Source organism: Amblyomma americanum, unplaced genomic scaffold, assembly GCF_052857255.1.
Source record: "Amblyomma americanum isolate KBUSLIRL-KWMA unplaced genomic scaffold, ASM5285725v1 scaffold_42, whole genome shotgun sequence".
NCBI classification, from domain to species: Eukaryota; Metazoa; Arthropoda; class Arachnida; order Ixodida; family Ixodidae; genus Amblyomma; species Amblyomma americanum.
This window is the reverse complement of record NW_027526514.1, coordinates 4,045-75,815: the sequence shown is the minus strand read 5'-3', so window position 1 is coordinate 75,815 and position 71,771 is coordinate 4,045. Positions and strand designations below refer to the sequence as shown.

At 48.8% G+C, this 71,771-nt stretch overlaps 2 protein-coding genes across 2 annotated transcripts; both read left to right on the top strand.

Annotated features, from left to right (window-relative positions):
- The first annotated feature begins 54,226 nt into the window (after positions 1–54,226).
- Positions 54,227–56,781, top strand: LOC144112065 (uncharacterized). The gene is made up of 2 exons (XM_077645143.1): positions 54,227–54,407; positions 56,330–56,781. The coding sequence occupies exons 1-2, from the start codon at positions 54,279–54,281 to the stop codon at positions 56,696–56,698; spliced, it is 498 nt and encodes a 165-aa protein (XP_077501269.1). The 5' UTR covers positions 54,227–54,278; the 3' UTR covers positions 56,699–56,781.
- Positions 56,782–65,286: 8,505 nt separating this feature from the next.
- Positions 65,287–68,726, top strand: LOC144112070 (uncharacterized). Its single transcript, XM_077645147.1, has 2 exons — positions 65,287–65,406; positions 68,187–68,726. Exons 1-2 carry the CDS (start codon positions 65,287–65,289, stop codon positions 68,709–68,711), a joined length of 645 nt encoding a protein of 214 aa, XP_077501273.1. The 3' UTR covers positions 68,712–68,726.
- The last annotated feature ends 3,045 nt before the right edge of the window (positions 68,727–71,771 follow it).

Sequence of the window (71,771 nt, the reverse complement as noted above, 5' to 3'; positions counted from 1 at the left end):
CGTTGTTGACATCGCGTAGGACCGGCGTTTCTCGCTAATCGTGCCTGCTTTCTTAGATGTGGCGAATAGTTCATTTTAAATCACAAGTTTATCCAGACGTATGTTCGGTGACCGTTCGCATTAATTGAAATGACCTTATTTGTTATCCGGAAGCGACGGCGATGACTGCTGCTGGCTGCCTAAAGCATTGCCCGGCACTCTTGTTCCCACTGGCGAATCCCGTTCATTGTAGGTGCGTCCTGTGTTGTAAGCAATAGTCAATTTTAGGTTATTCTTGTCAAATTTAATTACACTCGTTGGCCGAAATTTGTGAATTCGCTCTCCACAATCGCCGAACTTGCACACATGAACACCCTATGGACACGTTAGGCTTATCGCAGAAGGGGTTCGTTGTCACTTATTTGACTGAACGAGAGGAGCTCTTCAAGCGTGCGCATTACTTTTAGTCGCTGATGACTTAAAACAAGTTCTCATTAAAAAGCTCTATCAAGAAAATCATATGGAGGTTTTCAGCCCTTTCAATTATTAATACAACGTTTTGGTTATGTAGGAGCGCTGCTGGTTAGACTACGCACTCGTCTTGCCGGACCAAGTGGAGTGAGCTCGCCAAACACAATACGGGGCAAGTGCGTTCTGCAGCGAGTGTCACGATAGCTCATCGTGTGACACTGCGCGAATAACACTTTAGGTGAATGTCACTCGCTGAAAGTGGCACTAAATGCGCCCGTGCGGCAGGGGTATAAGAAATACGTAGTTCAAGTGGGACTGATCCGGAGTTCCCGGGCTCGAACCCTACCGCGGCGGCTGCGTTTTTATGGCGGCAGAACGCTAAGGCGCCCCTGTGCTGTGCGATGTCAATGCACGTTAAAGAACCCCAGGTGGTCGAAATTATTCCGGAGCCCTTCACTACGGCACCTCTTTCTTCCTTTCCTCTTTCACTCCCTCCTTTATCCATTCCTTTACGGCGCGGTTCAGGTGTCCAACTATATACGAGACAGATACTGCGCTATTTTCTTACCCCGAAAACCAACCGCCCTTTCCAATAGCAACCCATAAATATGCCCCTGCCAAAACCTCTATTATACGTTTCAGTTGGTTCTCCTTAACTCCCGTGTTTTTGTTTTTGTTGTTGTTGTTTTTGTTGGGGAGAGGGGGCATTCTTTGCCGCATGCGCTGCAGCTGGGGCACTACTTTGCTTATTCATATGGGTGGCCGCCTTCTTAGAGGTAGTAACCGAGCACACTGAGGCTCTTGGATACGGGCAAAAAAGAACGTCGTTGATGTGAAAGTCTACGGATGACCATATAGATCTGTTTTCGTTTTGTTGCGTTCGTTCACCAATCTCAGGTAGCCAGCAAGTATTGGTGAACGACGCTCCGGCCACGCTGTAGGATGTTTTCCTGCTCTCTGGGGGACCCTCTGTTGCACCAGATAATGATGTCCTCTTTGTAGACTTTGGGCCACATATTTTACCCAACTTCTAGGAAGTTGACACATAGCTATGTAGAAAATGTTGAGAGAGATGACCGACACTCTAGGTGCGCCTTTGATGGGTGGGTGAGGGTCGTCGCTATGCAGCCTACGAGTAAGTTCTTAACGTGGTCGTCAGTCGGCGCGCCTGGTTTCCTGTGCCAATGGTTCGTGAACTGTGCTTTATGGTTGAACTTTTTGAGGGGCTACTGTTTGAGGACGTCCTTCTCGCCCAGACTTTTAGTCTGTATGAGAGGACAGAGTGCTGTTAAGCATCACGAAGTTTTAATGTCATTTATCGTTTCGTGTTATTCGCGTGTATCTTAGTTTAGCTATGGACGTGGTGACTTGGAGTGTGACTTACGAGATGGAGGACGGCCCTCAATTTTCTCTAGTTCTCGGGCATACAAATCTTAAATATAAACACCGCTGTGGAGTTCTGCGAAACCTGTTGCACCGAAAACAACTTTAAGAGGATTTGGCGGTGGAAGCAGTTACATTAGTGGCAATCTTTGTGATATGTCGGATGGGATTTAGTGTGTAAAATTAGAAACTCATCTCTACGACGCTTAGACGTTACCGAAACACTAAATGCGATATTGTTATGTGCAGAAGGTTTGATTTGAGAGACCAGACGGGAAACGACGGTGAAAGGGCGAGGTCAGCTGCGGTGGATGCCGCCAACCGAAGCCGAGAGAATACCGCAACTGACCGCAAGACGCCCCTCTGTTCTTCTTCCGAGATTCATGCTTCTTGTCATTCACATTCCACGTGATATTTTAAAGTATCAGTCTAGTCGATCAGAGCGCCCAATGCCACTAGGACCAAAGTTTTATGCTTATTTGGCTAATACATTCCTTTTATAGTCGTAAATTTTGTTTTGCGCTCCTGAAATTAGCAGTTCCACGTAAAGCACATGTTGATGCATCACTCGCACTTATCATCATCACGTTCAGCCTGACTACGTCCACTGCAGGACAAAGACCACTATCATATCTCTTCAACTCACCCTGTGTTTTGCCAGCTGCAGCCACCTAATCTTAGCAAACTTGTTAATCTCATCCGCCCCGTTAACTTTCTGCCGCCCCCTGCTACGCTTGCCTTCTCTTGGCATCCAGTCCGTTACCCTTAACGATTTTCGGTTATTTCGGCTTCGTGTTACATGTGCATTACATTCCTTTTCCATGAATTCGGCTAGGATATTGTTAATTAGAGCTTGTCCCTGACCCATTCTGCTCTAGTTCTCTCTTTTAACGCTACACCTATCACAACTGTTCCATAGATTGCTGCGTTGTCCTCAATTTAAGCTGAACCCTTTTGGTTAACCTCCACGTTCTGCGCCATGGGTTGCTACCGGTAAGATACAGTTGTTTTATAATTTACCCTCGCGCTTATGAACCCACTTAAAATGTTGTTTTGAACTTCTGTATACCCATCGCAATGGTTTCGGCTCTGGCGTTCAGCTGCTTAGCTTAAGGTCGGGGATCAAACCCCGGCCGTGCCAGCGGCATTTCGATTGCGTCGAAATGCAGCCATTCCCCTGCGCTGTGTACACTCAGCGGACGTTAACGAACCTCAGGCAGTGAAAATTAATCCGGAGCCCTTTACTGGGACTTCACTCATAGCGCCCGTGACGTTTTCGCAAGTTAAAGCCCACATGTCACACTATACTATACACACAGTTGAAGACTACGCACACACAAAACGAAACGCACATCTACCTAAGATCGACGATCTACTTGCCCAGGGCGCCGCTCAACGGCGTTCTCTGCAGACTTCTTGCGCGGTGTGGCCCCCGCGGTTCAGGTGGCGACACAAGTTCGCAGCGTGTGTCCGGCCCCACCGTTGTCTGCACGGAATATGGGGAACAGTTACGGCTACTGCCCGCGCCTGCCATAGCACTTTACTTGAGTAGGGGTTGCTTCTAACTTGCGTCGCGCTGACTGACCGAATCTCTCTAATGTCAGTAATATAATCAATTACAGTGAAGAGCATTTTATTCTCTTCGTGAGCTTCGCTCGCGGCCGCGCACAGCGATACCAAGGCCTAACTTGGGAACAAAAAAGGAAGGCACTGAGGCGGTACCTCGCTCACACTTGTGGAGCACCGAACTCGAGTCGATCCGGTAGACGACCCAAAAAGGATTTGATGCACTCGTTATAGCGTGGCGCATCTGTCCCCACTTCAGTGAAACACTGCATAACACAACGCATAAAATTAAGTACATCATCCTCATGGCAGTGTTGTATAGGTAATTGTAAAACGAAGAGAAACTGATTGAAGGACTATCTTATACCAGAATAGAAGCAACTGCTCAATAATCAAAGTTTCTGCAGACTTCTTACTGGGACATGTTAAACACGATAGCGCAACACGCGCCAGCACGGCTGTCTGTTAGTCATAAACTGTACAGTACACCCATTTGTGAAGATGCATTTAACGCATGTACATCACAGATCCACCTTCATGCACAAGCGTACAGCACTTCAGCACCGTAACGTACTACGCCCACTCTTAAGCTTTTGTCTGCTGCCTTTCGTCGATAAGAGTGACAGCGTCATAAATGCAGATGTAGGAAGCTGGCATATAGGGGAAATAAGACAACAATGCTGTTTCAAGGAAATTCACGCGTCTTCGTAAGACCAGGCGACAGGTACCCCGGAAGAAGAGGGGGAGGGGGGTCGCCCTTAACATTTTTCCAAAGGGGGCAGTGCCCCCCGCCCCACCCCAGTCTCCAATTGCGCACTTGGATCAGATTTCAGACAATTTAAACACTTCAATTCCTTGACTCTTTTAATGCAAAGTACAGTGTGGCTGAGCTACTTGACTTCGTAGCTAGTTGTAAAGCATTTCGCATATGAGTAACCGAACCCAGTCATGTCAGAACATAAGCAGACTGTCTGACCCGTGTGCATTATCATGATTAGCAGAATTTAAACAAATCATGCACAAACTTCTTTAATGCAATTGATCACTCCTTGTGCATAAAGCTTACCATTCTGAATACTTTTTATATTGTTGTGAACCTTTCCGCCGTTCGTTTGCACTCAAAGCCGCCGGCAGGTGGCTTTTTCTATTATTTTGTTTTGCAATGCGAGATGCGACCAGTCTTATCTCCATAGATCGCGGCCAGATGCAAATGCTTCCTCATGTTTCCAGATTCTTGTAGTTGCTTTTGGTTCTTTATCTCGAAGGTTCCTTGCCAGCTTTAAATTGAGCGCGGCCAAGTACTGCAGGCATTCATTTCGATGACCGCCGAACGCACTTGTGGCTAACGCCGCCACCGGGCCATTCAGTTCTTAGTGGGCGCATGTGAGCCCCTTAAGCATTTTCTTTTGGAAGCCTTTTTGTTGTCTTGCTGACTCCTTAGAGTGTCGTCACCCCAACGTGACAGTTTAGATCAACCTTTGAACATTGAAAAATAAAAAAGCTATAGAAATGAAATTTATTACCTAAATGAACACTAAATAAATAAATAACAAACTAAGCTCGAAGTCTTGCCCACTCCCCCCCCCCCCCCCCCCCCGAAAAAAAAAAGTTCCGGATTCCCTGCCAAGCGATGAATCTTAAAGCATGAACAAAACCTCTTATCCTGCGCAGGGGAATTATGAATTTTCCACATCACTCCACAACTCATATGTCATCTTATTACATTACCCATATGCCAACTCATCCAGGTTGAAACTGCGAAACGCCCAATTACGAATGCTACGCAGACATCGCTCTAACAAACCGATCCGTAGAGGCCAGCCTCACAAAGACGTTATTACGTAAGCTGGATTCGCTATGCCGTCGCTTTATGCTGGGCGAAGACCCGAAAAGCTCACAGGTACACAACCAAAGCACCGGCCAATCACGATCAGTTTACGCGAGGAAGAAGCTTTGTGGGAACGGCACCACATATCAGGACCATGTTCGCAGAACGTCCCTTGCATACATAAGCGGCCCGCGTGTTTATTCTCAACTTCGTTATATTTCCTAGGCGCATGTCCTGATACGCCAGCGTTTGTTGCACTGGTCAATCACGTAGCACAAATACTGATCAATATTTTCCAAAACTTATCTCACGTCGTTTCCCTCTGGCCAGCACCTTTCAACACAATAGCATTAAGGGCCCCGTTTCTCGGAAAAGCTAGTGTCGGCGTTGTTACTGGCGGCGCTTTCACACGAGAATATCCCCCCAAAAAATCTCCATATACAAACCTTGCGGAAATACTGGGAATCGAGCCCAGGTCTTACAATTTTCGATGCGAGTGAGCGCAGAACTCTCTTCAAAGGCTCTTTTTTTCATTGTTGCATGGAAATCATACCCGCTAAGCTACCAAACGTTGTGGAGTTGTGGACTTGAGTTTGGAGGACCAAAAGACGAAACCTATTAAGAGGTTAACTGGTCCGAAAGCGGAGCCCGGTGATAACATGACGGTTGCGCCCCTGTAGGCGGCAGCTTGGGTGCAACCCTTCGCGATCTCTTCGGGCTTCAGACGGCCAGGCAGCGGTGACCGGACCTGTGTGCGTCATATTATATGCGCGTGTCAACCATTGCGATGTCGTGGAACCCTTACCGCCCGAGGGCCTGTGATGTACGTGTCTGCGTGCTGTTGTGGTCAACGAATGCGACGCCAAAGGAGACGCAGACCTCCATTACGGTCTCTCTTTCTGACTTTTCTCTTTCACTACAAACTTCCTCCCTTCCCTCACGGCATGGTTGAGGAATCCACCGATATCTAAGACAGTTACTGCGCCTTTCCTTTCCTCTAAAATTACCATCACAATGGAGATTCACAACGGCCAATTCAGGCGGCAGCATCAGTGCAGCCCGTTCGTGATCTCTTCGGGCGGCGGATGGGATGTTTTGAGAGGCCGCCAAGAGACTCCGAGCGATTTGTCCAAAGGGCAAGGCGTCGTGCTGAACGGGCGATGGCGTTCCGTCGACTCCCTGGCAGCGCTGCAACACGCTGTCGCGTTCCACTCTTATACACGAAGTATAAGCGTCCTCCAATTTTTTGGACGACCAGCATGATTGCGCTGTCGTTCCAACCGATACAATCGCTGGCCAAACGTGGCATACCCAATAATTCTGGACAAAAGCATTTTTTAACGCGAAAAAGTTTATGAGCACAATTTCTTCTTTCAAATGTTGTAAGATTTCGGTATAGCATTCAATATATCCGCAGATGTCCTCTTGACAGGCTTGCATTTTTTTGCTGTTAAACGCTTTTTCGATCGTCAAAATCGTTCCCGACTGGTTTTCTATGGCAGTCTTAACTGCTCCATGGAAGCGATGGAAACACTACAAAAGAATGTGCAACATATCGGAAGACTGGACCATTACCTTCAATATTTCTATACCATTATCTTAAAGTTTTTCAGTTTTCAAAATGTTTGTTGACAAATGTTGGACATGGCAAGATAAACGGGAAGGGAACGGCATACACAACATTGTCCCGTTTTTAGCGTTGTTTTCTGTTTTAGTTAGGTGAAAATGAACCCTCAAAATTCAACTTTCTCTTGATATTGCTGCTCAGTTCTCGCACGCGCGGCCAATCACTCAGCACTCTTGGCAGTGTAGTCGATCCCGCAGATATATCAGACTAAACCAGAGATTTTCTTTCGCACCGCTTAGAAGGGAAAGGGGGGGGGGGGAGGGAGGTGTATACACTCTCTTGTTTTTATGAAGGCACTCCTTTAATCAGTAACGAATTGTGTGTTTTTATACACCGGGTGTTTCAGCAACACTTTCAAAACATTTCAAAAATAGGCTTTTTGGGGTAAAAATATAACTTGTGCGGTATAGTATTATCATTGTTGGCGAACGCGGGAAAGCCGCTGAAATGTCTTTAAGGGGTTGTGAAGGAGGCTCAAATAAAGTTGCGGCATGCCTGGAATATTGAAGCACGCCGCTTCACGAATAGTGTATTGCAAGGATTTTTTAAATGCGCTTCGTGGAAGCTGAGTTATCTGTAGTTACAATTTGAATTTCAGCGTCTTCACGCCTTTCCCTCTCCCCTCTTCACTTTTTGCACGCTGGAAGGCAGGCGCTCCATCGCCGCCCCCCCCCTCCCCCTCAGGGAGCGAAGCTTCCCGACCCGCCGGAGATAAGCGGCTTATTGGCCGCGGCCGCGGTAGCTGCCTGACGTCTGAAAGAATCTAACCAATGGCCACCTCTCACCTTGTCTACGCAGATGCGTGGGACGGGGGAGGGTGCGAGCAGGAAAATGTCGCCGGGAAGGGCTCGCCAACATTGACGCGCGATTGTGGGTCGTCTGCTGCGTGTAGAAGAGTATTATTTGGCTCCAGTTTTCATGGCAACACAGTGCAGTGATTAACGGAGTGCATGTGCTCTCCTCGGAAGGCGTTTCAGAGCCCCCTTAAGCGGTAATATGGTTAACTAATTTTAGACAACTAACCTTCCAACTATCACAGATAGGCAACTGGTTGCAATTAGAGATTTGTAGCTGGTCGTTACTAATAGCCACGTCAGTTTTTAGAATTTCTAAAACGCCATTACCCTGGCAGCTGTTTCTCGAGAAAATCTGGCTTCGTAGTGCGAAAATACATGCACTTTCGGAAACGTGCAGGCACAGTCAAAGCAACCCCTCCAGGGCACGTAACTAGTCGAAAAAGCCAAACATTTTCTAGCCACAGCGGCAAGATTAACAGCGTTTTAGAAATTCTAAAAACTGATATGGCTATTACTAACTATCGGCTAGAAATTCCTAATCGCATTTAGGCGTCAAATCTACTGGTGAATATGTCAATTAATAAATTATTTAACTAGCTTACTACTTAACACGATGCAATGGTTTTCTGGCGTCCACCAACACAGGTAATACTATTCCGAAATAGCAGTAATAGCCTTACCCCAAAAAGCCTGTTTTTGAACATTTTTGAAAGTGTTCGCTTAAACACCCGGTATATATACAGGACCAGACGATGAATTTATTTTAATAGCGCCAGAAGAATGGCATGTTGTACGCAAAAGAAGACGTATTTCGTTGTTGGCTTGTGGTAGAAGAAATCACGCCTTCCAAACGTAATACTTGGGGCAAATGCACCCCGGACCAGGAACAAGTATGGGAAGCGTGCAGCGAGACGGTAGCACCACGTGCACGTGTCACCCAACGGAAGCCTATGGCGTGTTGTCTAGCGACTGCGTAGAGCAGAGTGCTTGCAGTCATAACAGTGTCATGATAACTCACATGAATTGTTGCATAGCTGGATCCTAGGATACTTATGCTAAGCGCCATCCAGGCATGAAATTCTACCGTTTTTATCCTGGATGTGCTTCCAAGACCAGCCGACGCGTTGGGATCTTTACCGTACGTCGCATAAAGTGAGTGCTTGAGTTCGGGTCTAACCAAGCCGCTGGTCTTCCTTGCTAGAGCTGGAAAGCGCGGCCTCCCATTGCTCAGGGTTTGGGATTACTCGGGATGCTTGCGCTTTCGGGAAAGTCCGGGTTTTTCGATACAGGATGGAACAGCAGCGGCCATAGACACTAACTTCCTCACAGAATGCTGGGCGAGTGAGCTATTCCCCGGACACAAAGAAACAAAGGAGAGAGATAAGGTAGCAGGTTATGATTGATTAAGTGAAGATAGTTGATACGCCTCTAGGGGGGGGGGGGGGGGGGGGTCTATTCCCACCAATTCTGCTAGCGCCGCCTGCCGTGGCCTCGCCCTTTTCCGAGGGCCAGGCACACGCTCTATTCAGCAGAGCGACGCGAAGCTCGCGGCGGAGTACGAAAGGGGGGAATCGCGCAGTGTAATGGACAGCCACTGTGCGAGGATTGGCGTCTACCAGCTCGCTTTCTCTAGAAACTCTGGGAGCTTGTTATGGGTTGTTCCCTGGAAGTAAATAAAAAGAAACAAGAGGGGGAGGGCGTTCCTCTACTTGCGCGGGGAACGCCGCCTCGGGGAAGCTGCAGTGTCTCCGCCAGCTACATCGCCTGTGGTTCAAGTGACCGCTATCGCTGCCAAGGGAAGATCCATCGACCTCGGTGTTTGCAATTTAGACACCCCTTTAAAGAGAGTCGCGGCGCATCGCGCTGGGAGCGACACATCGTTCAGCGCTGGCAGCCGGTCAGTGAAGTCAACAACAGCAACAGCAGGGTGCCAGGCACGATTCCTCTAAAATAGCGATGAGAGCGTTTAGCTGAGCGCTTCATGTTGCTGATGTCGCCCACAGTCCTTGAAGGCGTGTCGCTTTTGGATCCGGGCTTTTCATTTTTACTGTGAGGCCAAAGGAGAAAGACCGAAGTGACGGGATACAGCTTGAGTTGAGTTGAGTTGAGGTGTTGAATGCTACAGCTGGGATTAGCCTTGCCTATTCTGTCGGCAATTGCTCCACCGTAGCGTCCCTTCTATGTTAATAATGTCCTAAAACCTCTCGCATCTACCCCGCTATGCGCAGTCTGTTATAATAGCACACATTCGTGTCCCGCAGTCACCATCTATGCACACAATCACCCCACTCAGTCCACATCACAGTCCACTCCAGAAATCACCATCAATACACATATTCAGTCACAATAAAACATAGTCTATTGTGGTGCCACAATCCATTCACACATTCACTCACAGTATAACGCAGTCCACTCCAGAAGACACCATCTACGCATACATTCAATCAAAGTAGGCCATAGTCCGTTCCTACTGTCACCATTTCGAAAGAAGATCTGTGTCGTGCAGAAACGTTAAAAGAAGGCGTGCAGCCTCCCTTCTGCATGTCTGGTTTCCACTCGGGTAGACAATGTCCTGAACTGTACTGTGAAGGCTTGCTGTCATCTGGAAGGAAGCGAACATCACATGCATTTCCGCCTTGTACTCTGGGCAGTACATAATATAATGTTCGATATCCCCGCACACACCACATAAAGAACAGTGTGGAGACGATGCAATGCCATGTTATGCATCCAGGCAGGAGTGCGAGCAGGGACCGTGCGAATTCGCTGTAGTAGAGTCGCCTGGGATATTCTCAATCCCTTGGTCACATATGGCTTGTGGGGCGCATTCCAAAGGGTACTAAAATGATAGAGCACCGTTTTCCTGTAGAGACTTTTTACACCTTGAGGTACTTTATTTTATGGATTCCTTGACAGAGCTTTATGGGCGAGGTTGCCGGCCACCTCATTCCCGTTGACTCCTATGTGAGAAGGCACCCATTGGAAATATAGAGTAAAGCTTCTGCTGTGCAGATTCTGCACCAAGCGCAGAGAGCTTACAGTCAAGGGATACGGCTTGAGTTCATCCGATCCTTCATTTAAGCTGCTCTACTAGTCCTGGTTCCCTACTTCTCGAGCTTAGTAATATCTCGAGTTGCAAAAGGAATGTCTGTTACATTCTGCGACGCTGGACGTGTTCTAATTTTTTTTTGTTTCTGTGTGAGAATTCTAAATACGAACAAGGACGCTTTTTTATTCATTGTGCACAGTGCCTTGTCCCGTTGTGGGAGTCCTATGGTTCCATAGCGGACGTCCGCACTGCGGAGTCGAGAACAAGTGAGTTTGCACCTTTTTATTAAATTAAAAAGTAACAAGAATAATATTAAATAATGAACTTTTCTACACAATACCTGTAATCACCCTGCGGGGATTTCGGACATACCGACCCGTTATAGCGTGTTAAAGCGAAGACTACGTGCAGATCCGGAGTTGCGCTCCCGCACAGCGTTGTGAAATCCTTAATGGCGAGAGGTTGAATTCGCAGCTTCTTTAACCGTTGCCTCTTAGTTTTTTTTCGTTCTCTCCCCTTACCTTCTCTCTATGATCACATGCAGCGTATGCTTCTTTCTCTGAGGACACCCACCCCCCTCACCCGTACCGACAAGCGGGGTGTTTCGGGAAAATTTCGTAGACCAGCTATAGAATCTACGCTACAGAACCGCGACTGTGGTAGGGAAGAGTATGAGGTGTATGGTTGCCTAGATTATACCTGTATGGCGTTCTCGGAGTGATGTATAATAATGGCGTGCCTCAACGCTCCCGCATAAATGATATGGTGGGGCGGCCAAGCCCACGCAGCATGCAAGGTCCTGCAATTTCTAGCAAGCTTGTGTTGAATTCATTGGCAGTTTCCACGTCGGTTGTTGCTGCGCGGGTCTTGGGTAGCGAAGCTGTTCTGCGTGCGTCGCGCAAAAGTGATGACGTCCTGCGGAGAGCTTTGGGCAGAGGCATGAACAACTTCGCCGATTTTCCTGAGCCCAGCCCAACATATAAAACCTGCTAATCTCCCTAGATTCCCACACTAAACAGGGTATCGTTCTAAAATTTGTATATTTACATCGATAGCGTTTTGTTTAGCGCGTCGTTCAAAACACGCAGAAACGCTATCCCAGTCCTCCAAGTATTGTGCCTCCTTTACCGTCCGCCCTCTCGGCCTGGGGTAAACCGATGATGGGGCCACCGATACCTTCGTCGTCCACACCAGGAACTGTCGCTCCCCTTGCGTCTCTCGGGCTGCGTTGTTCGGTGCGCGGCTGGCCGGCAGCAAAGAAGCACAAGCAAAAACACTGTACCGTCATCGGTACCTTCTGAAACCTGAAGTGTGCACATGCGCTCGATGATTGATGCTACACAATTAGCCGCAAGAGCCTTCGCTCGTCATATTTTTGTTCCTCACCGCAAGTGAGCCCCCCAAAGAGGGTCCACACGTGCGCTGTTGGCGTCGAAAGTTTTTTTTTCCCCCTTTGTTGCAGCGGCGACAAGCTGACCTCACTGTCACAAGAGGTTGCGCACATCCGTGCTTCGTTGTAAACTCGCAACCACACATGAACCAAATTTTGACGTGTACTCTGCGCCTTTTTATCCTTTTAATGCTGCGCCCGACGCGCAGCTTCAACGCTTTGCAATGAAGCTTGGTCTTCTTGCCTCTCTCCAACGCTCGCCTTCTCGTCCCAAGAGTGCCAATACTCAAATTCCGCTGCGCTGCGTGGTAACGAGTTTCTAATCCTACGAAACACTACGCACACGGAACATCCAAAAGCGACAAATTGTTACTAGAAACGTTTTGACGCCGCAGAAAAAATGAACAAACACTGCAGTTAGCGCCCTAAGTGAGGCGCTTAAGGTAACTGCAGTTTGTAGCGACATAGCAGTTAATAAACTCTAAACGCATGTCAGCCCGGTCATGTCCAATGCAGTCATAAGACAAATGTTCATACCTCGAAAGAAAAAAATTGGGTCTAACTACACGCATCTTTGATACGATCCGCAAATAAAAGACGCTAAGCACCGGCGCAAAACCCTCAAACAAGGCATATCAGACAGAACAACTCTCTTTTCAAAATGACCCGGCTTAGACGACGGAATGAATCATCGACGAACGCAGGACAGGCGCTCATTCGAGTTCCTGCTCCTCCTCGCCCGTCGTCTGCATCCTCCTGTTCTCAACAAATTATGCATCACCAATTAGCCGAAGCTAGTACCGTCCCGAATATTGTGCCTCGCAACGGACGCAGGCTTGCCCAAAAGCTTTCGTGGCATGAGGTAGTGTTTAACAGCTCTACCTCCAACGGAACTGCTTTAAGTAACTCTGGGAATATTTCCGCAAGTTAAAAGAGAGCATTGTGGGCAGCTTTCTTCCCTTGATGCATGAAACGAAAGCTTTGGGCAGCTAATTAATTAGATTCTTCCGGCTGCACGCAAACGTCTTTGGAGATTTTTGATGTCCTTCCTCGGAAACCGGAAACCCTGGATGCGAAAGTGCGCGGATGGCAGCGATGGCCAAAGGAAAGAAGAGCTGATTTGGCCAAAAGCTTCCTGCGAAATACACTAAAAAACTTCAGTTCCTCGTAATATATCGGGAGGACAAAATTGGGAGCCTTTGATTGTTTTGCCGTCTCTTTCTCTTTTCTAGCAGCATCTTTGACCGCTACCATGGCGCTACATGCGGGTGATTTTTTTTCTCCCATCACGGGTAGTACTCTTTTGTCACCGGAAACATCAACGCTCCAGAAGAAAAAAGGAAGAACACATCAGGACAAACAAGGTCGCCGCTACACCACGGTGTCACCGCTACACCATGATAAGAACACGATTTTTTAGAAAAGCCATTACAACAGCTTGGCCTTTGTTTGAGCAGCCCAGTATTATTGTCGTTTGCAGCCATACCATATTTGGGTACAACTAGAAGTCTGTTTTTATATCCGTCAAGTTTTTTTAAATGGAATTGAATCGACTGCCTTGGTAACTTTTTTTCAATCATATCTTTATTCTTCAAATTTTCATTATGAATTAACCACTCGGCTATAAACATCGGTGTCGATCTCCTGCGTGTGTTATGCATTTCCCATTTCATTTCGTTGTTCCTTTTTGTTCACGTCTTCCTTCCTCTGCATACATTTTATTTTCGTCCAGGAAATATTTATCTGAAAAACTTTCTGTGCCCTTCAATTCTTGGCCAATCCTCGTAAGTGGGCATGTGCCATTTTATGAGGGTAACAACCTCAACTTCCTCCTTTTTCCTTCAACTAAGCACGAAGCCTGCCGCCATTGTTGAAGCCCCGTGCCCCGAGATGCCTTTTGCGGAATTCTTCTTCTGGCGCTCCGAGAACGAGGCCGCTAACATCGAGGCCATCGTGTCGACTGACAGCACCACCGCAGGCAGCTCGTTCAACTTCAAGCGCAAGATCAGAACTGTTGGGATCTGGGCTTAGCGAAAGGTCTTAACATATAAGATGCTCCTATCTTTGTGAAGGCCCGCTTGATTTCTGCACCATGAAGCCGCGTAACGGCGCGTAGACCACGCAGCCTTTCAACCGCGGAGCGGCTCATCTGTCCTGAATAGGTGAACGGGACGAGGTGCCTTTGTGCTATTACTCGGTGCTTTTAGCGTTCGTTCCGTCTGCTGCAAACGCTCAAAGATTTCGGGCGCCGCGATAAATGTGTGCAGCTTTTCTTCATTTGTTGAAGCGCGGGAAGAAAATACAGATTGTCATCCGCCCCGTGCGTCGAATGACAGCGAAAGTTGTGCCTGACATATGGTGTTGATATTTAGCAGACATGGATGCAGAACTGTGCGGCTTGTTACGACGCACATGTCAAGAAAGCCAACAGTCACTGAAACCGAGGAAGCATAGGGGAGACCTTTTTTTTTTTTAATTTGAGACCGTCAACCAGTGAGAAGTGTGGTAACATTCATTTTTGTCTGAAAGTAAATTGATTACAAGTCAGAAGGAAAAACAACAATGTGCCGCCGGTGGGATACGAACCCAGGACCTCCGTATGTCGAGTGCGGTGCTCCGCCAACTTGATCAATGGCCACAAATTTTGAGAAGATGCTTTCCTCGATTTCACCGACTGTTGCCAATCTTAGTGTTCATGATTTTTACTGGTGCTTTCCTTTATAGGATGCTTTTGTCGTCGCTATCGCGCCTCTGTCTCCTTGCTCGCCTCTTTTGCTCGGAGCGTGGCTCTCGTCTTTGCCGGTACTCGGACGACGTGCAAACATTGCGTAGCCTGGGCATGCCTGGCCTGTCGAGAACTGTGCTTTCTGGGCTCATTCCGTGCCGACTGCCCATAGGGTGCCTCAACGCCCGTGCGCGCAGCACGCATGCATCGAGGAACGCGCCATGGCGTTACGCCGTCCGTTCAGGTGTTCAAGAGAGGCTGCGCCGGTGAGGCGGAGGCAGCGAGAGCTCGTCTTCTGTTCCCTCTTACAACTTCTCCCTAGCAACGCTAGGCGAGAAGAAGTCCATTCCATTCCAAAAACCTTTATTTCCACCAGAGAAGAGGCTCCCCTACTCCCCATCTCTGGCACGCAGGCCTAGGGGTGGGGGCCGGGAGCCTCGCATCTAAAGGCAGGCATAGAGTTCTTGGTCTCTTGCGGCCTCCAGTGCCAGGTGAATGACTTTTTTCTGCACGGCGGGGTCCGCGCTTTGCAGAAGGGTTTCCCAGGCTTCCTTGCTATTTATTCCTTCTTTAATCCCTGGGGAGTGTGTACATTCCCAAATGATGTGATCTAGGGTCCCCCTATTCTCACATTTTTTGCATTTTTCCTCTATTTCCTTTTCCCTGAATACGTGTGATGCCCACACCGGGTTTATGAAGTTCCCAGCTTGTAGTCTACGCCATGTTGTAGCTTCTTTATTCCCTAGTGTTTTGTCCGGCGGAGGGAAAATCCTCCTTTGACTTCTATAGCTCTCTATTACTTCTGCATAGCTGATCAGTCTCTCATCCAGGTCCTTGCAGTCGGGCGGCTCTCCCCTGGCTCGGAAGTAGAGGTCTCGAGCCAGGGTGTTTGCCGCCTCGTTTCCAGGGATGGATGCGTGAGCTGGTACCCACACGATGCGTACGTCCCTCCCAATTTCCTTCTTTTTTAGAATTTGTGCTGCTTCTAAGGCGAGAAGAAGGCGCCATCGCGTGACGTAACGGGGCCATTTTTTGTCCAACGCGTAGATGCAGCGACACAAGCGGGAGCAGGTGCCGATAAGAACATTAGTCATGCGCGCGGCCTTCAGGCCTGCTCAACTGACACGCCTAAAGTATTCACGTACCCCAGGCGTATCGCCAGACTCCTTCATGTTTCCAATTGCGAAATTTCCTATAGCGTTCGTGTGTCATAAAACGGCTGTCTCAGTGGAGAAGAACTGGAGGGCTTAAGGTTGGTTGCCACGCCCATGGGCACTAACCTAAACATTTTACGAATTGCAAACACCGAGACTGTTGCTAAAGCCACAGCCGCCTGCCAACAAAATCAGGGAAACAGGTGAATTATCAAAAATGCATAGACATAATGCATGGTGAACAGATCTTTTTGCCCGCTTCCAGAGAGCGCCACCATCGTAAGCGATAAGAAAAAAGACAGCCAAACATGGTTGAAACAGCCACCGCCCCATCTCATAGGGGACGCTCCTAACTTCCATCCATCCTTCCATCCATTCCCGCAAAATGTCCCCTGCATGGGACAAGTCACTAGTCACATTTTGAAGCGGTGTTTAACAACTGGAGCGATCTAAGAGCTCTGGAGTTTGGCCGCATCTTCCCGAGTGCATCAATAAGCTACGCGCTGGACAACACGGCGCCCATGACGTCACGTGAGAACACCTATTAGCAGCCGATTACCAGAATTGGGGACAGCGCTCAGCCCGTGTCGCTAAGCCTAGTGGCCTAGAGAGCTTTATCGGCAGCCACTCGGTCATTCTCTTTCAATCTTACTTCACGGACGATGCTGTTTGTAAATGTTCAAAGAGATGCGCCACGTGGTGGCAGCCAAGGAAACTAGAAACGCTTCTCCCGAATTCCTGGCAATGATTCCAAGCAGCAAACGCGGTCGCGGCAGTAATAGAGAGCAATCGAGAGAGCGCCTTCCCCTTCATCTTCCTCGAAACTTACCTGGAGGTTCCTATTGTTTTGAGTCCAGGAACGACGGGTGCCGCTTTTTCCCAGAATGCCGCTCTAGTAGCTATCGCTGTCACACACTAGACATCAGCTGCAGCAGCAGTAACGGCTCCTTGGGACACACTTCCATTTCTCATGTATTTTAGCCAAATGATGGATTGGCTGTTTTCACCTAGCAAGCCGCCGATGCCGCTGGATAGGCAACGCGACCTTTCAGAGCCAGTACACATCCTCGCTGAGCTCCGATTCTTCCGTTACTGCTGCTGCAACGACGTAGGTATGGCCTTTCTTGTTGCACACAGTGCGGGAAAAAGACGAGTGGTCCCTTAAAACGCTTTCGTCATCAAAAACATCTTCCCAGCAGTGAGCAATAGGACGCAGACTCGACTCAAATGAACTCTCGTCTATTAACGCTATTTGAGCTAGTTTCATCGCATTGACTCCCGATTCCTTTCGTGTAGGCATTGTAACAAGGAATTCTTCGTGAACAAATGCAACTTCTCGAGACGAATCGTAGTCAGAACTGTTTGTTTTACTGCTAGCACTAACGGATAGCGAAAGGCTTCTCTGCGCAAAGAGGCATACCGGCTGATTGGTGATGGACACTCGTCGGTGTCGCTGCCTCGATACGCCTTGCACTATGCCTGGCAAGCGTTCTAGCCTTATCACTTGCCTCAAATCGGGCAGTGGCAGATGCTCACCATTTGCACACTTGGAGAGGCCGCTGTGTAAGAGTCGTCTTGGAAGTTGTTTACTTAAGTACGGTGTGCGCGCGGGTGATGTTCATAGGGGTAGCAGTCCTGATCTTGTGGAAAAACCTCGGCCTGTACTTCGAAATGCTTTCTACTGTCCTCTACATGCAGATGTCTCCGCGCATTCTCGTTATCCTCAGTGTGGGGCTGGCCTGGGTCAAGCTGCTTATGAGCGTCCCGAACTTTTTCACGCAGCTGTTCAGCGAGGAGTACATTATTCCGCAAGAAATTATTTGCACCACAGACAAGACAGGCGGATCGGGAGAAAACGCTCGGACTACCAGTACGATCACAATGATCAGGACGATCTGTATAACTTAAACGATCTGGACGACCTGGGCAGTCAAGATGAGCTGGATGACATGGATGACCTCGGCGACCCGGAGGGCCTGGACTAGCAGGACGACCAAAGCGACGAGGATGTTTAGAGCACCGAGTGCGACCAAGGCTACCTGGCTGACGAGGACGACGAGGACGACATGGGCGATTAAGTCCACTTATGTCGTTACCATGGCTTCCTCCTCCCCGGCGAAGTCAGACGACGACGGGTTCCTCGAAGAGCAGAATGTCGAGCTGCACTTTTAGCCGCTTGCTGCCAGGTTAGCAGGATCCGCACAGGGCAAGAGTGCGCTGCTCCGTTCAGTCTTGCTAGCTCACATCCGCTCCGGTTATGGAAAATGGTGACAGAGGTAGCAACACCGCGAACAGTACGCAATAAAACTGATGTGAGGATGGATTCAGTCGATTTACGTCAATACAGGCCTTCAGCTTTCAAAAAAGTTTGGTTATCCTCCTTGAAGACTCTCAGTGCCCTTCTAACACAAAGATAAACCCGCGGCGCCCTAAGACCGCGGAAAGAAAGACGAAAAGCTTATCTTCTGACCAACAGCATCCTCCCATAAACAAAAGAAGAAACGAAATATGTCATTTCCACATAATATATCGGCTACAAGAGCGCCCGTCCTTGATTGGGTCTGTTTCCCGTTTGCGTTTGTTTTTACACCGCAAAGGACCCCTATATCCTTTCGCTACATGTGCTTTTTTTCTTTTTTGAATCACCGATTTTTTTTACCTTTCGAAACGCCTATGCTGCCGAAGTAGAAAAGGAAGACCGCGTCACGAGACACGAGACATCAGGGGTAGAGCTTCTTCCTTGCTCCTTCGTCTGCGTTCCAAGCCCACCGCCGCAGTCATTGAAGATGCCGTCCGCGAGGCTTACCTTCAGCCGCACTGAGAGCGAGACCGCTATAATCGAGGCCATCGAGTCCACGGAAAGCAGCGCTGCCAAAGGATGGTTCAACTCCAAGTTCAAGAAAATGGCTGCATACGTAAGTTAGAACGTCCATGTGCCTCTGTTGTGCGCCGCTTTGGTAGTCTTAGCAGTGAGCCTGAGCGTTTAGGGTGCTGGCACTCTAGCGAAGAAGCATAGTTTCGATTCAGGAAATATGTACCACGCAGCGCAGACTGCGGAGACTTTTAGGCAGCGAAGCGCTTTTCCGTTCCTCTTAGGGATGCCTCTGGGCAGGCCTACAGCGTCTTTATCACTCGTGCAGTCGGAAGCGAAAGCACATTGAACGCGGACGCCGCAAAAAGGGTTAGCGAAAGCTGTCGGTTCTCATTGTGTTCATTGGCGTCGGCGTTGCAAACGGTCTAGACTCCCACGAGTTTAAGGAAAAGAAGGGCACATAATTGTCTCCCTGGGTCAGTGGACGCCTCAATCGCGCTTTCAGTTACGTGGAGGCGGTGACAGAGAGATGTAGGCTGCATGCATTAGAGCTGACAACGATGTGGCTGACACGCGGAACCGCAGCAGTAGGCCGAAGCCTTCATTGTGTGACCAACCATTCGCGATCAACCATTAATTTAACTGCCACCTGCTGCAGGGTGGCAGGGTGGGCGCGCTGCCTATATATACGTGTGCGGAACGCACTCATCATTGCACATGCCAAGCCGCATCTACTTGCCCGATGCACTGCAGATTTCGCTCTCTAACCAGGTTCAGCAGTGGTTAACCAGGTTCAGCAGCGGTTCAGCAGTGGAATTTTTTTTATCCAGCTGAGGCTCGGCTAGATCACGTGGTCAGGCAGCACCCGCTCCGCGGCTGTGGAGCCCCGGCGCAGCGACGGCGAAAACTCGGCTCGGCGGCGCGGCGAAGTCACGTGATGCATTGCTATAGGAGCGGCGCAGCAAGGACGTTCAATGTCAAACGTGAGGTGACGGCGGAATCCCTCCTTCAAAAGCAGTAAAAGTTTTTAAAACGATGTTACGTCTTCTGCCGATGCCGTGCCCATCACAGTGAGAGAGTGTAATCTACCGTTCAGTGCGTGGTGGACGCAAAAAATCTTTCAGTTCAAGTTTGAGCGCCAGGTCCGAACATTTTTTAATGACTTGCGTAGTCAGTAAACTTTTTAGAGCCTACAGCACCTGCGCAGCACCATAGCTTTAAATGGTATAGATTTTTTGCCTCTGTCCCTCACTACGAAGTAGAGCGCCCATTCCTGCTAGTGCTCACGCGTTAAGTCCGCAAACCTGAGTAAACCAAGCCAACCTGTTTGCATTCAGTGCAGGAAACGAGTGCAGCTTTTCAACAGCTAGAAATAATTGACGTTAAAGATGAAGGCCCCGCTGTTTGTGAGCATACAACTAAGATCACCGACGGCCGGCAGTTTAGTTTATTACAGGTCCGAAAGCCATTGGTTTCCTTTAAAACCGATCCATAGGCTACAAGAGCATATAATGTGTTCTGTTCAAAAGACTGAGGAAGACCAAAACAATAATTAAGTGCTCGGCACGTATGAAATCATTTTCTAGATTAAAATAATGCAGTCGCATAAAAGGATTACCTTTTGCTCATGCGTTTGCAAAACAGAGAAAGAAACGCACGAACGCGACCGCCAATAGGTACACCTATAGGATTGCCCAGCGTGGTTATTATACGAATAAGATATTGGTTGCTTCCAATTATTATATTTATAGCCCAGAAATCATGATGGCCCTCATTCGTCGAATGCCATCTTCTTGTCTGCATCTTTCATAGTATGTTTTCCCGCTGCTATGTATGCTGACCCCCAGGAACCGCCGAAAGAGAAAGCCAAGGTTGGGCCGGGCTGGTATAATTCTATTTGCAGTTCAATTCTGTTTTACTACCGTACTTAAACGCCTTCAAGCGGTCGCCGCAGCGCATTAGCCCAGACGTTGCGCGGTGTTGGCCGCTACGATGGAGTGTGTCCTTGCTACAAGCGACGCCACGTCTCGCTGCCACAGGAAACTGCCAGTGGGCGCGGCAGACGACGAGATCGAAACATAATAGAAGAATCATACTACACTGGCCCAACCTCGCCCCAGGCAACGGTATCTGAGCGTCAATTGAGGCCACAGTGAAGGGGAAACTTTCATTGGCACACGCAATCCTGCACGCACACACGCGTGCACACACAATTAAGGACAGCGTTGAAGCTGCAAGCAGTGACAGAGATTGTGTCTGTACAAGCAGCAAGCGCAATTCCCCCATCTCTCCAAACAAAAATAAATAAATAAAAAATAAATACATAAGAACTAGGCAAAACAAAGCGCACCACCAAGCGCTCGCCTTATCGGCGCATTTGAACGGCCGAGCCCCTCTTCAGAGGGCTTGCACTGCGTCGTCAACTCTAAGCAGGCGAAAGTGAAGCCCGGAACCCGCCTCGCTGTTGCTTTCGAGCAGACGAGAAAGTGAAACTTTTATGCGAGGCTATTTTTGGCAGTGACGCGGGAGGCCCAGAGGAAGGAAAGGAGCAATAAAAACTATATGGCACACTTCGCTTTTCCCAGTCATGAGATGCCGCAAAATGCTAATGCTCGTAGCGCCCGTAACGCTACCTGGTGCCGTATTCTGCACCGATCCATTTCCGTACCTTTTCATTGTGTCCTCTCCCATTGGTCGCTGCTTTCATTGCCGTAGAGCGTTAGCGCAGACGTCACGCTGGTCCTGACAAACATGCCCACCACGCTCCCGGCTTGAATGAACCCGCCTGGATCGAGCCTCCGTGGCGCACTGGCCGACCGGCGGCGACGCCCACGAGTGACCGAGCTCGACGACACGCATGACACGGCTGACGAGCTTTATCGCCGCTGATTCAGACTCAAAAAAAGAAATTATCTCTCCTTTGCGCGACGAGTTAGCCCAGTGTGGTCTGCGTACCTCAACCGGGCTGGACGCGGCGGAAGTAGGCGGGCTAGCTGCGGCGTCCTGACCAGGTCCGCTGTCTGTGGTTAGCCCCAAGCTGCTTCTTTCGTCACACTCACGTCACGGCCAAGTGAAATAGAAAATGCAATGAACCGTTGCAGAACATGGCCCCTGGTCTGCCGCGAAGGCAGAGCATCCTCTCCTAGGACGTAAGTCGTTGGTCCCCAAACAAAACTGTCCATAAACATAGTCGTCCTTATTAACGAGTTGTGAAGAAAAAATATTCACATAGAAACACGCTATGATTAAGGTGTGCTTCAGTGCATAGTGGTAACCAGTGAAATTGAAATTAAACAAATTTTGAGCTACAGGCCCATTATCCTGTTCGCCATTAAGACTGAAATCTTTCTCGACGAGTCTGGGAGCGTCTATAGACCACTGAGTGGCCTATGACACACTTTATGACGTGTCAGTGGCCAAATGGCTTAACTCCTACTACAACTGTCCACATCCCACAAACCGCTACTATATACCAGCTCTCACTTGGCAGACAGCTACTAATTACGGCTTTCTGTCTGGCACGAGCTGCAAGAGAGTTTTGTAGAGATAGCTACATTACGCTAGCACTTCGAGCCTTCAACGTGGCAGCCCTTAAGCTGCGTGGCCGCCCTTGAGCTACGTGGCGGCGCCGTGGCCGGTCACGTGGTTGGTCACGTGGTGCGGAGCAGCTGCTGGCTGCGCGTCGCGCCGGTGAATCTGAGTGGGGAGGTGGGAAGTGGAGAGAGGGAGAGAGTGATTCCACGGCCAGGGACGAAGATGAAGCAGGAACGCCCAGCGAAACGGAGCGGGGAAGGTTTGACTTCGCAATTCGACTGAGCTTGTGCCACTCGGCCAGATGTAGCTCTCCCGTCACTCAACGATTAACCAGAACTAAACAACAGATATTTTTCTTCATAGCCATTCATGCAATGCGAATAATGGTAAGGCAAGCCGACTAGCTAGATTTGCACATTAAAGCATAATCCACGTTAGAAAAGGAAGATCACTGTGCCATTTAAAATTTTTGCTGCAGTCCTCTTGTGTCCTCCACCCAAAATACTTAAAATCAAACATCAAATTGGAGCACTGGTCATCTGGTTCTCATCAGCATCTGCATCAACGAGACAATAATGCATGAGCTCCCATGGGCTCTGTGCATTTTCCGCTTGCCAGAACAGCGAGCTTCCACATTAACCACGCGCAATTGCGTCGAAAGGAAACCTCAAGGACCTAAGAAATTAGACCCGTCAGCTGAATGTCCGCTGCCTATGAGGTTTTACCGAGGTAATCGTTAATAGAGTCAGGGCAACCAAAGACTTGAATGAACGAAATGATCAGGCACGCTTTTGTAAAGGGTACTCGATAATAGACAATATACACACTGTCAGTCAGGTGTTAAAGAAATGCGCAGAATATAACCAACCCTTCACAGATTACGCGGAAGCATTTGACTCCTCAGTCGAAACCTCAGCAGTCATGCAGGCATTCTTAACCAAGATGTAAAATAGTTTTACGTAAAAGTACAGAACGAATATTCTATAAAGGCTACACAGCCTCCAAAATCCGACATAAAGACAGCAATAAAATTCCAACGTGGAAGGGTGTCAGGCAGGCAGACACGATCTCTGCAGTGTTATTCGCCGTCTCTTCACGAGAGGTGTTCCGAGGCCTGGGCTGGGGACAGCTAGCGATAAGAGTTAATGGAGAATACCTTAGTAGTCTGCCATTTGTTGATGACACTGCCTTGCTAAGCCAATCAAGGGATGAAGTGCAAAGCATGATCAATGACCTAGACAGGCAAAGCAGAATGGTGGGTCTACAAATTAATATGCAGTAAACCAAGGTAATGTTCTGCAGTCTCGGAAGAGAAGTTCAGTTTACAATTGGTAAAGAGGGGCTTTCAGTGGTAAGGAAATACGTCTGCTTATGGCAGGTAGTGACCGCAGACCTGAATCACGACAACAAAGCAGCAAGAATAAAAAGAATGGGATGGAGGGCATTTTGCAGGTTTTCTCGGATAAATAATGGCAGTTTACCAATATCCCTCAAGAGAAACGTATATAACAGTCGTCTCTTACCTGTGCTCACCTATGAGGCAGAAATGTGGAGGATAACTAAAAGGATTCAACTTAAGAACAACGCAACGAGATATGGAACGGAAAATGATTGGTGTAGCGTTAAGAGAGACGAAGATTGCAGAGTGGGTCAGGGAAGAAACGTGGATTAATGACATCCTAGTTGAACTCAAGAAGAACAAATGGGCTTGGGCAGAGTACGTAATGCGAGGCAAGATGACTGATGATCGCTAAGGGCGATGGAACAGATTCCCAGAGAAGGCGAGCATAACAGCGGGCGGCAGAAAGTCAAGTGGGCGGATGAGATTAAGAAGTTTGCGGGGATAAGGTGGCCGCGGCTGGCATAGGGCAGGTTTAATTGGACAGATACGGGAGATGTCTTGTCCTGCAGTGGATGCAGTCAGGTTGATGATGATGAATTACATTGTAAACGATTTGGCCCCAGAAAGTTTATTCATAATTCTAGTCGTCCGTATTAACTCGGCTCGTATTAACGAGGCATTATTTTTTTCCAATTGGCGATCCCAAGCAAGTTTTCAGGTTCTGGGAAACCAAAGAACGTGTTTCAACGGGTGAATTGGATTCAGATCATTAGTTCTGTTTATACCGCTACGCATATCTAGCTCCTTAACTCCAGATCGCCTTTTTGAATACGGCACCCCAGGTGGCCGAAATTTCCGGAGCCCTTCACTAAGGCGTCCCTCACAGCCTAAGTCTCTTCGGCAAGTTAAACCCCATAAACCAAACCAAACTAAACGTCGCTATCTGAGCCCATTCACCCGTGTCAGTGCAGAGCGTCAGTCTGGACATTACTCGGTGTCGGCCACGGTACGATCGGGTGCGGTCCTTCGCAGGTGATCTACGTCGTGGCGGCAATCCTCATCCTGTGGCAAATCCGTGGTCTCCATCTCAACGCACCTTCGGCAAGCGGATACGTGGTGCTGGGCATACAGATATTCTTCGCCATAACACTGGTGCTGGCCTGCGTGAAGCTGGCCCTTGGCCTCCGTGAGTTCCACTCGCAGCTGCACAACGAAGAATACATTCCTTCAAAAGATCCTGAAAGTGGTGCCAGTGAAGACGGAGGCGGAGGGGATGAGCGGGACGACGTCGAAGACTTCTGTCGCTTGCAGGGCTTCCCGCTACCCGGGCAACCTAAGAGCGATGCAGAGTCGGACGACGAAGAGAGCGGCGAGATGCAACGGGTCGAGCTGCGCTTCTAGCCGCTCTACGCCGGTCTTGCAGCGGCCGCACACGTGTTTATCCGCCTGTGCTGCTCAGTCTCTCCAGCTCGCGACCGTATCAGGCGTGGCCTCCTCAGAGAAAAGGAAACAGTACCGCCGCAGGTGCGAATTAAAGCTGCCTTGTGAGTCTGAGTTAATTTGCTTCATTCTGAAGCGCATCTAGAAGCGCCTCTTCGACGCCTCTCCTGGAACGCTGTTTCGTTCCTTGTTGTTCATTTCCAAGATATTGTTCCACGCATGGCAGTCTTGCTCTATATTAGTGCCCCATGACCCGGGCCGTTTATTTCAAGAATGAAGTTGGCTTAAACTAATGAATCCAAATTACTACAATACAAGACCCAATACAAACAGCGCCTTGCTGGGCAAGTTGGTAACTGTTCATCTTTGGTTACAGGCGCGAAAAAAGACACAAAACCAGGCAGAAAGACTGGACGGAGCGCCCCTCCTTTGATTTTTTCGTAGACAACCCGCACAAATATATGCCGTCTTGCACACAAGGAATACTATCAGCTTCAACATTGATGTGATAGCGAACGGCTGAAAAAAATTGTTCTCAGTATTATACAAAGACTGAAGGCCTTTTACAAAGACTTTGTATAAGCCTACGAACAATTTTTTCACCCGTTCGCTATCACATTAACTTTGAAGATGATAGTAGTTCTTGTGTGCAAGACGGTAAATATTTGTGCTTGTTGCCTTCGTGCACAACCTTTGTCCGTAAAGTTTCGAGCCTACGTCAGTTATAAAAAAATGCGTATAGCATTGAAATCATTTGTGCAGCACCCCTTCAATCAGTCTCCCTTGCAGTCTATACACATCTTCCAACGCTTCTTGAGGTGTTTTAATCAGTTGGAAAACATTTCTTTCGGCACGCCTGTCAGCTACTTTGTAGTGGCGTTATGAATGGCCTTCACGCTTCCCATCCGCCGACCTTTTAAGGCTCTCTTCACACGAGGAAACAGCAAAACATCACACGGGAAGAGGTCAGGCGAGTATGGCGAATGGGGAAGTACAGTAATGCTGTGCTTGGCGATAAATTTTGTCACGCTGAGAGCAGTGTGCGGCCTTGCGTTACTAGTGAAGGTTCCACTGTCCAGATGCCCATAAGTCAGGGCGACGGCGTCTCAGTGCATCACGCATGTGTTAGAGCACGCGGATATAAATCTTCTGATTCACCGTCTGCCCTTGTGGAACAAACTCGTGGTGTACGACACCTCTGGAATCGGAAAAAAACTATCCGCATCGTCAGTGTTTTGGTCTGTCGCCGCACATTTCTCGGCGCCGGAGATCTCGTGGACCGCCATTCGGCGCTCTGCCTCTTTTATGGGGATCGTATTGAAAACACTATGTTTCGTCTACAGCAATGATGCTGTCGACGAATGCAGAATTCTCCTCTGCCTCGGAGATCAAATAAGAGCTCACTGAGGCCCGCGTGTCCTTCTGGTCCTGTGTGACGGAGGTCGGCACAAGTCTGGCATTCAGCTTCTGTTTCCACAAGCTCTCACGCGAAATTTGCTGCCGTGTTGTCTTACTAATGTCGAGAGCATCTCATAGCATGCGAACTGTAATGGTGCGGTCTCGCTGTATGATTTCTTTGATCCCAGCCACGTTGTTTTCGTTCCGTGATGTTGTAGGGCGCCCCCAGCTGCCTTGTGTCGTCTTCCACCGAAGTTATCCCCGAAACAAACCTCTTCTGCCACTCGAAAACTCGCGCCCGCGATAATGTCTCGTTGCCGTAAGCGTCGCGAGGGAGCTGATACGTTTGTGTGGGTGTTTTGCCAAGCTTCACACAGAACTTTATGTTTGCACGCTGCTCGTGGTGGACGCCCACCTCTCCACATTCACTCATAGTAAAATGCGCAGACGAATAGTGACAGCGTATTTCATACATGTAGTGCCATCTATCCGCTTCCACAGCAAAAAACATAAATGATTCAGGTTAGCACGAAAAGATGGCACTACACATACGCACAAACATTTGCTTTGGGGAAATATTTCTTGAGAAAATAAATCAGTCTCGAAACTTTACGGACAAAGGTTGTAAATCAGTTGTGAGTTGGCGCTCCATGCCGTTTTTCTGCCTCGTGTTGTGTCTTTTTCGGGCCTGTAACCAAAGATGAAGCCTCAATACAATTAGCTGAACGCGGCTCAGTGATCCCTTCCTTAGAGTTAAAAGTTTCTCGCTCCTCTCCGGGCGCAGGCCTGCACAAGGCGGTATTCCGGCCCCGGCTGTGAATATAAATGCGTTTAAGAATCAGTGCGCTAGCAGTAGCTCTTCCAAAGTGTGGAACAAACAGATGTGCCCTCCTCCATCCGCAACTTTGCGGGTCATGTGTATGCAGCCTGTATCAAAGTCACACTGCCAGGTCTCTAGCCCGTTAGCTGGCCGTAGCTGACCACGCGCTTGGCGCCACGAGGTTCCTGTTGTCTCCTCTTTGGTGTCTCTGCAATATGTCAGTTTAGTCAGCTTTGTGAAGCACATGACATCATTTAATAGGCGCCATATACCGGGTGTTGCAGGGAAAACTTACGAAATTTTCAAAAATAGGTTTTTTTGGGGTAAAAAATGTGGCGCTTGCGGCATTGTATTACTAGCGCTGGCGGACACCAGGAAACCGGTGAATCGTCTTTAGTAAGAAGGTTGACTCAATTTTACTTAAATTTTAACTATTAGAGTTTAACGCCTAGTTGCAATTAGAGATTTGTAGCCGGTCGTTAATAATATCCTTATCAGTTTTTAGAATTTCGAAAGCGTTATTACACTTGGCGCTAGAGGAGTTGATTTGTCCGCCTGCTTTCGAAAGCGCATTTAATTTCGCACGATGCAGCCTAAATTTGTCGGGCCACAGCAGCGACGGTTATCGCGTTTTCGAAATTTTAAAAGCTGATATAGCTATTACTAACCACCGGCTACAGAACTCTAGTTACCACTAGGCGCCTAACTCTATTAGTTAAGAAGTTAATATTCAAAATTATTTAACTAGGTTACTACTTCAGACGATTCAAAGGTTTCTGGTGTCTGCCAATACTGATAATTCTCTGCCTCAAAAGCATATTTTTACCCCAAAAAGCCTCTCTGAATATTTTTGAAAGCGTGCGCTGAAACATATCGCATATAGTTTGTTTTTTCTATTTTCTGGAAGCGCCCACTTTTTTCGCACTAAGTACGCACAAGTTACAGCCAGCGCTGCGGTTGCTGCATGTTGCCGACACTCTTGCATTGGCATCGAGGAAATGTTGAGACTTGATGATGGGGTGAATTTTTATGTCGCAAGGACATCTGTGGCCAAACAGCGCCATGGCACAGGGTGGTTTCTGCTACTCAAGGTGAAGTCAAAGATTTATTTCCCAAGCGTTTCAGCTTAGAAATGTCGAGCCCCAAATCAGGAGAAACCTTGTATAAACTGTGCCAACGGCGGGTACCCAGCGGCATTGGAGATCAAAACCCCTACCTCGTGCAGGTGAAGCGGATAATTATTGAGACTTCGTGCAAGTGGCGAAAAGAGAGCGCTTAGCGAATATTGTGATGTGCAGGGAAAAATTCGTTTCAAGAGTGCTTTCTTCTTCAATCCCATGAAAAGCAGAAACTGGTAAGCGCGTAAAAACACACAAATAACGGGGAAATGTCTAGAACACACTCAATATATGCACAGTTTCCGAGTATTATGCTGTAGTTTCTGTACTTTCGGTCGCGTAAGGCTTCATTGCGTGTCCCGGCTTCTTTCATGTGCCAGAGCACAAGCCGCGGTCCATATGTCATGGCTGATAACGCTAGAATCCGAACATGCAGCGGTAGACCAGACATCGCTTGACGATTAATCCATCTCAAACCAGACCTATCACGAATGCCGCACATGCTGTCCCGGAATTATGGCCTAATGACAGGTTGGTCTGCAGGTAAGAGCGAGAACAAGAGAGTACGCAGACACGCGACCACTTATTACGATACACTGTTTCACACATCAAACGCAAATCAGTGAAAGGTACGCAAGTAGTCGGCAGGAAAGAAATAAGTAAAGGCTTCTTAGTCCGCGCTTCTTTTGAAAATTGGGTTTTGACGAACAGAAAAGGCGCGCTAACTGCCTCACTTCTCGGCGGACACATCAACCGCGCCTTAATGGAAGGAAGGTAGGTGGGACTGAAAGAAGAGAGAGAGCGGAACCTTAACGTGCGCTGACACTACGCAACATACGGGCGCCATTTCCATTTCGCCTCCATCGACACGCGGCCGCCGCGGCCGGATGGCCGAGTGGAAAAAAACCAACCGTGTGCCGTCACCAATACGATCGCATTTGATCATGATCATGGCAAATGTATCATGCGATATTCCTAGGGGCAATGCATTTAATATTTTTCGCTAACCATGATCATCGCACTACTCATTGATCGCGTATGCAGACAGTGGAAACAGGAGCGCAATACTCTCACAGCGTTTGCAACCGATGTATGAAACGAAGTATGGTATGGGCGAGAAAAATAAAGCGGAACAAGGCTGGTGGTCCCGCTGAAAAGCATTTTTTTTTTGAAGGGGGTCTTCTGAGCGGGGAGAGGCGCCCAATCCATTTCACCTATGACTTTTGCTGTCAAGTGGGCCCGCGGTGCACAAGCTGCCGCTGGTCTCCCTTGCTAGAGCTGGACAGCGCGGCCTCCCATTGCTCAGTGTTGGGGATTACTGAGGATGCTTGCGCTTTCGGGCAAGTCAGGGCGTTGCAATACAGGGTTTAACAGCAGCGGCCATAGACACTAACTTCCTCACTAAATGCTGGGCGAGTGAACTATTCCCCGGACCCAAAGAAACAAGGAGAGAGATAAGGTAGCAGGTTATTATTGATTAAGGGAAGATAGTTGATACGCAAGATAGTTGATACACCAATGCTGCTAGCGCCGCCTGCCGTGGCCTCGCCCTTTTCCGAGGGCCAGGCCCACGCAGCGCTCTATTCAGCAGAGCGACGCGTAGCTCGCGGCGGAGTACGAAAGGGGGGACCCTCGCTCTGTAGTGGACAGCCACTGTGCGAGGATTGGCGTCTACCAGCTCGCTTTCTCTGGAAACTCTGGGAGCTTGTTATGGACTGTTCCCTTGGAGTAAATAAAAAGAAACAAGAGGGGGAGAGGGTCCCGTTACTTGCGCGGGGAACGCCGCCTCGGGGAAGCTGCAGTGTCTTCGCCAGCTGCATCGCCTGTGGTTCAAGTGACCGCTATCGCTGCCAAGTGAACATCCATCGACCTCGGTGTTTGCAATTTAGACACCCCTTTAAAGAGAGTCGCGGCGCATCGCGCTGGGAGCGACACATCGTTCAGCGCTGGCAGCCGGTCAGTGAACTCAACAACAGCAACAGCAGGGCGCCAGGCACGATTCCTCTAAAATAGCGAGGAGGAAGTTTAGTTGAGCGCTTCAGGTTGCCTATGTCACCGACAGTCCTTGAAGCCATGTCGTTTTTGCATCCGCGCTTTTCATTTTTGCTGTGAGGCCAATGGAGAAAGACCGAACGTCCGCGTTGCGGCTTGAGTTCCGCCGATCCTTCATGTTAGCTGTTCTACTATTCCTGTTTCCCTACTTATCGAGGTTAGTAATATCTCGAGTTGTAAATGGAATGTTTGTTACGTTCTGCGACGCTGGACGGTTTCTAATTTTTTTCGTTTCTTTTTGAGAATTCGAAATACGAACAAGGACGCTTTTTTATTCATTGTGCACAGTGCTTTAAGTTGTCGCGTTGTGGGAGTCCTGTGGATTCTTAGCGAACATTGGACGTCCGCATTGCGGAGTCAAGAACAAGAAAGTTCGCAGCTTTTTCTTATGTTAAAAAATTAGCTAGAACAATATTAAATACTGAACTTTTTTTTTCATAATCCCTATATTTACCCAGCGTTGATTTCGGACATACCGACCAGTTACAGCGTGTTAAAGCGAAGATTACTTGCAGATCCAGAGTTGCGCGCCCGCACAGCGTTGCGAAAGCCTTAATGGCGAGAGGATACTGACATGCGAGCACACGATGCCGAGAAGGCGAGACGAGGGCATTGGGACCAGGAAGTGCGCGCATGCGAAGCCGAAGCCGCTAAACGCAAGAGCAAGTCAGACCACGGTGAAGCCGCACTCAGGAGTTTGAGCGTCCATTTAAGGTCAACTCAATCGTCTTTGCGTGATCGCTCTTCGTCAGACTGTCAATGTTGCTGCGGATTGCAGCGGTATACCTGCATATGCTTAAATGCGTCATCCCCCTGAAACATGGGGAAGCGGAGCTGGCATTAACAGCTTCTTCAATGGTTGCCTGGTAGTTTTTTTTTTTCCTTTCACTCTCATTGCCTTTTCTCTATGACCGCATGCAGCGTATGCTTCGTTTTTTTTTTTAATGTCCACCCCCTCCCCCTTCCAACAAGCGGGGTGTCTCGGACAAATTTCGTAGACCAGCTATAGAATCTACGCTACAGCACCGCGACTGTGGTAGGGAAGCGCATGAGGGGTATGGTTGGCTAGATGATACCTGTATGGCGTTGTCGGAATGATGTAGCTTGTTGTGAATTCCTTGGCAAGTTCCACGTCGGTTGTTGTTGCGCGGGCCTTCGGTAGCGAAGCTGGTCTGCGGTGCGTCGCGGAAAAGCTATGACGTCCTGGGGAGAGATTTGGGCAGAGGCATGAACAACTTGGCCGATTTTGATTGGCCCAGCCCTACATATAAATCCTGCTTATCTCCCTAGGGGCATCGTTCTAAAATTTGTATGTTTACATCGATAGCATCTTGTTTAGCCCGTTGTTCAAAACACGCAGACAGGCATTCCCAGTCCTCCAAGTACTGTGCCTCCTTTACCGTCCGGCCTCTCGGCCAGGGGTAAACCGATGATGGGGCCACCGATACCTTCGCCGTCCACACCAGGAACCGTCGCTCCCCTTGCGTCTCTCGGGCTGCGTTGTTCGGTGCGTGGCTAGCCGGAAGCATAGTAGCACAAGCGAAAACGCTGTACCGTCATCGGTACCCTCTGAAACCTGAAGGGTGCACCTGCGCTGGATGCTTGATCCCACATAATTAGCCGCAAAAGCCTTCGGTCGTCACATCTTTGTCCCTCGCCGCAAGTGAGCCCTCCAATGAGGGTCCACACGTGCGCTGTTGGCGTCGACTGCTTTCTTTCCTTAGTTGATGCGGCGACCAGCTGGCATCACTGTTACAAGAGGATGCCCACGTCCGTTCTCCGTTGTAAACTCGTAAAAACACATGAACCCACATTTTCCACGTGTCATCTGCGCCCTTTCATCCTTTTCAGTGCTGCGCCCGACGGGCAGCTTCAACGCTTTGCAGTGAAGCCTGGTCTTGTCTCTTTCCAGCGCTCGCCTTCTCGTCCCAAGAGTGGTAATACTGAAATTGCGCGGTGCTGCGTGGTAACGAGTTTCTAATCCTACGAACCACTACGCACACGGAACATCCAAAAGCGACAAATTGTTTCTAGGAACGTCTTGACGCCTCACAAAAATTGGACAAACACTGCAGTTAGCGCACTAAGTGAGGCGCTCAAGGTAACTGCAGTTTGTAGCAACATAGCAGTTAATAAACTCTGAACGCATGCCAGCCCGGTCATGTACAATGCTCTCATGAGACAAATGTTCATACCTCGAAAGAAAAAATTCGGATCTAACTACACGCATCTTTGATGCGATCCGCAAAAAACCAAGACGCTAAGCACCGGCGCAAAACCCATAAACAAGGCATATCAGCCAGAACAACTCTCTTTTCAAAATGACCCGGCTTAGACGACGGAATGAATCATCGACGAACGCAGGACAGGCGCTCATTCGAGTTCCTGCTCCTCCTCGCCCGTCGTCTGCATCCCCCTGTTCGCAACAACTTATGCATCACCAATTAGCCGAAGCCAGTACCGTGCCGAATATTGCGCCTCAACCGGACGCAGGCGTGCCCAAAAAGCTTTCGTGGCATGAGGTAGTGTTTATCACCTCTACCTCCAACGGAACTGCTTTCGGAAACTCTGGGAATATTTCCGCAAGTTAGAAGAGAGCATTGGGGGCAGCTTTCTTCCCTTGCTGCACGAAACACAAGCTTTGGGCAGCTAATGAATTGGATTCTTGCGGCTGCACGCAAAAGTCTTTGAAGATTTTTGATGTCCTTCCTCGGAAACCGGAAACCCGTGATGCGAAAGGGCGTGGATTGCAGCGATGGTCAAAGGAAAGGAGAGCTGACCATTTGGCCAAAAGCTTCCTGCTAGATACACTAAAAGACGTCCCTTCCGCGTAATACATAGGAGGGACAAAAATGGGAGTCTGATTGCTTTCGCATCTCTTTCTCTTTTCTAGAGGCTACAAATAAGCACCTTTGACCGCTACCCTGGCGCTACAAGCCGGTGATTTTGTTCCCATCACGGGAAGTATGCTTTTGTCACCGGAAACGTCAACCCTCCAGAAGTGAAAAGGAAGAACACATAACGTGAAACGAAGGAACTTCTTCCTTATTTCTTCACCTTCGCTCGAATCCTGCCGCCATCGTTGCAGCCCCTAGCCCCGAGATGCCTTTTGCGAAATTCTTCGGGCGCACTGAGAACGAGGCCGCTAACATCGAGGCCGTCGTGTCGACTCACAGCACGACAGCAGGCAGCTCGTTCAACTTCAAGCGCAAGATCAGAAACGTAAGATTCAGACAGCCGTGCACCCAGTCTGCGCACCGCTGGGATCTGTGCTTAGCGAAAGGCCTTAGCATATCAGGTGCTGCTGCCTTAGTGAAGGGCCGCTTGAATTATGCACCATGAAGCCGCTTAACGGCGCGTAGCCCACGCAGCCTTTCAACCGCGGAGCGGCTCTTCTGTCCGTCTGAATAGGTGAACGGGACGAGGTGCCTTCGTGCTATTACTCGGTGATTTTATCGTTCGTTCCGTCTGCTGCAAACGCTCAAAGATTTCGGGCGCCGCGATAAATGTGCGCAGCTTTTCTTCATTTGTTGAAGCGCGGGAAGAAAATACTGATTGTCGACAGCCCCCTGCTGCGAATGACAGCGAAAGTTGTGCCTGACATATGGTGTTGATATTTAGCAGACATAGATGCAGAACTGTGGGGCTTGTTACGACGCACATATGAAGAAATTCAACCGTCACTGAAACCGAAGGTAGCACAGGGGAGCGATTTTTTTCAATTTGTGACCATCAACCAATGAGAAGTAAGGTATCATTTGTTTTTATCTGAAAGTAAACTGATTAGAAAGTAGAAGGAAAAACAACCATGTGCCGCCGGTGGGATACGAACCCAGGACCTCCGTATATCGATTGCGGTGCTCTGCCAACTTAATCCACGGCCACAAATTTTGAGAAGATGCTTTCCTCGATTTCACCGACTGTTGCCTATCTTAGTGTTCATAATTTTGACTGGTGCTTTCCTTTATAGGATGCTTTTGTCGTCGCTCTCGCGCCTGTCTCACGGCTCTCCCCTTTTGCTCAGAGCTTCGCTCTCGTCTTTGCCGGCACTCGGACGACGTGCAAACATTGCGTAGCCTGGCCATGCCTACCTGTCGAGAACTGTGCTTTCTGGGGTCCTTCCGTGCCGGCTGCGCATAGGGTGCCTCGACGCCCGTGCGCGCAACAGGCATGCATCTAGGAACGCGCCACGGCGTTACGCCGTCCGTTCAGGTGTTCAAGAGAGGCTGCGCCGGTGAGGCGGAGGCAGCGAGAGCTCGTCTTCTGTTCCCTCTCACAACTTCTCCCTCGCAACGCTAGGCGCGAAAAAGGCGTCATCGCGTGACGTAACGGGGCCACTTGTTTGTCCAGCACGTAGATGCAGCGACACAAGCGGGAGCAGGTGCCGATGAGAACATTAGTCATGCGCGCGGCCTTTAGGCGTGCTCAACTGACACGCCTAAACTATTCACATCGGTGAATACTCCAGGCGTATCGGCAGACTTCTTCATGTCTCGAATTGCGAAATTTCCTATAGGGCTCTTGTATCAAAAAACGGCAGTCTGAGTGGTCAAAAATTGGGGGCTTACGTATTTTTGCCACGCCCATGGGCACTAACCTTAACATTATGCGAATTGCAAACAGCGAGAATGTTCCTAAAGGCACAGTCACCTGCCAACAAAATCAGTGAAACAGGTGCATTATGAAAAATGCATAGACATAATGCATGGTCAACAGCTCTTCTTGCCCGCTTCCAGAGAGCGCCACCGCCCCGTCTCATAGGGGACGCTCTTAACTTCCATCCATCCATGCATTCCCGCAGTTTCCCCTGCGTGGGACAAGTAACTAGTCACATTTTGAAGCGGTGTTTAACAGCTGGTGCGATCTAAGAGTTCTGGATTTTGGCAGCATCCTCCAGCTTGCATCGCTGAAGCTACGCGCTGGACAACATGGCGCCAATGACGTCACGTGAGAACACCTATTAGCCGCCCATTACCAGAATTGGGGACAGCGCTCAGCCCGTGTCGCTAAGACTAGCGGCCTATAGAGCTTCAGCGGCAGACACTCGGTCATTTTCTTTCTTACGTCACGGATGTTGTCAGAGCGCTAATTGTTGATGTTCAAAGTGATGCGCCACGTGCTGGCAGCCAAGGGAACTGGAAGCGCTTCTCCCGAATTTCTGGCAATGATTACAAGCAGCAAAAGTCGCTGCGGCAGTAAAGGAGAGGAACCGAGAGGGCGCCTTCCCCTTCAACTTCCTCGAAAATTATGTGGAGGTTCCTATACTTTTAGTCCATGAACTACAGACGCCGCTCTTTCCTAGAATGCCGTTCTAGCAGCTATCGCTGTCATTCGCTAGACAACTGTAGCGGTAGCAGCAGTAACGGCTGCTTGGGACCCACTTGCATTTCTCGTGTATTTTGGCCAAATCTTGGATTGGCTATTTTCACCTTGCAAGCCGCTGATGCAGCTGGATAGGCAACGCGACCTTCCAGAGCCAGTACACAGCCTCACTGAGCTCCGATTCTCCCGTTACTGCTGCTGTAACGACGTAGGTATGGCCTTTCTTCTTGCACACAGTGCGAGAAAAAGACGTCCGGTCCTTTAAAACACTTGCGTCATCAAAGAACATCCTCTGAGCAGTGAGCATTAAATTGGAGACTGATCACAAATGAACTGTCGTCAATTAACGTCATTTGAGCAAGTTTCATCTCATTGACTCTCAGGTTCCTTTCGTGTAGGCGTTGTAATAAGGAATTCTTCTCTGAGTGAATTGTGCTTAGAACTGTGTGTTTTACTGCTAGCACTAACGGATAGCGAAAGGCTTTTCTGCGCAAAGTGGCACGCCGGCTATTTGGTGATGAACACAGGTAGGTGTCGCAGCCTCTAAACGCCTTGCACTAAACTTGGCACGCGTTCTCGCCTCAAATCGGGCAGTAGCAGATGCCCACCATTTCCCACAGTTGAAGAGGCCGTTGTGTTGAGTCGTCTTGGATGTTGTTTACTCAAGTACGGTTTGCGCGCAGGTAATGTTCATCGTGGTAGCAGTCCTGATCTTGTGGAAAAACCTCGACCTGTACTTCGAAATACTTTTTACTTTCTTCTCTATGGTGATGACTACGGGAATTGTCTTCATCCTCACTGTGGCGCTGGTCTGGTTCAAGCTGCTTCTGAGGATCCCCAACTGGCCCATGCGGCTGTTAGACGAGCACATTCATCAGCAAGCAATTGTTGACACCACCGCCAATACGGGCGGTTCGGGAGAAGGCAACTTAGACTACCACAACGATCACAATGATAAGGACGATCTGCACGACCTGGACCGTCAAGAGCACCAGGATGACCTGGGTGACCTCAGTGACATGGAGGACCTGGACTATCAGGACGATGAGAGTGACCAGTGCGACCAAGGCTACCTGACTGACGTGGACGACCAGGACGACATGGAGGATTTCGACAACTTATTTCGTCACCATGGCTTCCTGCTGCCCATCGCAGAGTCAGACGACAACGGGTTATTCGCAGAGCAGAATGTCGAGCTGCACTTTTAGCCGCTGGACGCCAGGTTAGCAGGATCTGCAGAAGTCAAGATGACGCTGCTTCGTTCAGTCTCGCTTGCTCACATTCGCTTCTTTCATGAACAGTAGTGAAAGAGGAAGCAACACCGCGAACAGTATGCAATAAAACTCTCATGTGAGCATGAATTGAGTCGATTTATGTCACTCAGGAAGACGGTACACATACACACACGATGCTTTCTGCCAATATGCCGTGTTAATTTTTTGATAATTTGCCGAAAGCTATTCGTACGGCATGGATGGGTGTCGTTATGGTGTACGGCTGTAGAGCAAGAGTATGGACTTTCTATCTTTACAGCCGCGTGTCGACTAGTGCGTAATGCGGAAACACTTGAGTACAGGCGGTGAAACTTATTTAGGCTCTATTTGCATATTGTGGGCGTTGTGACCGGAGCAAAGGAGTGTGAGAGGAGAGAAGGAAGAGAGGAGAATGGAGAAGACTGGAAACTGGGAAAGGCCGGGAGGGTAGGATGGGAGAAACTAGCCATCGCGTCGTAGCTGGTCGGAGCCGCAGCCATCGGAGCAAAAGGAGTGCGAGATGAAAATGAAGAGTAGTTTGGTTTAGCTTGGTTTATGGGGGTTTAAGCGACTCAGGCTATGAGACACGCGAAATAGAGAGTGGGTAGTGGTGTAAACTTTATTGTCCATTAATATCAAAAGTGGGGACAGAGCCCCCTCATTGATTATAAAAGGGGACGTTTTGGTGAAACGCGACGGCCCTGTAATATCATTCAGTGTATTCCGAAAGGACACGCACACTGGCATGTACCTCAACTTCAGTTCCGCACACCCGACCTGTCACAAGAAGTCCGTTGTTGCCTCGCTTCTCCGCCGATCTTAGAACCTCTGCTCTACGCTGGAAGAGAAAAAGACAGTTCTGGACACCGTTCGCCGCGACCTGATGGCTTCGGGCTATCCCAGTTCTTTTATACGAAAATCCGAGAATCGCCTAGCTCACCCGCCGCCACAGCAACCCCAGCGAGAGAAGAAGAAAAGGATTCCGATACCCTACGTCCCCGGAGTAAGTGAAAGTTTATCCCGCTTATTCCAGTCGTACGAAGTCGACGTCGCACATGTACCCACGCAGAAGCTGCGACACGCGTTGGTTACAGCGAAAGACAAGATAAAGAAGGAGAAGTTCCCGGGCATCGTGTATAGGGTTCCCTGCGCTGATTTTGAGCATGTCTATAACGGTGAAACAGGTGATTTTCGGAAAAGATTGCAGCAGCACCACAATGATGTCCAGAACAAGCGCGTGGCAACAAACGCACTGGCTGATCATGCTATCTCCGAGGGCCATGACATCGACTGGGACGGCACGACGATAATCGGAAAAGAGAAGAGCAAGACGACAAGGCTTTACCTAGAATCTTTTTATATTCAGACGACGGCAAACACGCTTAATCGCAACGAAGGCAATCTACCCCCGATGTACTCCCGCTGCTTGCGTCATACCATGAAACCAATATAACTTACCTTCACTCCTGTCTTTCTTTCATTGTGAACAAGGCCCCTGTAAGCCGGGGCCGAAACGTCATCTTTTTTTAACGATTGGTCGGCGCTTGAAGATTTTCCGCCATGAACATAACCGACCAGACGGGTTTCCGTAGAACCCTGGGTTTCATTGTCCTCAATTTAAGTTGAACCCTTTTCGTTAACCTCCACGTCCTGCGCCATGGGTTGGTACCGGTAAGAGACAAATGTTATATAATTTACCCTCGCGCTTATGAACACACTTAAAATGTTGTCTTGAACTTCTGAATACCCGTCGCAATGGTTTCGGCTCTGGCGTTCAGCTGCTTAGCTTAAGGTCGCGGGATAAAACCCCGGCCATGCCAGCGGCAACGAAATGCAGCCATTCCCCTGTGCTGTGCACACTCAGTGCATGTTAACGAACCTCAGGCAGTGAAAATTAATCCGGAGCCCTTTACTGCGACTTTACTCATAGCACCCGTGACGTTTTCGCAAGCTTAAGCCCACATGTCACACTATACTATACACACAGTAGAAGACTACGCACACACAGAACGAAACGCACATCTACACAAGATCGACGATCTACTCTTGTCCAGGAAGCCGCTCAACGGCGTTCTATGCACACTTCTTGCGCGGTGCGGCCACCGCGGTTCAGGTGGCGACACCTGTTCGCAGCGTGTGTCCGGCCCCACCGTTGGCTACACGGAATATCGGGAACAGTTACGGCTGCTGCCCGCGCCTGCCATAGCACTTTCCTTGAATAGGGGTTGCTTCTAACTTGCGTCGCGCTGACTGATCGAATCTTTCTAACGTCAGAAAGATAATCAATTACAGTGAAGAGCATTTTATTCTCTTCGTGAGCTTCGCTCGCGGCCGCGCACAACAATACCAAGGCCTAACGTGGGAGCAAAAAAGGAAGGCACTGCGGCGGTACCTCGCTCACACTTGTGGAGCACCAAACTCGAGTCGATCCGGTAGACGACCCAAAAAGGATTTGATGCACTCGCTATAGCGTGGCGCATCTGTCCCCACTTCAGTGAAACACTGCATAACACAACGTATAAAATTAAGTACCTCATCCTCATAGCAGTGTTATTAGTTCATTGTAAAACGAAGAGAAACTGATTGAAGGACTATCTTATACGAGAACAGAAGCAACTACTCAATAATCAAAGTTTCTGCAGACTTCGTACTGGGACATGTTAAACACGATAGCGCAACACGCGTCAGCACGGCTGTCTTTTAGTCATAAACTGTACAGTACACCCATTTGTGAAGATGCATTTAACGCATGCACGTCACAGATCCACCTTCATGCACAAGCCTACAGCAGTTCAGCCCCGTAACGTACTACGCCCACTCTTATGCTTTTGTCTGCTGCCTTTCGTTCAGAAGAGTGACAGTGTCATAAATGCAGATGGAGGAAGCTGGCATATAGCGGAAATAAGACAACAATGCTGTTTCAAGGAAATTCGTGTGTCATCCTAAGACCAGGCGACAGGTACCCCGGAACAGGGGGGGGGGGGTAACATTCTTCCAGGGGGGGGGGCAGCGCCCCCCCCTCCCTCCAAGTCTCCAATTGCGCATTTGGATCAGATTTCTGACAATTTAAACACTTCAGTTCCTTGACTCTTTTAATGCAAAGTACAGTGAGGCTGAGCTACTTGGCTTCGTAGCCAGTTGTAAAGCATTTCGTATATGTGTAACCTAAACCAGTCATCTCCCAACATAAGCAGACTCTCTGACCCGGGTACATTATCATGATTAACAGAATTTAACCAAACCATGCACAAACTTTTTTAATGCACTTGATCACTCCTCGTGTATAAGCTTACCATTTTCAATACGTTTTATATTGCTGTGAACATTTGCGCCGTTTGTTCGTTTGCACTCAAAACCGCCGGCAGGTGGCTTTTTCTATTATTTTGTTTTGTAATGCGAGATGTGACCAGTCTTATCTCCATAGATCGCGGCCACGTGCAAATGCGTCCTCATGTTTCCAGATTCTTGTAGTTGCTTTTGGTTCTTTATCTCGAAGGTTCCTTGCCAGCTTTAAATTGAGCGCGGCCAAGAACTGCAGGCATTCAGTTCGATGACCGCTGAACGCACTTGTGGCCAACGCCGCCACCGGGCCGTTCAGTTCTTAGTGGGCGCACGTGAGCCCCTTAAGCAGTTTCTTTTCGAAGCCTTTTCGTTGTCTTGGTGACTGCTTAGAGTGTCGTCACCCCAACGTCACAGTTTAGATCAACCTGTGATCATTGAAAAATAAAAAAGCAATAGAAATGAAATTTATTACCTAAATGAACACTAAATAAATAAATAACAAACTAAGCTCGAAATCTCTCCCACTCCCCCCCCCCCCTCCAAGAAAAAAAAAGTCCCGGATTCCCTGCCAAGCGATGAATCTTAAAGCATGAACAAAACCTCTTATCCTGCGCAGGGGAATTATGAATCTTCCACATCACTCCACAACTCATATGCCATCTTATACCATTACCCATATGCCAACTCATCCAGGTTGAAATCGCGAAACGCCCAACTATGAATGCAACGCAGAGACCTCGCTGTAACAAACTGTTCCTTAGAGGCCAGCCTCACAAAGACGTTAGTACGTAAGCTGGATTCGCTATGCCATCGCCTTTATGCTGGGCGAAGACCCGAAAGTCTCACAGGTACACAGCCAAAGCACCGGCCAGTCACGATCAGATTTCGCGAGGAAGAAGCTTTCTGGGAACGTAACCACATATGGGGACCATGTTCGCAGAACGTCTCTTGCGTCCATAGGCTGCCCGCGTGTTTAATCTCAACTTCGTTACAAGACATTTCCTAGGTGCATGTCCTAATAAGCCAGCGTTTGTTGCACTGCTAAATTACGCAGCACAAATACTGATCAATATTTTTCAAAACTTATCTCACGTCGTTTGCCACTGGCCAGCACATTTCAACGCGATGGCATTAAGGGCCCCGTTTCGCAGAAAAGCTGGTGTCGGCGTTGTTACTGGCGGCGTTTTGACACGAGAATCTCTCCAAAAAAAATCTCAAAATAAAAACCTTGCGGGAGTAGTGGGAATCCAGCCCAGGTCTTCCACTTTGGGAAGCGAGCGAGCGCAGAAATCGCTAGGAAGGTTCTTTTTTTATTTGTTGCATGGAAATCAAACCCGCTAAGCTACCAAACGTTGTGGAGTTGTGGGTTTGAATTTGGGGGACCGGCAGACGAAACCTATTAAGACATGAACTGGTCCGAACGCGGAGCCAGGTATAACATGACGGTTTCGCCCTTGTAGGCGGCAGTTTGGGGTTTGGGTGCAACCCTTCGCGATTTCTTCGGGCTTCAGACGGGCAGGCAGCGGTGACCGGACCTGTGTGCGTCATGTTTTGTGCGCGTGTCAACCATTGCGATGTCGTGGAACCCTTACCGCCCGAGCGCCTGTGATGTACGTGTCTGTGTGCTGTTGTGGTCAACGAATGCGACGCCAAAGGAGGCGCAGACCTCCATTACGGTCTCTCTTTCTGTCTTTTCTCTTTCACTACAAACTTCCTCCCTTCCCTCACGGCATGGTTGAGGAATCCACCAACATGTAAGACAGTTACTGCCCCTTTCCTTTCCTCGAAAATCACAATCACAATGGAGACGCACAACGGCCAATACAGGTAGCAGCGTCACTGCAGCCCGTTCGTGATCTCTTCGGGCGGCGGATGGGATGTTTTGAGAGGCCGCCAAGAGATTCCTAGGGATTTGTCCAACGGGCAAGGCGTGGCGCTGAACTGGCGATGGCGTTCCGTCGACTTCCTGGCAGCGCTGACACGCTGTCGCGATCCACTCTTAAATATGAAGCTTAAGCGTCCTCCAATTTTTTGGACGACCAGCATGATTGCGCTGTCGTTCCAACCGATACTATCGCTGGCCAAACGTGGCATACACAATAATTCTGGACAAAACCATTTTTTAACGCGAAAAGGTTTATGAGCGCTTTTTTTCATAGGTTGTAAAATTTCACTATAGCACTCAATATAACCGCAGATGTCCTGTCGGCACGATAGCATTTTTTTGCTGTTAACGTTTTTTCCATCTTCAAAATCGTTCCCCACTGGTTTTCTATGGCAGTCTTAACCGCTCCATGGAAGCGACGGAAACACTGCAAAAAAAAAGAGAATTTGCAACATATCGGAAGACTGGACCATTACCTTCTATATTTATCTACCAATATCTTAGTTTTTCAATTTTCAAAATGTTTGTTCACAAATGTTGGACATGGCACGGTAAAAGGGAACGGAACGGCATACACAACTTTGTCCCCGTTTTTAACGTTGTTTTCTGTTTTAGTTAGGTGAAAATGAACCGTCCAAATTAAAATTTCTCTTGATATTGCTGCTCAGTTCTCGCACGCGCGGCCAATCACGCAGCACTCTTGGCAGTGCACTCGATCCCGCGAATATTTCAGACTAAACCAGTGACTTCCCTTCGCACCCCTTAGGAGGGAAGGGGGGGGGGGTGTATACACTCCCTTGTTTTTCTTAAGGCACTCCCTTAATCAGTAACGAATTGTGTTTTTTATACACCGGGTGTTTCAGGAACACTTTCAAAACATTTCAAAAATAGGCTTTTTGGGGTAAAAATATGACTTGTGCGGTGTAGTAATATAAGTGTTTGCGAACGCCGGGAAGCCGCTGATTTGTCTGAAAGGGGCTGTGAAGGAGGATGAAATAAAGTTGCGGCATTCCTGGGATATTGAAGCACGCCGCTTCACAAATAGTGCATAGCCAGGATTTTTTAAATGCGCTTTCTAGAAGCTGTGTTATCTGTAGTTAAAATTTGAATTTCAGCGCCTTCACGCCTTTCCCTCTCCTGTCGTCACTTTTTGCACGCTGGAAGGCAGGCGCTCCTTCGCCGAGCTGGAAAGAGCTGGAAAGCTGGGAGCTGCTAGAGCTGGAAAGCGCGGCCTCCCATTGCTCAGGGTTTGGGATTACTTGGGATGCTTGCGCTTTCGGGCGTTGCGATACAGGGCGGAACAGCAGCGGCCATGGACATTAACTTCCTCACTGAATGCTGGGCGACTGAGCTATCCCCCGGACACCAAGAAACAAGAAAGGAGAGAAAAAAGGTAGCAGGTTATGATTGATTAAGTGAAGATAGTTGATACGCCTCTCGGGGGAAGGGGGGGGGGGGGGTGCTTTTCCGAGGACCAGGCCCAAGCAGCGCTCTAATCAGCAGAGCGACGCGAAGCTCGCGGCGGAGTACGAAAGGGGGGACGCGCTCTCTGTAGTGGACAGCCACTGTGCGAGGATTGGCGTCTACCAGCTCGCTTTCTCTAAAAACTCTGGGAGCTTGTTATGGATTGTTCCCTTGGAGTAAATAAAAAGAAACAAGAGGGGGAGGGGGTTCCGCTACTTGCGCGGGGAACGCCGCCTCGGGGAATCTGCAGTGTCTTCGCCAGCTGCATCGCCTGTGGTTCAAGTGACCGCTATCGCTGCCAAGTGAACATCCATCGACCTCGGTGTTTGCAATTTAGACACCCCTTTAAAGAGAGTCGCGGCGCATCGCGCTGGGGGCGACACATCGTTCAGCGCTGGCAGCCGGTCAGTGAACTCAACAACAGCAACAGCAGGGCGCCAGGCACGATTCCTCTAAAATAGCGAGGAGAGCGTTTAGCTGAGCGCTTCAGGTTGCTGATGTCGCCGACAGTTCTTGAAGCCGTGTCTCTTTTGCATCCGGACTTTTCATTTTTGCTGTGAGGCCAAGGGAGAAAGACAGAACTAACGGGATACGGCTTGAGTTCCGCCGATCCTTCATGTTAGTTGTTCTACTGTTCCTGTTTCCCTACTTATCGAGGTTAGTAATATCCCCAGTTGCAAAAGGAATGTTTCTTACGTTCTATGACGCTGGACTAGTTCTAATTTTTTTTGTTTCTCTGTGAGAATTCGAAATGCGAACAAAGCCGCTTTTTTATTCATTGTGCGCAGTGCCTTGTCGTGTTGTGGGAGTCCTGTGGATTCATAGCGAACACTAGAATTCCGCATTGCGGAGTCAAGAACAAGCGAGTTTGCAGCTTTTTATTATGTTAAAAAGATAACTGGACTAATATTAAATCATGAACTTTTTTACACGATCCCTGTATTTACCCGGCGGGGATTTCGAACATACCGACCAGTTATAGCGTGTTAAAGGGAAGACTATGCGCAGATCCAGAGTTGCGCGCCCGGACAGCGTTGTGAAAGCCTTAATGGCGAGAGGTTTTTTTTTTTATTTGCAGGAAAATCACATCATCCTGGGGGTGGCAGAGACTAAAAGCATGGTTGCCTGACGAGGTCTCTGCCCTCATAACAAAAGGAGCAACCTACAGCAGTACAGCAGAGAGCTGGTGCAAAAAAAGAGAAGCTGCGTTACAGATCGTACACGCATACATACAACATATGGCTGTATTTAAGCACTATAGGCAGTTTTTTTTTAAAATCACTTTGAAGATTCACTCAAATATCACAAAAACACGTAAAAAGAAGTCAAAAGTTGAAAACAAAATTTACATTTATCATTGTTACTTAATCTCATCGGAAAACGAGATTGCCCGCTGTTCACGTTTCAACCTTTTTCTGGGTAGGCAGAAATTTGAAATAGAAGCAGTGTTTTTTAACATGTCTATTACTTGGTATTCCAGATCTTGTTTTCCATAATTTGTTCTGACTTTTTTATTTCTGCGTTTGGGGTTACGAATATCATATTGAGCCAAAACAGGTGTGTAAACACTGTGAAGTTTCTTTTTGTATATTTGCTGTCCCAGTATACATAAATAGACTTTACTTGCAGGTAAAACATCAAATCTGGGAAAAAGTGGTTGCGTAGAATACACTCTAATAGGGCCGGTGTGGTTCACAAAAATTCGGAGGACACGTTTTTGCAGCAGTTGTAGCTAATCATAGTTCCCTTTTGTCGTTGTTCCCCAGACCAGTATGCCATACAAAAGTTTAGAATAGAACAGGGAGTAATAGAATGATTGCTTTAGCCACAGATGTAGAAGATAAGCTATTTTTCTAATACATCCAACAGACTTCGCGAATTCGGACAGCAGATGATTAACATGAGGGGTCCAAGAAAACTCTTCACTAAACCATATCCCAAGGAACTTTTGCACACTTACTTGTTCTAAGATATGTCCTCTGTACTCTAAGTTAATTATTTTTTATGCTTATTGATTGGCCTAAATATCATGTACTTCGTTTTTATTGCATTTAACTGAAGTTTGTTGTTTGCAACCATGTGGATAAATGATTTAAATACAGATTGACTGATTGCTCAATGTCATACAGTGTTCTACCTGAAAAGAATAAACAAGTGTCGTCTGCAAACCTGGTTATTGTTGGTGTTCTTTATAGCTCCGTTATGTCATTCACATACAAAAGGAAAAGTAACGGGCCTAATATCGAACCTTGCGGGACACCTACTTTAATGTCAAGTTGTTTTGAAGAAGTACATTCTACTTTAACAAACTGACGCCGAAACGATAAGTAGCACTGATAAGGTCCAATGTGATGCCTCGAATCCCATAGCAATCTAATTTTATAGCTAAGATTTCGTGGTGAACGGAAATGAAAGCTTTGCGTAGATCGAGCAATATTCCTAATGTGAAGAGCTGATATTCAAAACTTCTGATTGTTTGCTGCTTGACGGCAAGAAGAGCGTCCTGAGTTGTCTTATTTTTCTGAAAACCTTACTGCGAGGGTGATAGTATATGATACTTGGTTAGATATTTTGACAGCCGGTTATTGATAGACAATTCGTAAATCTTTGAAAACACCGGTAGAATTGCGATTGGTCGGTAATTCGTAATATCGTCAGTTCTACCTCCTTTGTGTATTGGAATAATTTTGACCAACTTCAGTTTATCCGGGAAGACTCCAGTAGAAAACGTGAGATTAATGAGGTAGGCTTGGAATACTTTTGGCCAACTTCAGTTTATCCGGGAAGACTCCAGTAGAAAACGTGAGATTAATGAGGTAGGCTAGGACAGGGCTGATTATTAATGACACTCATTTTACAGGTTCAACTTTAATTTCATCACACCCACTTGCAACATTATTTTTAGGTGTATTATAAGAGCATTGATTTCTCTTTCAGTAACGGCTTCCAGAACGAATGAATTCACTCGACGAGAAGGCCAGTAGTTCTCACTTTGTTGAACAGACGGCTGAGGTATGGCTGTATTAATTAAATACTCGTTAATTTCATCTGCTAGCGTCTTGTCTACTATGGAGTCATTGATTACTAGTTGGTCAGCCTTAACCGGTGATGGGTTTCTGCCAGTAAGGTAATTTACCTGCCTCCAGACCTTTGCCGGATTCGTTCTTATCCTGGCAAACATTGTTTCATAATATGCAAGTTTGGCTTTCTTGATATCAGCTTCAGAGCTTCTTTAACCATTGCCTCGTAGTTTTTTTTTTCGTTCTCTCCCCTTACCTTCTCACTATGACCACATGCAGCGTATGCTTCTTTCACTGAGGACGCCCCCCCCCCCTTCCCCCTTCCCGACAAGCGGGGTGTTTCGAACAAATTTCGTAGGCCAGCTATAGAATCTACGCCACAGAGCCGCGACTGTGGCAGGGAAGAGCATGAGGTGTATGGTTGGCTAGATGATACCTGTATGGCGTTCCCGGAGCGATGTAAAAAAATGGGGAGCCTAAACGCTCCCGCATAAATGCAATGATGTGGCGGCCAAGCCCACGCAGCTTTCAATGTCCTGCAATTTCTAGCAAGCTTGTCGCGAATTCCTTGGCAAGTTCCACGTCGGTTCTTGTTGCGCGGGTCTTGGGTAGCGAAGCTAGTCTGCGGTGCTTCCCGCAAAAGCGATGACATCCTGCGGAGAGCTTTGGGCAGAGGCATGAACAACTTGGCCCATCAGCCCAACATATAAATCCTGCTAATCTCCCAAAGGGTATTGTTCTAAAATTTGTGTAATCACATCAATAGGATCTTGTTTAGCGCGTCGTTCAAAACACGCAGAAACGCTATCCCAGTCCTCCAAGTATTGTGCCTCCTTTACCGTCCGGCCTCTCGGCCTGGGGTAAACCGATGATAGGGCCACCGACACCTTCGCCGTCCACACCAGGAACCGTCGCTCCCCTTGCGTCTCTCGGGCTGCGTTGTTCGGTGCGCGGCTGGACGGCAGCAAAGTAGCACAAGCGAAAACGCCGTACCGTCATCGATACCCTCTGAAACCTTAAGGGTGCACCTGCGCTGGATGATTGATTCCACACAATTAGCCGCAAAGCCTTCGGTCGTCACATCTTTGTCCCTCACCGCAAGTGAGCCCTCCAAAGACGGTCCACAATTGCGCTGTTGGCATCGACTGCTTTGTTCCCTTATTTGCAGCGGCGACAAGCTGGCGACATTGTTACAAGAGGTTGCCCACATCCGTGCTTCGTTGTAAACTCGAAAAAACACATGAACCCAATTTTTCCACGTGTCATCTGCTCCTCTTCATCCTTTTTAGTGCTGGGCCCGACGGGCAGCTTCAACGCTTTGCAGTGAAGCCTGGTATTCTTGCCTCTCTCCAACGCTCGCATTCTCGCCCAAAGAGTGGTAATACTCAAACGCGCTGCGCTGCGTGGTAACGAGTTTCTAATCCTGCGAAACACTGCGCACACGAAACATCTAAAAGCGACAAATTGTTTCTAGGAACGTCTTGACGCCGCACAAAAATTGAACAAACACTGCAGATAGCGCACTAAGTCAGCCGCTCAAGGGAAGAACAGTTTGCAGCAACCTGGCCGTTAATAAACTCTGAACGCACGCCAGCACGGTCATGTCCAATGCTACGATGAGACAAATGTTAGGTGGCTCTGAAGGTACCTGCTTCGTTAAAATTCCTTTTGCACACTTCATATCTCGAAACAAAGCAAAAATTATGCTGTAACTACACGCGTCGTTGATACGATCCGCAAATAAAAGACGCTAAGCACCCGCGCAAAACCCACAAACAAGGCCTATCAGACAGAACAATTAAATAATAATTGGTTTTGGGGAAAGGAAATGGCGCAGTATCTGTCTCATATATCGTTGGACACCTGAACCACGCCGTAAAGGAACTCTCTTTAAAATGACCCGGCTTAGACGACGGAATGAATCATCGAGGAACGCAGGACAGGCGCTCATTCGAGTTCCTGCTCCTCCTCGCCCTTCGTCTGCATCCTCCTGTTCACAACAAATAATGCATCACCAATTAGCCGAACCTAGTACCGTCCCGAATATTGTGCCTCGCAACGGATGCAGGCTTGCCCAAAAAGCTTTCGCGGCATGAGTTAGTGTTTATCACCTCTACCTCCAACGGAACTGCTTTCGGTAACTCTGGGAATATTTCCGCTAGTTAGAAGAGAGCATTGGGGGCAGCTTTCTTCCCTTGCTTCACGAAACGCAAGCTTTGGGCAGCTAATAAATTGGATTCTTCCGGCTGCACGCAAACGTCTTTGAAGATTTTTGATGTCCTTCCTCGGAAACCGGAAACCCGTGATGCGAAAGTGCGTGGATGGCAGCGATGGGCAAAGGAAAGAAGAGCTGACCATTTGGCCGAAAGCATCCTGATAGATACACTAAAAAACTTCAGTTCCTTGTCTTATATAGGAGGGACAAAAATGGGAGCCTTTGATTGCTTTCCCGTCTCATTCTCTTTTCTAGAGCCCGCAAAGCAGCATCTTTCACCGCTACCCTGGCGCTACATGCGGGTGATTTTTTTCTCTCATCTCGGGTAGTATTCTTTTGTCACCGGAAACGTCAACGCTCCAGAAGAGAAAAGGAAGAACACATCAGGAGCAACAAGGTCGCCGCTACACCACGGTATCGCCGCTATACTATGATAAGAACACGATTTTTTAGAAAAGCCATTACAACAGCTTGGCCTTTGTTTGAGCAGCCCAGTCTTATTGTCGTTTGGAGCCATACCATACTTGGGTACACCCACAAGTCTGTTTTTATTGCCGAACAATTTTTTTAATGGAATCGAATCGGCTACCTTGGTAAAGTGTTTTTTTCAATCATATTTTTATTCTTAAAATTTCATTATCAATAAACCACTTGGCTGTAAACTTCGGTGTCGATCTCCTGCGTGCGTTATGCATTTCCCATTTCATTTCGCTGTTCCATTTTTGTTTACTTCTTCCTTCCTCAGCATTCATTTTATTTTCATCCAGGAAATATTTATCTGAAAAACTTTCGGTGCCCCTCATTTCTTGGCCAATCCCCGTATGTGGGCATGCGCCATTTTGGAAGGAAGGAAGGAAGGCCTCAGACGTTGCTGGCACATACCCACTACGGGGGAGTGGCCAAGACACAGGCGGTTAATTGCTGGATACAGGAAAGTTTTGACGGCAAAATGAGTGGTAATAGGATGTAGCCGGATAGATTGGAAGACGGAAGGACAGGGGTCCTGTTAACTTGGAGATCGAAGACGGGACAATGGCTTAATGTGCAGAATAGTATACAATGCCTGTAATGTTCCAATGTCGTGCTGACGAATTCCAATGTTTCAATGTCACCAACAACAACAACTAACCTCCTTTATCCTTCACCTACGCACGAAACCTGCCACCATCGTTGAAGCCCCAAGCCCCGAGATCCTTTAGCGAAATTCTTCGGGCGCACTGAGAACGAGGCCGCTAACATCGAGGCCGTCGTGTCGACTGACAGCACCACCTCAGGCAGCTCGTTGAACTTCAAGCGCAAGATCAGAAACGTAAGATTCAGACGGCCGTGCACCCAGTCTACGCACCGCTGGGATCTGTGCTTAGCGAAAGGACTTACCGTATCAGGTGCTCCTGCCTTAGTGAAGGGCCTCTTGATTTATGCACCATGAAGCCGCCTAACGGCGCGTAGCCCACGCGGCCTTTCAACTGCGGTGCGGCTCTTCTGTCTGTCTGAATAGGTGAACGGGACGAGGTGCCTTCGTGCTATTACTGGGTGCTTTTATCGTTCGTTGCGTCCGCTGCAAACGCTCAAAGATTTCGGACGCCGCGATAAATGTGCGCAGCTTTCCTTCATTTGTTGAAGCGCGGGAAGAAAATACAGATTGTACTCCGCCCCGTGCTGCGAATGACTGCGAAAGTTGTGCCTGACATATGGTGTTGATATTTTGCAGACATAGATGCAGAACTGGGGGATTGTTACGACGCACATGTGCAGAAAGCCAACAGTCACTGAAACCGAAGGTTGCATAGGGGAGAGCTTTTTTTTTAATTTGAGACCGTCAACCAGTGAGAAGTGTGGTAACATTTATTTTTGCCTGAAAGTAAATTGATTACAAATCAGAAGGAAAAACAACCAGATGCCGCATGTGAGATCCGAAAGCAGGAACTCCGCATGTTGAGTGCGGTGCTCAACCAACTTCATCAACGGCCACAAATTTTTGCAAAATGCCTTCCTCGGTTTCAGCGACCACTGGTTTACTTGGTGTTTATGATTTTGACGGATGCTTTCCTTTATAGGATGCTTTGGTCGTCGCTCTCGCGCCTCTGTCTCACTGCTCTCCTCTTTTGCTCGGAGCGTCGCTCTGGTATTTGCCGGTACTCGGACAACGTGGAAACATTGCGTAGCCTGGCCATGCCTGGCCTGTCGAGAACTGTGCGTTCTGGGCTCCTTCCGTGCCGGCTGCGCATAGGGTGCCTCGACGCCCGTGCGCGCGGCACGCATGCATCGAGGAACACGGTACGGCGTTACGCCGTCCGTTCAGGTGGCAAGAGAGGCAGCGCCGGTGAGGCGGAGGCAGAGAGAGGTCGTCTTCTCTTCCCTCTCACAGCTTCTCCCTGGCAAAGCTAGGCGCGAAGAAGGCGTCATCGCGTGATGTAACGGAGCCACTTGTTTGTCCAGCGCGTAGATGCAGCGACACAAGCGGGAGCAGGTGCCGATAAGAACATTAGTGATGCGCGCGGCCTTCAGGCGTGCTCAACTGACAAGCCTAAAGTATTCACGTACCCCAGGCGTATCGCCAGACTCCTTCATGTTTCCAATTGCGAAATTTCGTATAGCGTTCGTGTGTCATAAAACGGCTGTCTCAGTGGACAAGAACTGGAGGGCTTAAGGTTGGTTGCCACGCCCATGGGCACTAACCTGAACATTTTCCGAATTGCAAACACCGAGACTGTTGCTAAAGCCACAGCCGCCTGCCAACAAAATCAGGGAAACAGGTGCATTATCAAAAATGCATAGACATAATGCATGGTCAACAGCTCTTTTTGCCTGCTTCCAGAGAGCGCCACCATCGTAAGCGATAAGAAAAAAGACAGCCAAACATGGTTGAAAGAGCCACCGCCCCGTCTCATAGGGGACGCTCCTAACTTCCATCCATCCTTCCATCCATTCCCGCAAAGTGTCCCCTGCATGGGACAAGTCACTAGTCACATTTTGAAGCGGTGTTTAACAACTGTTGCGATCTATGAGCTCTGGAGTTTGGCCGCATCATCCCGAGTGCATCCATAATCTACGCGCTGGACAACAACGCGCCCATGACGTCACGTGAGAACACCTATTAGCCGCCGATTACCAGAATTGGGGACAGCGCTCAGCCTGTGTCGCTAAGCCAGCGGCCTAGAGAGCTTTATCGGCAGCCACTCGGTCATTCTCTTTCAATCTTACTTCACGGATGATGCTGTTTGTTAATGTTCAAATCGATACTGAACGTGGTGGCAGCCAAGGGAACTAGAAACGCTTCTCCCGAATCCCTGGCAATGATTGCAAGCAGCAAACGCGGTCGCGGCAGTAATGGAAAGCAAGCAAGAGAGCGCCTTCCCCTTCATCTTCCTCGAAACTTACGTGGAGGTTCCTATTGTTTTGAGTTCAGGAACGACGAACGCCACTTTTTCCGAGAATGCCGCTCTAGTAGCTATCGCTGTCACACGCTAGACAACATCAGCTGCAGCAGCAGTAACGGCTCCTTGGGACACACTTCCATTTCTCATGTATTTTAGCCAAATGATGGATTGGCTGTTTTCACCTAGCAAGCCGCCGATGCCACTGGATAGGCAACGCGACCTTCCAGAGCCGGTACACATCGTCGCTGAGCTCCGATTCTTCCATTACTGCTGCTGCAACGACGTAGGTATGGCCTTTCTTCTTGCACACAGTGCGGGAAAAAGTCGAGTGGTCCCGTAAAACGCTTTCGTCATCAAAAACATCTTCCCAGCAGTGAGCAATAGGACGGAGACTCGACTCAAATGAACTCTCGTCAATTAACGGTATTTGAGCTAGTTTCATCGCATTGACTCCCGATTCCTTTCTTGTAGGCGTTGTAACAAGGAATTCTTCGTGAACAAATGCAACTTCTCGGGACGAATCGTAGTCTGAACTGTTTGTTTTACTGCTAGACTAACCGATAGCGAAAGGCTTCTCTGCGCAAAGAGGCACACCGGCTGTTTAGTGATGGACACACGTCGGTGTCGCTGCCTCGATACGCCTTGCACTATGCCTGGCACGCGTTCTAGCCTTATCACTTGCCTCAAATCGGGCAGTGGCAGATGCCCAAAATTTGCACAGTTGGAGAGGCCGCTGTGTAAGAGTCGTCTTGGATGTTGTTTACTCAAGTACGGTGTGCGCGCGGGTGATGTTCATCGTGGTAGCAGTCCTGTTCTTGTGGAAAAACCTCGGCCTGTACTTCGAAATGCTTTCTACTGCCCTCTACATGCAGATGTCTACGCTCATTCTCGTTATCCTCAGTGTGGGGCTGGCCTGAGTCAAGCTGCTTATGAGCGTCCCGAACTTTTTCACGCAGCTGTTCAGCGAGGAGTATATTATTCCGCAAGAAATTATTGACACCACAGACAAGACAGGCGGATCGGGAGAAAACGACTCGGACTACCAGTACGATCACAATGATCAGGACGATCTTTATAACTTAAACGATCTGGACGACCTGGGCAGTCAAGATGAGCAGGATGACCTGGATGACCTCGGCGACCTGGAGGGCCTGAGCTAGCAGGGCGACCAAAGCGACGAGGACGATCAGAGCACCCAGTGCGACCAAGGCTACCTGGCTGGCGTGGATGACGAGGACGAGAACGAGGACATGGACGATTAAGTCAACTTATGTTGTCACCAGGGCTTCCTGCTCCCCGGCGAAGAGTCAGACGACGACGGGTTCCTCGAACAGCAGAATGTCGAGCTGCACTTTTAGCCGCTTGCTGCCAGGTTAGCAGGATCCGCACAGGGCAAGAGTGCGCTGCTCCGTTCAGTCTTGCTAGCTCACATTCGCTCCGGTTATGGACAATGGTGACATAGGAAGCCACACCACGAACAGTACGCAATAAAACTCTGATGTGAAGATGGATTCAGTCGATTTACGTCTACACAGGCCTTCAGCTTTCAAAAAAGTTTGTTTATCCTCCTTGAAGACACTCAGTGCCCTTCTAACACAACTATAAACCCGCGGCGCCCTAAGACCGCGGAAAGAAAGTGGAAAAGCTTATCATCTGACCAAGAGCATCCTCCCATAAACAATAAAGAAAGGAAATATCTCATTTCCACATAATATACCGGCTACAAGAGCGGCCGTCCTTGATTTGGCCTGTTTCTCGTTTGCGTATTTTTTTCACCGCAAAGGACCCTATATTCTTTCGCTACATGTGTTTTTTTTTCTTTTTTGAATCACCGATTTTTTTTACCCTTCAAAACGCCTATGCTGCCGAAGTAGAAAAGGCAGAGCACGTCACGAGGCACGAGACGCGAGGGGTAGAGCTTCTTCCTTGTTCCTTCGGCTGCGTTCCAAGCCCACCGCCGCAGTCATTGAAGATGCCGTCCGCGAGGCTTACCTTCAGCCGCACTGAGAGCGAGACCGCTATAATCGAGGCCATCGAGTCCACGGAAAGCAGCGCTACCAAAGGATGGTTCAACTCCAAGTTCAAGAAAATGGCTGCTTACGTAAGTTCGAACGTCCATGTACCTCTGTTGTGCGCCGCTTTCGTAGGCTTATCAGTGAGCCTGAGCGTTTAGGGTGCTGGCACTCTAGCGAAGAAGCATAGTTTCGATTCAGGAAATATGTACCACGCAGCGCAGGCTACGGAGACTTAAGAGATGCCTCCGCGCTAGCTACACACCGTCTTTATCACTCGTGCAGTCGGAAGCGAAAGCACATGGAACGCTTGCGCCGCTAAAAGGGATAGCGAAAGCTGTCTGTTCTCAATGAGTTCATTGGCGTCAGCGTTAACAATGTTCTAGACTCCGATGATATTAAGGAAAGAAAGGGCACATAATTCGCTCCCTGCGTCAGTGGACGCCTTAATCGCGCTTTCAGTTACGTGGCGGGGGTGATAGAGAGATGTGGGCTGTTTGCATTAGAGCTCAAAACGCTGTGGCTGACACGCGGCACCGCAGCAGTAGGCCGAAGCGTTCATTGGGTGACCAGCCTTTCGCCAACGACCATTAATTTAACTGCCACCTGCCAGCGTGGCAGGGTGGGCGTGCTGCCTATATATACGTGTGCGCAACGCACTCATCATTGCAGAGGGGTGGTGGTTGGTAGGTGCATATCTGATACGGGTCCCGTATCTGATATTCGCCGTCTGTTTACGCGAGGAGTTCCGAGGCCTGGACTGGGAACAGCTAGGGATAAGAGGTAATGGAGAATACCTCAGTAGTCTGTCATTCGTTGATGACACTGCCTTGCTAAGTCAATCACGGGTTCAAGTGCCAAGCATGATCAATGACCTAGACAAGCAAAGGGGAACGGTGGGTCTACAAATTCATATGCAGAAAACCAAGGTAATGTTCAACAGTCTCGGAAGGGAACCGCAGTTTACAATGGGTAGCGAGAGGCTTTCAGTGCTAAGGGGATACGTCTGCTTAAGGCAGGCAGTGACCGCAGATCTGAATCACGAGAACGAAGTAGCAAGAATAATATAAATGGAGTGAAGCGCATTTGGCAGGTTCTCTCGGGTAATTAATGACACTTTACCAATATCCCTAGAGAAAAGTATATAATAGTTGTGCCTTACCGGGACTCACCTATGAGGCAGAGACGTGTAGGACAACTATAATGTTTCAACTTAAGGACAGCGCAGCGAGGTACGGAATGTGAAATGATTGGTGTAGCGTTAAGAGAAACGAAAATTGCAGAGTGGACCAGGGAGGAAATGTGGATTAATGACATCCTAGTTGAACTCAAGAAGAACTAATGAGCTTGGGCAGGGGACGTATTGCGGAGGCAAGATGACTGATGATCGCTAAGGGCGATGGAACAGATTCCAAGAGAAGGCGAGCATAACAGCGGGCGGCAGAAAGTTCGGTGGGCGGATGAGATTAAAAAGTTTGCGGGGATAAGGTGGCCGCTGCTGGCATAGGGCAGGTTTAATTGCACAGATATGGGAGATGCCTTGTCCTGCAGTCGATGTAGTCAGGCTGATGATCAAATACATTTGAAACGATTTGGCCCCAGAAAATTTGTCCATATTTCGAGTCATCCATATTAACTCGGATCGTATTATCTAGGCATGATTGTATTCCAACTTGCAATCCGAGGAAAGTTTTCTGGTTACAGGAAACCAAAAAACGTGTTGCAACGGGCGACTTCGATTCAGATCATTAGTACTACTTATACCGCTACGCATATCTTGCTCCTTCACTCCAGATCACCTTTTTGAATACGGCACCCCAGGTGGCCGAAATTTCCGGAGCCCTTCACTAAGGCGTCCCTCACAGCCTAAGTCTCTTCGGCAAGTTAAACCCCATAAACCAAACCAAACTAAACGTCTCTATCTGAGCCCATTCACCCGTGTCAGTGCAGAGCGTCAGTCTGGACATTACTCGGTGTCGGCCACGGTACGATCGGGTGCGGTCCTTCGCAGGTGATCTACGTCGTGGCGGCAATCCTCATCCTGTGGCAAATCCGTGGTCTCCATCTCAACGCACCTTCGGCAAGCGGATACGTGGTGCTGGGCATACAGATATTCTTCGCCATTACACTGGTGCTGGCCTGCGTGAAGCTGGCCCTTGGCCTCCGGGAGTTCCACTCCCAGCTGCACAACGAAGAATACATTCCTTCAAAAGATCCTGAAAGTGGCGCAAGTGCAGACGGAGGCGGAGGGGATGAGCGGGACGACTTCGAAGACTTCTGTCGCTTGCAGGGCTTCCCGCTACCCGGGCAACCTAAGAGCGATGCAGAGTCGGACGACGAGGAGAGTGGCGAGATGCCACAGGTTCAGCTGCGCTTCTAGCAGCTCTACGCCGGTCTTGCAGCGGCAGGACACGTGTTTATCCGCCTGTGCTGCTCAATCTCTCCAGCTCGCGACCGTATCAGGCGTGGCCTCCTCAGAGAAAAGGAAACAGTACCGCCGCAGGTGTGAATTAAAGCTGCCTTGTGAATCTGAGTTAATTTGCTTCATTCTGAAACGCATCTAGAAGCGCCTCTTCGACGCCTCTCCTGGAACGCTGTTTCGTTCCTTGTTGTTCATTTCCAAGATATTGTTCCACGCATGGCAGTCTTGCTCTATATTAGTGCCCCATGACCCGGGCCGTTTATTTCAAGAATGAAGTTGGCTTAAACTAATGAATCCAAATTACTACAATACAAGCCCCAATACAAACAGCGCCTTGCTGGGCAAGTTGGTAACTGTTCAACTTTGGTTACAGGCGCGAAAAAAGACACAAAACCAGGCAGAAAGACGGGACGGAGCGCCCCTCCTTTGATTTTTTCGTAGACAACCCGCACAAATATATGCCGTCTTGCACACAAGGAATACTATCACCTTCAACATTGATGTGATAGCGAACGGCTGAAAAAACTGTTCTCAGTATTATACAAAGACTGAAGGCCTTTTACAAAGACTTTGTATAAGCCTAGGAACAATTTTTTCACCCGTTCGCTATCATATTAACTTTGAAGATGATAGTACTTCTTGTGTGCAAGACGGTAAATATTTGTGCTTGTTGCCTTCGTGCACAACCTTTGTCCGTAAAGTTTCGAGCCTACGTCAATTATAAAAAAATGCGTTTAACAATGAAATCATTTGTGCAGCACCCCTTCGATCAGTCTCCCTTGCAGTCTATACACATCTTCCAACGCTTCTTGAGGTGTTTTAATCAGTTGGAAAACACTTCTTTCGGCGCGCCTGTCAGCTACTTTGTAGTGGCGTTATGAATGGCCTTCACGCTTCCCATCCGCCGACATTTTAAGGCTCTCTTCACACGAGGAAACAGCAAAACATCGCACGGGAAGAGGTCAGGCGAGTATGGCGAATGGGGAAGTACAGTAATGCTGTGCTTGGCGAGAAATTTTGTCACTCTGAGAGCAGTGTGCGGCCTTGCGTTACTAGTGGAGAAGGCTCCACTGTCCAGATGCCCATAAGTCAGGGCGACGGCGTCTCAGTGCATCACGCATGTGTTAGAGCACGCGGATATAAATCTTCTGATTCACCGTCTGCCCTTGTGGAACAAACTCGTGGTGTACGACACCTCTGGAATCAAAAACTATCCGCGTCGTCTTTGTTTTGGTCGGTCGCCGCACATTTCTCGGCGCCGGAGAACTCGTGGACCGCCATTCGGCGCTCTGCCTCTTTGCTGGAGATCGTATTGAAAACACCATTTTTCGTCTACAGAAATGATGCTGTCGACGAATGCAGCATTCTCCTCTGCCTCGGAGATCAAATAAGAGCTCACTGAGGCCCGCGTGTCCTTCTGGTCCTGTGTGACGGAGTGCGGCACAAGTCTGGCATTCAGCTTCTGTTTCCACAAGCTCTCACGCGAAATTTGCTGCCGTGTTGTCTTACTAATGTCGAGAGCATCTCATAGCATGCGAACTGTAATGGTGCGGTCTTGCTGTATGATTTCTTTGATCCCAGCCACGTTGTTTTCGTTCCGTGATGTTGTAGGGCGCCCCCAGCTGCCTTGTGTCGTCTTCCACCGAAGTTATCCCCGAAACAAACCTCTTCTGCCACTCGAAAACTCGCGCCCGCGATAATGTCTCGTTGCCGTAAGCGTCGCGAGGGAGCTGATGCGTTTGTGTGGGTGTTTTGCCAAGCTTCACACAGAACTTTATGTTTGCACGCTGCTCGTGGTGGACGCCCATCTCTCCACATTCACTCATAGTAAAATGCGCAGACGAATAGTGACAGCGTATTTCATACATGTAGTGCCATCTATCCGCTTCCACAGCAAAAAACATAAATGATTCAGGTTAGCACCAAAAGATGGCACTACACATACGCACAAACATTTGCTTTGGGGAAATATTTCTTGAGAAAATAAATCAGTCTCGAAAGTTTACGGACAAAGGTTGTAAATCAGTTGTGAGTTGGCGCTCCGTGCCGTTTTTCTGCCTCGTGTTGTGTCTTTTTCGGGCCTGTAACCAAAGATGAAGCCTCAATACAATTAGCTGAACGCGGCTCAGTGATCCCTTCCTTAGAGTTAAAAGTTTCTCGCTCCTCTCCGGGCGCAGGCCTGCACAAGGCGGTATTCCGGACCCGGCTGTGAATATAAATGCGTTTAACAATCAGTGCGCTAGCAGTAGCTCTTCCAAAGTGTGGAACAAACAGATGTGCCCTCCTCCATCCGCAACTTTGCGGGTCATGTGTATGCAGCCTGTATCAAAGTCACACTGCCAGGTCTCTAGCCCGTTAGCTGGCCGTAGCTGACCACGCGCTTGGCGCCACGAGGTTCCTGTTGTCTCCTCTTTGGTGTCTCTGCAATATGTCAGTTTAGTCAGCTTTGTGAAGCACATGACATCATTTAATAGGCGCCATATACCGGGTGTTGCAGGGAAAACTTACGAAATTTTCAAAAATAGGTTTTTTTGGGGTAAAAATATGGCGTTTGCGGCACAATATTACTATCGCTGACGGACACCAGGATACCGCTGAATCGTCTTTAGTAAGCAGGCTGACTCAATTTTACTTAAATTTTAAATATTAGAGTTTGACGCCTAGTTGCAATTAGAGATTTGTAGCCGGTCGTTAGTAATATCCTTATCAGTTTTTAGAATTTCGAAAGCGTTATTACCCTTGGCGCTGGAGGAGTTGATTTGTCCGCCTGCTTTCGAAAGCGCATTTAATTTCGCACGATGCAGCCTAAATTTGTCGGGCCACAGCAGCGACGGTTATCGCGTTTTCGAAATTTTAAAAGCTGATATAGCTATTACTAACCACCGGCTACAGAACTCTAGTTACCACTAGGCGCCTAACTCTATTAGTTAAGAAGTTAATATTCAAAATTATTTAACTAGGTTACTACTTCAGACGATTCAAAGGTTTCTGGTGTCTGCCAATACTGGTAATTCTCTGCCTCAAAAGCATATTTTTACCCCAAAAAGCCTCTCTGAATATTTTTGAAAGCGTGCGCTGAAACATATCGCATATAGTTTGTTTGTTTTTTCTATTTTCTGGAAGCGCCCACTTTTTTCGCACTATGTACGTATAAGTTACAGCCAGCGCTGCGGTTGCTGCATGCTGCCGACACTCTTGCATTGGCATCGAGGAAATGTTGAGACTTGATGATGGTGGTGAATTTTTATGTCGCAAGGACATCTGTGGCCAAACAGCGCCATGGCACAGGGTGGTTTCTGCTACTCAAGGTGAAGTCAAAGACCTATTTCCCAAGCATTTCAGCTTAGAAATGTCGAGCCCCAAATCAGGAGAAACCTTGTATAAACTGTGCCAACGGCGGGTACCCAGCGGCACTGGAGATCGAAACCCCTACCTCGTGCAGGTGAAGCGGATAATTATTGAGACTTCGTGCAAGTGGCGAAAAGAGAGCGCTTAGCGAATATTGTGATGTGCAGGGAAAAATTCGTTTCAAGAGTGCTTTCTTCTTCAATCCCATGAAAAGCAGAAACCGGTAAGCGCGTAAAAACACACAAAGAGCGGGGAAATGTCTAGAACACACTCAATATATGCACAGTTTCCGAGTATTATGCGGTACTTTCTGTACTTTCGGTCACGTAAGGCTTCATTGCGTGTCCCGGCTTCTTTCATGTGCCTGAGCACAAGCCGCGGTCCATATGTCATGGCTGATAATGCTAGAATCTGAACTTGCAGCGGTAGACCAGACATCGCTTGACGATTAATCCATCTCTCACCAGACCTATCACGAATGCCGCACATGCTGTCCCGGAATTATGGCCTAATGACAGGTTGGTCTGCAGGTAAGAGCGAGAACAAGAGAGTACGCAGACACGCGACCACTTATTACGATACACTGTTTCACACATCAAACGCAAATCAGTGAAAGGTACGCAAGTAGTCGGCAGGAAAGAAATAAGTAAAGGCTTCTTAGTCCGCGCTTCTTTTGAAAATTGGGTTTTGACGAACAGAAAAGGCGCGCTAACTGCCTCACTTCTCGGCGGACACATCAACCGCGCCTTAATGGAAGGAAGGTAGGTGGGACTGAAAGAAGAGAGAGAGCGGAACCTTAACGTGCGCTGACACTACGCAACATACGGGCGCCATTTCCATTTCGCCTCCATCGACACGCGGCCGCCGCGGCCGGATGGCCGAGTGGAAAAAAACCAACCGTGTGCCGTCACCAATACGATCGCATTTGATCATGATCATGGCAAATGTATCATGCGATATTCCTAGGGGCAATGCATTTAATATTTTTCGCTAACCATGATCATCGCACTACTCATTGATCGCGTATGCAGACAGTGGAAACAGGAGCGCAATACTCTCACAGCGTTTGCAACCGATGTATGAAACGAAGTATGGTATGGGCGAGAAAAATAAAGTGGAACAAGGCTGGTGGTCCCGCTGAAAAGCATTTTTTTTTTTGAAGGGGGTCTTCTGAGCGGGGAGAGGCGCCCAATCCATTTCACCTATGACTTTTGCTGTCAAGTGGGCCCGCGGTGCACAAGCTGCCGCTGGTCTCCCTTGCTAGAGCTGGACAGCGCGGCCTCCCATTGCTCAATGTTGGGGATTACTGAGGATGCTTGCGCTTTCGGGTAAGTCAGGGCGTTGCAATACAGGGTTTAACAGCAGCGGCCATAGACACTAACTTCCTCACTAAATGCTGGGCGAGTGAACTATTCCCCGGACCCAAAGAAACAAGGAGAGAGATAAGGTAGCAGGTTATTATTGAATAAGTGACGGTAGTTGATACGCAAGATAGTTGATACACCAATGCTGCTAGCGCCGCCTGCCGTGGCCTCGCCCTTTTCCGAGGACCATGCCCAAGCAGCGCTCTAATCAGCAGAGCGACGCGAAGCTCGCGGCGGAGTACGAAAGGGGGGACCCTCGCTGTGTAGTGGACAGCCACTGTGCGAGGATTGGCGTCTACCAGCTCGCTTTCTCTGGAAACTCTGGGAGCTTGTTATGGACTGTTCCCTTGGAGTAAATAAAAAGAAACAAGAGGGGGAGAGGGTCCCGTTACTTGCGCGGGGAACGCCGCCTCGGGGAAGCTGCAGTGTCTTCGCCAGCTGCATCGCCTGTGGTTCAAGTGACCGCTATCGCTGCCAAGTGAACATCCATCGACCTCGGTGTTTGCAATTTAGACACCCCTTTAAAGAGAGTCGCGGCGCATCGCGCTGGGAGCGACACATCGTTCAGCGCTGGCAGCCGGTCAGTGAACTCAACAACAGCAACAGCAGGGCGCCAGGCACGATTCCTCTAAAATAGCGAGGAGGGCGTTTAGTTGAGCGCTTCAGGTTGCCTATGTCGCCGACAGTCCTTGAAGCCATGTCGCTTTTGCATCCTCGCTTTTCATTTTTGCTGTGAGACCAATGGAGAAAGACCGAACTGACGGAATACGGCTTGAGTTCCGGCGATCCTTCATGTTAGTTGTTCTACTATTCTTGTTTCCCTACTTATCGAGGTTAGTAATATCCCCAGTTGCAAAAGGAATGTTTCTTACCTTCTGTAACACTGGACTGGTTCTAATTTTTTTGTTTCTCTGTGAGAATTCGAAATGCGAACAAAGACGCTTTTTTATTCATTGTGCGCAGCGCCTTAAGTTGTCGCGTTGTGGGGGTCCAGTGGATTCATAGCGAACATTGGACGTCCGCATTGCGGAGCCGAAAACAAGCGAGTTTACAGCTTTTTGTTAAGTTAAAAATAACTAGAATAATATTAAATAATGAACATTTTTTTCGTAATCCCTATAATTACCAAGCGTTGATTTCGGACATACCGACCAATTATAGCGTGTTAAAGCGAAGACTACTTGCACATCCGGGTTGCGCGCCCGCACAGCGTTGGGAAAGCCTTAATGGCTAGAGGATACTGACATGCGAGAAGCCGATGCCGAGAATGTGAGACGAGGGCATTGGGACCAGGAAGTGCGCGCTTGCGAAGCCGAAGCCGCTAAACGCGAGAGGATGTCAGACCACGATGAAGCCACACTCAGGAGTTTGAGCTTAAAATTAAGGTCAACTCATTCATCTTTGCGGGATCGCTCTTCGACAGACTGTTAAAGTTGCTGCGGATTGCAGCGGTATAGCTGCATACGCTTGAATGCGTCATCCCCCTGAGACATCATAGGGAAGCGGAGCTGAAATTCGCAGCTTCTTTAACCGTTGCCTCGTAGTTTTTTTCGTTCTCTCCCCTTACCTTCTCTTTATGATCGCATGCAGCGTATGCTTCTTTCTCTGAAAAAGCCCACCCCCCTCCCCCTTCCCGACCAGCGGGGTATTTCGGACAAATTTCGTAGACCAGCTATAGAATCTATGCTACAGCGCGCGACTGTGGTAGGGAAGAGCATGAGGTGTATGGTTGTCTAGATGATATCTGTATGGCGTTCTCCGAGTGATGTATAACAATGGCGCGCCTCAACGCTCCCGCATAAATGCAAAGGTGTGGCGGCCAAGCCCACGCAGCTTGCAAGATCCTGCAATTTCTAGCAAGCTTGTTGTGAATTCCTTGGCAAGTTCCACGTCGGTTGTTGCGCGGGCCTTCGGTAGCGGAGCTGCTCTGCGGTGCGTCGCGGAAAAGCTATGACGTCCTGGGGAGAGATTTGGGCAGAGGCATGAACAACTTGGCCGATTTTGATTGGCCCAGCCCAACATATAAATCCTGCTTATCTCCCTAGGGGCATCGTTCTAAAATTTGTATGTTTACATCGATAGCATCTTGTTTAGCCCGTTGTTCAAAACACGCAGACAGGCATTCCCAGTCCTCCAAGTACTGTGCCTCCTTTACCGTCCGGCCTCTCGGCCAGGGGTAAACCGATGATGGGGCCACCGATACCTTCGCCGTCCACACCAGGAACCGTCGCTCCCCTTGCGTCTCTCGGGCTGCGTTGTTCGGTGCGTGGCTAGCCGGAAGCATAGTAGCACAAGCGAAAACGCTGTACCGTCATCGATACCCTCTGAAACCTGAAGGGTGCACCTGCGCTGGATGATTGATGCCACACAATTAGCCGCAAAGCCTTCGGCCGTCACATCTTTGTCCCTCACCGCAAGTGAGCCCTTCAAAGAGGGTCCACACGTGCGCTGTTGGCGTCGACTGCTTTGTTTCCTTAGTTGATGCGGCGAGAAGCTGGCGACACTGTCGCAAGAGGTTGCCCACGTCCGTGCTTCGTTGTAAACTCGTAAAAACACATGAACCCAATTTTTCCGCGTGTCATTTGCGCTTTTTCATCATTTTTAGTGCTGCGCCCAACGGGCAGCTTCAACGCTTTGCAGTGAAACCTGGTCTTGTCTCTTTCCAGCGCTCGCCTTCTCGTCCCAAGAGTGGTAATACTCAAATTGCGCGGCGCTGCGTGGTAACGAGTTTCTAATCCTACGAACCACTACGCACACGGAACATCTAAAAGCGACAAATTGTTTCTAGGAACGTCTTGACGCCGCACAAAAATTGGACAAACACTGCAGTTAGCGCAATAAGTGAGGCGCTCAAGGTAACAGCAGTTTGTAGCAACATAGCAGTTAATAAACTCTGAACGCATGCCAGCCCGGTCATGTACAATGCTCTCATGAGACAAATGTTCATACCTCGAAAGAAAAAATTGGGATCTAACTACACGCATCTTTGATACGATCCGCAAAAACAGAAAGACGCTAAGCACCGGCGCAAAACCCACAAACAAGGCATATCAGACAGAACAACTCTTTTTTCAAAATGACCCGGCTTAGACGACGGAATGAATCATCGACGAACGCAGGACAGGCGCTCATTCGAGTTCCTGCTCCTCCTCGCCCGTCGTCTGCATCCCCCTGTTCGCAACCAATTAGCCGAAGCCAGTACCGTGCCGAATATTGTGCCTCAACCGGACGCAGGCGTGCCCAAAAACCTTTCGTGGCATGAGGTAGTGTTTATCACCTCTACCTCCAACGGAACTGCTTTCGGAAACTCTGGGAATATTTCCGCAAGTTAGAAGAGAGCATTGGGGGCAGCTTTCTTCCCTTGCTGCACGAAACACAAGCTTTGGGCAGCTAATGAATTGGATTCTTGCGGCTGCACGCAAAAGTCTTTGAAGATTTTTGATGTCCTTCCTCGGAATCCGGAAACCCGGGATGCGAAACAGCGTGGATTGGAGCGATGGTCAAAGGAAAGAAGAGCTGACCATTTGGCCAAAAGCTTCCTGCTAGATACACTAAAAGACGTCACTTCCGCGTAATACATAGGAGGGACAAAAATGGGAGTCTGATTGCTTTCGCATCTCTTTCTCTTTTCTAGAGGCTACAAATCAGCACCTTTGACCGCTACCCAGGCGCTACATGCCGGTGATTTTTTCCCATCACGGGAAGTATGCTTTTGTCACCGGAAACGCCAGAAGTGAAAAGGAAGACCACATAACGTGAAACGAAGGAACTTCTTCCTTATTTCTTCACCTTCGCTCGAATCCTGCCGCCATCGTTGCAGCCCCTAGCCCCGAGATGCCTTTTGCGAAATTCTTCGGGCGCACTGAGAACGAGGCCGCAAACATCGAGGCCGTCGTGTCGACTCACAGCACGACCGCAGACAGCTCGTTCAACTTCAAGCGCAAGATCAGAAACGTAAGATTCAGACGGCCGTGTACCCAGTCTGCGCACCGCTGGGATCTGTGCTTAGCGAAAGGCCTTAACATATCAGGTGCTGCTGCCTTAGTGAAGGGCCGCTTGATTTATGCACCATGAAGCCGCTTAACGGCGCGTAGCCCACGCAGCCTTTCAACCGCGGAGCGGCTCTTCTGTCCGTCTGAATAGGTGAACGGGACGATGTGCCTTCGTGCTATTACTCGGTGCTTTATCGTTCGTTCCGCCTGCTGCAAACGCTCAAAGATTTCGGGCTCCGCGATAAATGTGCGCAGCATTTCTTCATTTGTTGAAGCGCGGGAAGAAAATACTGATTGTCGTCAGCCCCCTGCTGCGAATGACAGCGAAAGTTGTGCCTGACATATGGTGTTGATATTTAGCAGACATGGATGCAGAACTGTGGGGCTTGTTACGACGCACATGTGAAGAAATTCAACCGTCACTGAAACCGAAGGTTGCACAGGGGAGCGATTTTTTTCAATTTGTGACCGTCAACCAATGAGAAGTAAGGTATCATTTGCTTTTATCTGAAAGTAAACTGATTAGAAAGTAGAAGGAAAAACAACCATGTGCCTCCGGCGGGATACGAACCCAGGACCTTCGTATGTCGATTGCGGTGCTCTGCCAACTTAATCTACGGCCACAAATTTTGAGGAGATGCTTTCCTCGATTTCACCGACTGTTGCCTATCTTAGTGTTCATAATTTTGACTGGTGCTTTCCTTTATAGGATGCTTTTGTCGTCGCTCTCGCGCCTCTGTCTCACTGTTCTCCCCTTTTGCTCGGAGCGTCGCTCTCGTCTTGCCTGTACTCGGAAGACGTGCAAACATTGCGTAGCCTGGCCATGCCTACCTGTCGAGAACTGTGCTTTCTGGGGTCCTTCCGTGCCGGCTGCGCATAGGGTGCCTCGACGCCCGTGCGCGCAACACGCATGCATCTAGGAACGCTCCACGGCGTTACGCCGTCCGTTCAGGTGTTCAAGAGAGGCTGCGCCGGTGAGGCGGAGGCAGCGAGAGCTCGTCTTCTGTTCCCTCTCACAACTTCTCCCTCGCAACGCTAGGCGCGAAAAAGGCGTCATCGCGTGACGTAACGGGGCCACTTGTTTGTCCAGCACGTAGATGCAGCGACACAAGCGGGAGCAGGTGCCGATGAGAACATTAGTCATGCGCGCGGCCTTTAGGCGTGCTCAACTGACACGCCTAAACTATTCACATCGGTGAATACTCCAGGCGTACCGCCAGACTCCTTGATGTTTCGAATTGCGAAATTTCCTATAGTGTTCATGTATCAACAAACGGCCGTCTGAGGGGTAAAAACTGGGGGGCTCACGTATTGTTGCCACACCCATGGGCACTAACCTTAACATTATCCGAATTGCAAACAGCGAGACTGTTCCTAAAGGCACAGTCACCTGCCAACAAAATCAGTGAAACAGGTGCATTATGAAAAATGCATAGACATAATGCATGGTCAACAGCTCTTCTCTCCCGCTTCCAGAGAGCGCCACCGCCCCGTCTCATAGGGCACGCTCTTAACTTCCATCCATCCATGCATTCCCGCAGTGTCCCCTGCGTGGGACAAGTAACTAGTCACATTTTATAGCGGTGTTTAACAGCTGGTGCGATATAAGAGTTCTGGATTTTGGCAGCATCCTCCAGCGTGCATCGCTGAAGCTACGCGCTGGACAACATGGCGCCAATGACGTCACGTGAGAACACCTATTAGCCTCCCATTACCAGAATTGGGGACAGCGCTCAGCCAGTGTCGCTAAGACTAGCGGCCTATAGAGCTTCAGCGGCAGACACTCGGTCATTTTCTTTCTTACGTCACGGATGTTGTCAGCGCGCTAATTGTTGATGTTCAAAGTGATGCGCCACGTGCTGGCAGCCAAGGGAACTGGAAGCGCTTCTCCCGAATTTCTGGCAATGATTACAAGCAGCAAAAGTCGCTGCGGCAGTAAAGGAGAGGAACCGAGAGGGCGCCTTCCCCTTCAACTTCCTCGAAAATTATGTGGAGGTTCCTATACTTTTAGTCCATGAACTACAGACGCCGCTCTTTCCTAGAATGCCGTTCTAGCAGCTATCGCTGTCATTCGCTAGACAACTGTAGCGGTAGCAGCAGTAACGGCTGCTTGGGACCCACTTGCATTTCTCATGTATTTTGGCCAAATGTTGGATTGGCTATTTTCACCTTGCAAGCCGCTGATGCAGCTGGATAGGCAACGCGACCTTCCAGAGCCAGTACACAGCCTCACTGAGCTCCGATTCTCCCGTTACTGCAGCTGTAACGACGTAGGTATGGCCTTTCTTCTTGCACACAGTGCGAGAAAAAGACGTCCGGTCCTTTAAAACACTTGCGTCATCAAAGAACATCCTCTGAGCAGTGAGCATTAAATTGGAGACTGATCACAAATGAACTGTGGTCAATTAACGTTATTTGAGCAAGTTTCATCTCATTGACTCTCAGGTTCCTTTCGTGTAGGCATTGTAATAAGGAATTCTCTGAGTGAATTGTGCTTAGAACTGTGTGTTTTACTGCTAGCACTAACGGATAGCGAAAGGCTTCTCTGCGCAAAGTGGCACGCCGGCTATTTGGTGATGAACACAGGTCGGTGTCGCAGCCTCTAAACGCCTTGCACTAAACTTGGCACGCGTTCTCGCCTCAAATCGGGCAGTAGCAGATGCCCGCCATTTCCCACAGTTGGAGAGGCCGCTGTGTTGAGTCGTCTTGGATGTTGTTTACTCAAGTACGGTTTGCGCGCAGGTGATGTTCATCCTGGTAGCAGTCCTGATCTTGTGGAAAAACCTCGACCTGTACTTCGAAATCCTTTCTACTTTCTTCTCTGTGGTGATGACTACGGGAATTGTCGTCATCCTCACTGTGGCGCTGGTCTGGTTCAAGCTGCTTCTGAGGATCCCCAACTGGCCCGTGCGGCTGTTAGACGAGCACATTCATCAGCAAGCAATTATTGACACCACCGCCAATACGGGCGGTTCGGGAGAAGGCAACTTAGACTACCAGAACGATCGCAAAGATAAGGACGATCTGCACGACCTGGACAGTCAAGAGCACCAGGATGACCTGGGTGACCCCAGTGACCTGGAGGACCTGGACTATCAGGACGATGAGAGTGACCAGTGCGACCAAGGCTACCTGACTGACGGGGACGACCAGGACGACATGGAGGATTTCGACAACTTATTTCGTCACCATGGCTTCCTGCTGCCCATCGCAGAGTCAGACGACAACGGGTTATTCGTAGAGCAGAATGTCGAGCTGCACTTTTAGCCGCTGGACGCCAGGTTAGCAGGATCTGCAGAAGTCAAGATGCCGCTGCTTCGTTCAGTCTCGCTTGCTCACATCCGCTTCCTTCATGAACAGTAGTGAAAGAGGAAGCAACACCGCGAACAGTACGCAATAAAACTCTCATGTGAGCATGAATTGAGTCGATTTATGTCACTCGGGAAGACGGTACACATACACACACGATGCTTTCTGCCAATATGCCGTGTTCATTTTTTGATAATTTGCCGAAAGCTATTCGTACGGCATGGATGGGTGTCGTTATGGTGTACGGCTGTAGAGCAAGAGTATGGACTTTCTATCTTTACAGCCGCGTGTCGACTAGGGCGTAATGCGGAAACACTTGAGTACAGGCGGTGAAACTTATTTAGGCTCTATTTGCATATTGTGGGTGTTGTGACCGGAGCAAAGGAGTGTGAGAGGAGAGAAGGAAGGGAGGAGAATGGAGAAGACTGGAAACTGGGAAAGGCCGGGAGGGTAGGATGGGAGAAACTAGCCATCGCGTCGTAGCTGGTCGGAGCCGCAGCCATCGGAGCAAAAGGAGTGCGAGATGAAAATGAAGAATAGTTTGGTTTAGCTTGGTTTTAGGGGGGTTTAAGCGACTCAGGCTATGAGACACGCGAAATAGAGAGTGGGTAGTGGTGTAAACTTTATTGTCCATTAATATCAAAGGTGGGGGCAGAGCCCCCTCATGGATTATAGGAGGGGACGTTCTGGTGAAACCCGACGGCCCTGTAATATCATTCAGTGTATTCCGAAAGGACACGCACACTGGCATGTACCTCAACTTCAGTTCCGTACACCCGACCTGTCACAAGAAGTCCGTTGATGCCTCGCTTGTCCGCCGATCTTAGAACCTCTGCTCTACGCTGGAAGAGAAAAAGACAGTTCTGGACACCGTTCGCCGCGACCTGATGGCTTCGGGCTGTCCCAGTTCTTTTAAACGAAAATCCGAGAATCGCCTAGCTCACCCGCCGCCACAGCAACCCCAGCGAGAGAAGAAGAAAAGGATTCCGATACCCTACGTCCCCGGAGTAAGTGAAAGTTTATCCCGCTTATTCCAGTCGTACGAAGTCGACGTCGCACATGTACCCACGCAGAAGCTGCGACACGCGTTGGTTACAGTGAAAGACAAGATAAAGAAGAAGTTCCCGGGCATCGTGTATAGGGTTCCCTGCGGTGATTTTGAGCATGTCTATATCGGTGAAACAGGTGATTTTAGGAAAAGATTGCAGCAGCACCACAATGATGTCAAGAACAAGCGCGTGGGAACAAACGCACTGGCTGATCATACTATCTCCGAGGGCCATGACATCGACTGGGACGGCACGACGATAATCGGAAAAGAGAAGAGCAAGACGACAAGGCTTTACCTAGAATCTTTTTATATTCGGACGACGGCAAACACGCTTAATCGCAACGAAGGCAATCTACCCCCGATGTACTCCCGCTGCTTGCGTCATACCATGAAACCAATATAACTTACCTTCACTCCTGTCTTTCTTTCATTGTGAACAAGGCCCCTGTAAGCCGGGGCCGAAACGTCATCTTTTTTAACGATTGGTCGGCGCTTGAAGATTTTCCGCCATGAACATACCCGACCAGACGGGTTTCCGTAGAACCCTGGGTTTCATTGTCCTCAATTTAAGTTGAACCCTTTTCGTTAACCTCCACGTCCTGCGCCATGGGTTGGTACCGGTAAGAGACAGATGTTATATAATTTACCCTCGCGCTTATGAACACACTAAAAATGTTGTCTTGAACTTCTGAATACCCGTCGCAATGGTTTCGGCTCTGGCGTTCAGCTGCTTAGCTTAAGGTCGCGGGATCAAACCCCGGCCGTGCCAGCGGCAACGAAATGCAGCCATTCCCCTGTGCTGTGCACACTCAGTGCATGTTAACGAACCTCAGGCAGTGAAAATTAATCCGGAGCCCTTTACTGCGACTTTACTCATAGCGCCCGTGACGTTTTCGCAAGCTTAAGCCCACATGTCAAACTATACTATACACACAGTAGAAGACTACGCACACACAGAACGAAACGCACATCTACCCAAGATCGACGATCTACTACTTGTCCAGGAAGCCGCTCAACGGCGTTCTCTGCACACTTCTTGCGCGGTGCGGCCACCGCGGTTCAGGTGGCGACACAAGTTCGCAGCGTGTGTCCGGCCCCACCGTTGGCTACACGGAATATCGGGAACAGTTACGGCTGCTGCCCGCGCCTGCCATTGCACTCTCCTTGAATAGGGGTTGCTTCTAACTTGCGTCGCGCTGACTGATGGAATCTTTCTAATGTCAGTAATATAATCAATTACAGTGAAGAGCATTTTATTCTCTTCTTGAGCTTCGCTCGCGGCCGCGCACAACGATACCGAGGCCTAACTTGGGAGCTAAAAAGGAAGGCACTGCGGCGGTACCTCGCTCACACTTGTGGAGCACCAAACTCGAGTCGATCCGGTAGACGACCCAAAAAGGATTTGATGCACTCGCTATAGCGTGGCGCATCTGTCCCCACTTCAGTGAAACACTGCATAACACAACGTATAAAATTAAGTACCTCATCCTCATAGCAGTGTTATTAGTTCATTGTAAAACGAAGAGAAACTGATTGAAGGACTATCTTATACGAGAACAGAAGCAACTGCTCAATAATCAAAGTTTTTGCAGACTTCGTACTGGGACATGTTAAACACGATAGCGCAACACGCGTCAGCACGGCTGTCTGTTAGTCATAAACTGTACAGTACACCCATTTGTGAAGATGCATTTAACGCATGCACGTCACAGATCCACCTTCATGCACAAGCGTACAGCAGTTCAGCACCGTAACGTACTACGTCCACTCTTATGCTTTTGTCTGATGCCTTTCGTTCAGAAGAGTGACAGTGTCATAAATGCAGATGGAGGAATCTAGCATATAGCGGAAATAAGACAACAATGCTGTTTCAAGGAAATTCGTGTGTCATCCTAAGACCAGGCGACAGGTACCCCGGAACAGGGGGGGGGGGGGGGTAACATTCTTCCAGGGGGGGGGGGCAGCGC

Excerpts from the sequence above, each read along its gene's own strand:
- LOC144112065 (XM_077645143.1), top strand. The coding sequence starts at position 54,279 with ATGCCGTCCGCGAGGCTTACCTTCAGCCGCACTGAGAGCGAGACCGCT. Across the intron at positions 54,408-56,329 it reads TCAAGAAAATGGCTGCTTAC|GTGATCTACGTCGTGGCGGC; the intron begins GTAAGTTCGAAC and ends GGTCCTTCGCAG.
- LOC144112070 (XM_077645147.1), top strand. The coding sequence starts at position 65,287 with ATGCCTTTTGCGAAATTCTTCGGGCGCACTGAGAACGAGGCCGCAAAC. Across the intron at positions 65,407-68,186 it reads TCAAGCGCAAGATCAGAAAC|GTGATGTTCATCCTGGTAGC; the intron begins GTAAGATTCAGA and ends GTTTGCGCGCAG.